At 45.9% G+C, this 71,125-nt stretch overlaps 2 protein-coding genes across 2 annotated transcripts; one reads left to right on the top strand and one right to left on the bottom strand.

Moving 5' to 3' along the window:
- The first annotated feature begins 13,846 nt into the window (after positions 1–13,846).
- KMT5C (lysine methyltransferase 5C) lies at positions 13,847–27,890 on the top strand. The gene is made up of 9 exons (XM_060256138.1): positions 13,847–14,000; positions 20,637–20,783; positions 20,951–21,116; positions 21,716–21,825; positions 22,697–22,860; positions 24,045–24,064; positions 24,692–24,828; positions 24,971–25,155; positions 25,949–27,890. Exons 2-9 carry the CDS (start codon positions 20,674–20,676, stop codon positions 26,761–26,763), a joined length of 1,707 nt encoding a protein of 568 aa, XP_060112121.1. The 5' UTR covers positions 13,847–14,000; positions 20,637–20,673; the 3' UTR covers positions 26,764–27,890.
- Positions 27,891–32,922: 5,032 nt separating this feature from the next.
- Positions 32,923–61,259, bottom strand: LOC132583330 (immunoglobulin superfamily member 1-like). The gene is made up of 8 exons (XM_060254994.1): positions 61,229–61,259; positions 57,859–58,143; positions 51,305–51,601; positions 43,575–43,865; positions 41,604–41,705; positions 41,194–41,231; positions 40,107–40,323; positions 32,923–34,545 (listed from the first exon to the last, which is right to left on the bottom strand). The coding sequence occupies exons 1-7, from the start codon at positions 61,257–61,259 to the stop codon at positions 40,138–40,140; spliced, it is 1,230 nt and encodes a 409-aa protein (XP_060110977.1). The 3' UTR covers positions 32,923–34,545; positions 40,107–40,137.
- Positions 61,260–71,125: the final 9,866 nt, after the last annotated feature.

Below are 71,125 nucleotides of genomic sequence, written 5' to 3'. Positions count from 1 at the left end.
GAGCTATGACTGACCCAAGGCCATTCCAGCAGGTGCAAGTGGAGGAGAGGGGAATCAAACCCAGTTCTTCCAGTTAAGAGTCCACACACTTAACCACTATACCAAACTAGCAAATTTTTGTTTTACTGCGACTTTTTAATTGTAATTTTATTTTTTTAAACCTTCCTTGCCTTTAGGGTTACCCAGAGTGCACATGTACTTAGGACACAGCAATACTGAAGTAGGATGTGCTTACCAGACATTCACTGGGCTCCATGACTTTCTGTGACATTTTGAAAAATCAGTGGACTGTTTTTTGCAGACCCTGAAAGAATTTGTGGCTTTTATAGGCCGATGTGCCATCTGTCAAGGTTTGGTCTAAACATCCATACCTCATTAGGGTTGTTTCATGTTCATGATTAGAATTAGAATTCATGCCCAAATTAGAATTTGCTGAATTTTTTTTGTGTGTGGGGGGCCTCCAACAAATTAAAATGCTGTGTTTAACCTGAGAGTACAGATCTGTAAGACGTTGGGGGGGGGGGGCTGACACTGAGTCGCTTAGAGCTTTTTTTGTTTAAAAATGTGCCAATACTCATATTGTAGCAGTAGAATAATGTATTCTCATGTGCCAATACTCATATTGTAGCAGTAGAATAATGAGGCCCCACACATTGCTTGGTTTAAACAGAGATGTTTTACTTTGATATCAAAATGAACCTTGTCAGCATAAGCTTCAAAACGACAAAGTTAAAATCATCAGCCTTCTGACCATTTTATTCGTCCCCAAAACAAGCAGACTAGCCTACAGTCCTTATCTAATTCAAATGCTCCACCTCCTGCTTTCCCTTCAGTAATTTCTTGTCATTTTCCACTGCTGTGTTCCTTTGCTTGTCAACAAAAAAAGTTCCTTCTCAGCAGGCTCCTGTTATCTTGGATTCACACCCTTAGCATGTCTGGTTTTTAAGTTTATCAGAAGCTCCTCTGAGGGGCCTCTTAACAGTCACTCTAAATGTTGCATCAGACATTCTCTTTTGAAGGCACAAACCCATATTTTCATTTATTATTATTATAGGGGTATTCATTAATTATTTGGGGGTCTCCCCTTCACCCCCCCTTTCAGTCTCTGAAAGTTTATTATTATTATTTTAAAATCTGAAGGAGACTGACCATCATCATCATTGAACAAATCAATTCTGTATGCCCACTCAAGAAAGGCAGCTGGTGACAATTTGATTTTTGACATTCCCAAGAAAGACTGAAATGACATGACAGTGGGTTAATACAATAGTCTATTGACAGAGATGGGGTATAGATGGGTCACAGGAGGAGAGAGACAGTGATGGGATTATCCATTCACACTGGCACATCCCAGTATATTCCATCTACAGAAGGTGTATGTGGGGAAGAAAGTCACTCAGAGGCATGCCTTGGCTATGCAGCCCAGCCTTTCAATGTGGAGTTTTCCTGGTCTCCATCATGGGGGCTTTCTGGGCACACAGACTAGCTTGAGAGGGCCCCCCATGTCTTTTAAGGCTCCTCTCTTTATTTGGCAGCACTCTGGTATCATTTCCTCCTCTTTTGCACTGTCCAGTCCTTGGAGGGGGTGTCTCACATTTCATAGTGCACTGCTGATCAGACTTCAAACAACCAGGGCTGAGACACAGCTGGGACAAAGGGAAAGGGTTTTAGGAATGCCAATTACCAAAATTAGGCTATACATGAGTAAAAATATAAAATAATCCACTCATGGTATATCCATTGAATAATTACATATGTCCAGTCTAAATTTGTGAACATAGATCTTGGAAGGATACCAGAGAACTTATTTTTTTATCAATAAAACATTACTAGTTATGATGCAAGAATACAAGAACTCATCTCAATTCTAAAACACATAAGGGACATTTGCAAATGACATGCTATAAACTGAATCAACTTATGTGCCTTTATGGCAAACACCTTGTTGTAGCCTAGGTGATTAAGATACACACATTCAGACATAAGTGAGAGCATGGCCAGAAACCATATTAACATAAATAAAAGCAGTGCCAGAAATGGGCAGTCCTTACTGGCTCATTATTACAATATAAAAACCATTTCACTGTTCATTCCTTATTCCCCTTCTCCCTTAGTCTAACAAAAGTCTTCTTTCTTGAGTTTATGGAGAATTTGCGTGCTTTATGCATGACAATCTTTTCACAGGGAAATCTGTTTCTGTTGCAGCCAAAAGGAATTCCTTTTCCTGGAAGCACAACTGTAAAGTGGCGATGTAGCTGCTGTCATGATCAGCTTAGGCAACCAGCCTTTTTCCTAGGCAGAGGAATTTCCCTGGAAATAAGTTTTCTCCACAACTCAATTTGGATGGGGTTCTCAGGGGGGGCCTTCCTTCCAACATCAATGAGGCATGACCAAGCAAATTTCAGGACCTCTAGGTAGATATGGAAGAGCCTGGAAAACATACTTGGAGAAACAAACAAATAAAACAGCAATAATAGGTGCTTTTTCCCTTTAAAGCTTTCCTTGGCTGTCCACAAATTGCCATAACTTGATTCCAACCCTGTTGAAATAGGTTTGCATACATTAGTTAATTTACCATACTTGCTTTGGACAGGAGACTTCCTCCTTCTCACATGGTGTTTCAGTTTGACAAGGTCTCTACCTTTCCAATGTTAAAGGACAGATTTCATACAACATACATTATGCAGAACACAAATCCACAATATAAATCCATGCATCACTTCTCATGATTCAGGCTAGTGCATATCCATATAGAAAACAAGCATCTAGTGGCTCATGAGAGGCTTTTTATTTTTGTTGCAACAGATATGAATCTTAAAAAGAAAACATGAAATTGTGCACAAAATTTGGAGCTCCAAAAAGAAATTACCAGAGTTGAAGTTACCCCTGGATTATGAAAAATGGTCACAAAAAGGGAAGAAAAACTTCAAAAACAAACAAAACAAAACAAAACTGAGGCCTCAATAGAACAATGCCAGCTTTTATCATACATGTATGTGAGGGATCAGACCCAAAAATGATTAGAGAACTGGATTAAAAAATTTAAACCATTGGACCTCAGTGGGGTGTTCAAGTCCCACTGAACCCCTTCTTCCTCCATGTCAGCTCATCCAAAATTTGTTCTGTGGGTCTCACGTAGGTGTGAGAGTGGGTTTCATCAAACTTCAACAACAAAAATCCTAAAAGCAAATAATAGTTAAACAATTCTTAGCAGACATACCAATAATTCTTAAAATTACTATATAATAATGTGCATGCACTAAACTTGAATTGCAGATCCCGGTTTTCTTCATATATATATATAACAAAACAATCCTGGAAGGCAAATTCTGGTTAATACACCTTGACAAAGAAGGCTGAAATAACAGAGAGGCAGAAACTTAAAACAAACAAGTGGAAATGTGTTATCCAGTAGCAAGCCTGGACTGAAACACAAAATCAAACAGAATTGGAGCCCTACCATGGTAAGAACATGAAACATAGAATTTTCTTGAACATAAGAGGGACAGTGATGCATGGATCTTGAGGGACAGTGGCTCAATGGTAGAGTATCTGCTTGGGAAGCAGAAGGTCCCAGGTTCAATCCCCGGCATCTCCAAAAAAAGGGTCCAGGCAAATAGGTGTGAAAAACCTCAGCTTGAGACCCTGGAGAGCCGCTGCCAGTCTGAGAAGACAATACTGACTTTGATGGACCAAGTGTCTGATTCAGTATAAGGCAGCTTCATATGTTCATATAACACTCAGGAAAAGTCATGCTCTAACAAGATACTTATAGATGAAGGCATAAAATATGATGAATAAGCATATGGATGCCTTTTTCCACAAGTAAGAGGTTCACACTATATCTGAATATGAAGATTAATATGCACAGTTCATACATGGATCATAACTATGAATGACATCAAGAGAACAAATGGAGATATGCATTTTGAAGAATGCAGAACATTATTAAAGTCCGGATTTCCAATGAAGACCAAGAGTTTTCAGGAATCCTGCCTACTAAATTACTAAGAAATCTAGAAAGGGTATTTCCATAGGAAATATGACACTAAGGGTGTGGTCACACCTCACATTAAAAGTGTGTGTGTAGCGCTCAAATTTGAACAGCTGAATATTGATTCGATGCAGGGCCATTCAGACGAGCATCCAAGAATGCGACTCATTCTGTTGTTGAGTGTTCAGACATCCAATACTATCACACTCTTTTCTTGGAGCATGTGTGATCAGGTGGTGATTTCTGGGAGGGGGGTGTTCATTGAACATGCGCCCAACTGTTTGGAGGTGGGAAATCAAACGTTACTTCAGAGGGGGGGGGGAGTTTCCAGAAATCCTCCACATTGAAAAAAAGAGACTTTTTCCTGTTCTAAATAGTGGGATAACGTTCCCCCCCCCCCTCTCCGATCCTGTGTTGATTAGAGAAGCAGAAGCGTCACCTCAGATTCCTGGATGATCTGGGAATGAGCATGTCTGCTGGGGCTTTTTTTTAAAAAAAAGGTGAGGCAGTATCGCGTGTGAGCTGTCCAAACAGGAAAAAGCCGATCTTGTGCAGCTTTTTTGAAAAAGGACTGGACTTTATGTGCTGTCAAATTAATGCGCCATAGATGCGTAGCAAGCCGGGATGACACTGCAATACGCTCGATTGCCAGATGTGGATGTCTGAACGAACACATTTAATCCGTCAGCGAGACGGAGCTGTATCGCCACTAATGGTACATCTGGCTGCACCCTAAGAATAACTGGATCTCTGATAACAAAGTATTAATTTCTCAAGACTTAAGAGAGAAGATGCACAATGAGAGGGGAGTTCTACCCAAGAAAAGGTATAACACGTTATAACTTCAAATGAAAAGGTTGGGAAGCAACCCCAAATAAGACAGAAAAACTGCCAGATGCAACACCTGAAGACCACATGCTTCTGGTATGAGATGTACTTAACAAAAAAATCACAAGAGAATAAAATTTCCAAAAGGTTGGATACTGTATTGCTTTAGCAGAATAGATGCTCCATATAAACCCAAGATTACAAATATAAACTTCCAACCCATTGTCCCAGATAAAAAAAAAACTTAACAAGAGATCTGTTAGGTGTACCATTTCCTTAAAACAAAGGAGATCACAAGCTAAATATCTTAAAAATATTCCCCTTAAAATTAAAACTACACAATCTAAGTACAAGGGAAACTAATAAACCATCAAAAATTATTCTCAGACTCAAAAGGGTAAAGCAAAAAGAAAAGAAATGAATTATCAGAGGAATAGCTTCTAATCTAGAAGAACTCTTAGCCTCAAGGCAGTTTACAGGCAGGGTCTTTTCTCTGGCAGAGAAAGATTAGCTGTAAGTAGAACTTTGGGATACCAGCTCCAGGCTGGAGAGTTAAGAACATAAGAACAAAAGAGAAGCCATGGTGGATCAGGCCAACGGCCCATCCAGTCCAACACTCTGTGTCACACAGTGGCCAACAAATTTCTATATACACACACTGTGGCTAATAGCCACTGATAGACCTCTGCTCCATATTTTTATCTAACCCAGTGATGGCTAACCTTTTCAGCTTGGTGTGTCGAAAATCGGAAAAAAGTGTAGTCTTCCTCGGGTCGCGTGTCACTTCACCGTGTCACTTCAAGAAATATCAACAAACGATCCAGTGCGCGGTCTGCAGCCTAGGTCAGACTAGGGTTGCCAAGTCCAATTCAAGAAATATCTGGGGGCTTTGGGGGCGGAGTCAGGAGACTTTGGGGGTGGAGCCAGGAGACATTGGGGTGGAGCCAGGAACAAGGGTGTGACAAGCATAATTGAACTCCAAGGGAGTTCTGGCCATCACATTTAAAGGGACAGCACACCTTTTAAAATGCCTTTCTTCCATAGGAAATAATGAAGGATAGGGGCACCATCTTTTGGGGCTCATAGAATTGGACCCCCTGGTCCAATCGTTTTGAAACTTGGGGGGTATTTTGGGGAGAGGGGGATCCCCTGCCCCCACCTGGGGATTGGTAACCCTGCGGGAAAGGGTGTATCTTTTTTTCTTCCCGCCTTTTCTCCTCCAGCGCTCGCCAAGGGAAGCCAAGGGGGGGAGACCCAATGCTCCCCTCCCCTTGCTCTTTTGCAACCCACACACAGCCCCCATCGCCCACCCCCTTCCTCCTCTTCCAAGCTGAAAAGGGCAACTTGTCCTTTAAATCTGAAACCCCGCCTCCGGCAGGCGGCCATGAGAAAGAGCGAGAGAGCAAAGTGAGAAAGATCATGTTGGTTGCAAAAAAAAAAAAACCCAGGACCGGGTGGAGGAGGGGGGGCAGCCCCACAACAGGCCCAAGAGCAACGCCCCCTTGGGCATTGCACCCCACACACACTGCTGCAATGCCATCTCTGCCTCCCCCCCCCAGCCGCTCCGTGCAAACAAACGGAAAAAAACACGCCTGCCTTGCTCCTGCATTTGCAAAGCCCCGGCATTGCAAAGGCGCGACCCGCCAAGGAGGGCACTTCTTTCCCCCCCTGCCTCTTTTTTTGCAATGCTCTTTTTTTCTTTCTTGCTGTACCCACCTAATTCCTCAGGCCCCAGGGAGGGCGGTAAATGGGGGTTGCAAAGCTCGGCCCTGTTGCGAGGAGGAGGAGGCGCGTTTGGCTGCCTCTGCTTTGGGTGGGGGACGGGTTGCCCCAGGAGGCTGTCTCCTCCCACCCCCAGGTCAAGGCGAGGTGCTGGCAGCGTCGGCCAACCTTCCCTCCCACCCCCAACCTTCCCTCCCACCCCCACCCCCGGCCTGGAGCCGGGGAAAGAGGCGGCGGCCCGCTGCGCTGCTGCCGCCTCTTCTTGCCTTCACCTTAGCAGCTGCTGCTCCTCCGAGATGGGCTCAGCAGCCTCCGAAGGACTCGCGGCTCGCCACGCTCCTTGGTTTCCGGTGTGTCAGCCAAATTGCCTCGCGTGTCACCAGTGACACGCGTGTCATAGATTCGCCATCATGGATCTAACCCCCTCTTGAAGCTGGCTATGCTTGTAGCCGCCACCACCTCCTGTGGCAGTGAATTCCACATGTTAATCACCCCTCGGGTGAAGAAACACCTCCTTTCATCCATTCTAACCCGACTGCTCAGCAATTTCATTGAATGCCCACGAGTTCTTGTATTGTGAGAAAGGGAGAAAAGTACTTCTTTCTCTACCTTCTCCATCTCATGCATAATCTTGTAACCTCTATCATGTCACTCCGCAGTCGACATTTCTCCAAGCTAAAGAGCCTCAAGCGTTTTAACCTTTCTTCACAGGGAAAGTGTTCCAAACCTTTAATCATTCGAGTTGCCCTTTTCTGCATTTTTTCCAATGCTATAATATCCTTAGACCCAAAATCAGGATAATATGAGAATTCAGAAAAATATCTCAGTTGTGCCTTCCCCCCTTTGATACCATGGGGCATATATATAAACACAAGATGGGGAAGGTGATGAGATATATCTGCCTGGTGGGGGTTTAGATTTTACACTTCTTATTTCTACAATTAAGATTAAATTTGGCTATGTACCTTTTCTGGTTATGGATCTGATCTATAAAAAGACAGGTCTCTTTCTGTAATGACACCTGGTTGCTTGTGCCCTCAAGAGGAAAGACCTGAGGTGAAAATTTTCTTTCCTTCTTAATATCTCAGGGCACTGCATTCTAAAAATTATTATTCATTTTACCCTTTTCTGGTTCTGTTGAAGATTTCAGATTGAGAAAAGAGAAGGGGATTAACATTCCTTCCCAATGGGGGAGGACAGGAAGGGAAAAGTCCCCTATGCAAGCACCAGTCGTTTCCGACTCTGGGGTGACATAAGCACCAGTCGTTTCCGACTCTGGGGTGACATTGCTTTCACAACGTTTTCACAGCAGACTTTTTACAGGGTGGTTTGCCATTGCCTTCCCCAGTCATCTACACTTTCCCTCCAGCAAGCTGGGTACTCATTTTACTGACCTTGGAAGGATGGAAGGCTGAGTCACCCTGGAGCCGTCTACCTGAAAACCCTGCTTCCACTGGGGATCGAACTCAGGTCGTGAGCAGAGCTTAGGACTGCAATACTACAGCTCTAACACTCTGTGCCACGGTATTCTTGTGGGGGAAGGGCAGGACTGCAAATTTGCAATCTTTAACTTCCCTAAACCAGGCTCCAATTTGGAGCTGATTTAGGCACTCTCTGTACATACTCAGAGGCCTTTCCTTGAGCCTGAAATTTATAGAACTAAAACAGTAAATATTTAACAAAACTAGTTTAATCTCTCTTTCTCAGAGATATTTGATTCTGGCATTTTAAAGGTGAAAATAAAGGTACAACTCTCTGAATCTCTCTCTCAATCATGACAATAAATTGCATTTATTTAATTTGCATCCTTGCTGCATTTTAAAAGAGCTGAACCTAAGTTCTTTTAGGCTGACTGTAATGCAGTAGCCATGTACCAACTAATTTTAGTACTGAAATAACTGAATAGCCTTAACTGGATATACCAGGAGGGTCTGGGAGGCATGAAAAATAACACAATGAGTACATTTCTTTGCCTAGCCTAACCTATACTAGAGCCTATTTTGCTAAACAGCCTCCTGACATAATTCCATTCGGGGAAACCCTTGGATTCCATCTGGACATTTGAACTCTGTATGCTAATATCTAGCTCTCTGAATTTATACGCAGTTAGCTAATTACATTGAACAACTCACTAAAACCAATGCTTTCATGCCTATTTTGTAAAATAAACTTTCTTTAAGTTTACTTGTGTGGTTAGTTACTTCAGGCCACCACAATCTGAACCAAACTTATCCACTAGCCTTTGGAAGTACCTACTATCAATTTGTGAAAACTGACTTGGGGAACCCCTTGCTGCAGTGGTGTGGCTTAGTTTTCTCTAGAGTTTTCCTAATAGGCAGAGGTAGGCTTCCCAACCCTCCCGCCCTGGCAGGGGACCCCAGGATTTCCACCCTCTTCCCCTGCTCCCCAAAAAAACGGAAGCGGGGGGAGGGGGGAAACGGCACCGGGGAGCATGGCGAGCCGCCCTATCCTGGAGCGGGCGAGGCCACCACGCCGCGCTGCTGCCACCCCCTCCCACCGCAGCTGCTCTTCCGAGATGGGCCCAGGCTGAGCCCATCTTGGAGGAGCAGCCAAGAGCAGCGCAGGCAAAACCAGAGAAGGGGAGGGCGAGGCAGGCCAGGAGCATGGCGAGCTGCGAATCCGGGCCCTTCTAGGACCCGGACTCGCGGCTCGCCACGCCCCCGGCCCGCCTCCACCCCCCCCTCCGCTTCCACCCCAGAGGCGGAGCGGGCGAGGCCGCCGCGCTCCCTGGCACCGTTTCCCCCCTCCCCCTAGCTCCACCCCAGTGTCTCCTGGCTCCACCCCCAAAGTCCCCAGATATTTCTGGGGTTGGACTTGGCAACCATAGGCAGAGGCTTGACTAGGGCCTCTATGCTAAAGCATTTATCCAATCTGGTGGCAACCTACCTTCCTGATGTTTCTGGGGGAAATACCAGACTTTGGACCTGTGTTGGACTATCAGTTGACAAGTCTGCTGACCCACCTTGGCCAGACAGGTGGCAGACTTTGTCACACTAACAGAGATCTGATCTTTTGGGCAAGACCATATTCTCTACAGTTAGTTTTATTTCCTGAATGGGGTTGCCATATCCAGACAGGACAAATTGCTTAAGATCTAAAATAGAAGTCTAAAGAAAGATGAGATCCCAAGGGAACCAGGCTCTGAGCTCTCACTCACACCAAACTTCCATTACCCTGCAGAGAAACTAAGTCTGCAGCTTGGAACTTTGTGCTGTGATTCCAGGACATCTCCAGGCCTTCCCTTGAGAACTGGTCTCATCTAATTTTAATCCAAATCATTGCTCTTCTGTTCTTTATTTTATTAAGGGGAGAGAGGTCTTTGTTACCTTACGAAGCCAGGCCTCTTCATTCTGAAAGACATTCTAATCCAAAAGTTAGATTTTTCTTGAAGGGGAGGTTTAGGGACAAAGGAGCCATGCCTGCCCATGTGGAACTACCATTCTCTAACATTTCCCAGAATTCTGGCTTCTAAGTTCCCCATGGCACCAAACATTTAGACAAGACACTTCTAGGGAAAACAAGAAGACGACGACGACATTGGATTCATATTCCACCCTCCACTCAAGAGTCTCAGAGCGGCTCACAATCTCCTTTATCTCTCTCCCTCATAATAAACACCCTGTGAGGTGGGTGGGGCTGAAAGGTCTCTCCCAGAAGCTGCCCTTTCAAGGACAAGCTCTGGGATAACTTTGACTGACCCATGGCCATTCCAGCAGGTGCAAGTGGCGGAGTGGGGAATCAAACCCAGTTCTCCCGGATAAGAGTCTGTTTCACAGAAGAGTCTCTATCCCTCCTCTCTAGCGTTCCTTTCACAGCAGATGCTAATTAACTGGACAGCCCTGATTGGTTATTGAGCAGCAAGGTAGTGCCCTGGTTGCTGGAAAAGACGGTTTCTTAATGTACTTACTGTAAGAACTTGTAACTGTTATGTATGCTGAGCTTGGTGATATTAGCCTAACCGACTCCATATTGTAACTGCCTACTAATCCCATGTCCTTGTAGTCAGGCCTACTAACCAAATGCTTTGCATTTCAAACAAACTGTAACCACTGAAGGGTGACAGATAGCCTCTGGAAAACATCTGCAGGTGTCCTTTGAAGCTAGCCTGCCAGAGCATCACAGCAGGGCTCCTTCCTCCTCCTTGGAGATAAGGGACCCTGGGAACAGACAACTGTCTCCCAGAGTGTGAGAAATGGTTTTATTGTTTCTGTTACAACTGCATAAAGAATGTATCGATAGCTGAACCCGTTATCAGAGTCAACTTGTGCTTTCCCTGAACACAATTCTCAATAAACAACTTATACTTTTGAAACAAAGTAATGAGTTTCGTTTGAAGTTCTTCAAGTTCTGACACTTACCCTTTTTCCACTTTGGCATGATGCCACACTGTATCAGCTAGACATGAAGAGGTCCTGTATCCTGTCAGATGGGTAAGACGGATGACCAAAGAATGCCATGCGGAGATGCTAGAAGGTAGTAAGGTCTAAACTTCAGATAGGCTTTCAGATAGGCAGGTTTTATGTAGCAATAGTGAGGTTTCTTTGTTTTAAGTTTCTATTCCTGTGATTTGTGCTCTGCAACACTCCTTTAGTTAATAAATTTGATTTATATTTCAAGCCATGTCTGGAATCACGGACTTGAATGTAGGTGCACCCTGGCATGAACTCTGAGAGTGGAAAACTAAAGCCTTTTACTCTCACAGTTATTATTTTTTTAAGGGAGTATGTCCTGCCAGCCTGACTCCTAGAGTGATTGTTTCAGTGCCCACATAAAGAGATTTGGGGCACCTTATCCTTATAGGTCTCCAACCTTATTGTCACTTAGGGATGCTTCCAGAATGTTTATGTAATAGCATAATAGTTTTGATTTTTTTTTTTTTTAGTATTGACCCAAGTGCAACCAGGTGGGTAGATGGGAACTTAGAAACCAACTGGATATCTGCAGGAACAGGGGATATTTTTGTAAAATGCGGCTTTGTCTCCTATCTTTTGTGAATCTGTAGCTTAATTTCAACCTTGGAATTAGCCTATTTGTGTGAATAAGAATTAAGGGTCTGGGTAAAAATACGTAAGAAACTTGGTAAAAAGTAGGCTTGCCAGATCCAGGTTGGGAAACTCCTGGAGATTTGGAGAAGACAAGGACCTCACAGGGTGCCACAGAGTTCACCCTCCAAAGCATACATTTTCTCCAGAGGAACTGATTTGGAGATGAGCTGTAATCCCTGGGGATCCCCAGGTCTCACCTGGAGGCTGGCATCATTGCCAAATCTGAAAATGCAATAAGGTGCTTTGCAATGTGATACAGCGCCCCCTCTCGTTTGTTTTCAGTTATAAAACAAGGAAAAATATAAGGGACCAGTGGAAAGATGTTGCATGGGTTCTGTGCTCATTTGGGGCATTTTATTTAGTTGCAATAAAAATGTGTGCAATGGACCAGTATAGTCATTCATCTAGAGAGTGTATGTACTGAGATCTGCTTCTTTACTCATTTGTTTGAATCTTATTATTTCATCAACGCTCAGCCACAAAATGTGAAATGAGTATAATTAATACTGGACTGCCACTTGGAGAGGGAAGAAGCCAGTAACAGTATCTTAAAAGACAATTATTCTGAGGGGGGGGGGGGGTGGAGGGGTTGTCATAAAACCTTATTTTTGTGGCAGGGCTTTTTTTTTTTAGCAGGAACACAGTTCCTGCTGGCTTGGCATCAGGGGTGTGGCCCAATATGCAAATAAGTTCCTTCTGTGCTTTTCCTACAAAAAAGCTGTATGTAAAACAATTATGACATCCGGGGGTGTAGCCTAATATGCAAATGAGTTCCCGCTGGGCTTTTTCTACCAAAAAGTCATGTGGCATAATGTCCCAAGAGGAAAATTGACCTGAATCCTCTTGACCTGGAGATGATCTGTGTCTCCTAAAGCACTCTAGTCTTCCATTTTAAGCTGCATTTTTGGTTTAGGGGCTTCATAAACTGGAGGGAATGAAGGCTGACAGAATGAGGAGAGGGATCTGTGGTACTTTGGCTAAATTTGGCAAGCGTTTGCAAAATACAAGAAAATGAAATACACCTTGGAGGTGGGGGTACGGGTACTGAACTATGCCTTTCTACGACATCTGTTCTGAATGCTGTGAGTCTTAACTTTCAGTGAAGGACTCTCTATTCCTTCCTATGACATCGATACAGAGACTCTGCCGCATCCACAGACGCCCTTGGATAATGGTAGCTTCCTAATTTGATTTAAGAAACTGCGGCGGTGTCTGGTATAAATTAGGAGCGAGATTTTCAATTCACGACGACAGCGATATGTTGAATGACAGCTATGTTATCCAATTATGTTTGTTTATTGATGGATCTATTAATAAACGATTATCTCAGCGGGCCAATAGAAAGCAGCAAAATTCCGGCGGGAAATTTCAAGCGGCGAGAAGAACCCAGACAAGCACCACGATGAATTTAGCTAAGGCATGAACAAGCGGTACAAAGAAGACCGTGAAAAGTTGATAGACAACTAAAATGGCTAATCAGCAGCCTGCAGAGGAGTGGAAAAAATCGCCAATAAGTACGAGGGATTTGAAAGAGAGCCAATTAAAAACTGGACGAAGGGAGATTGGTGCTGCCAATCACAACTAACTGTCCAATGGGTGGTGGAGGTGTACTTTATGCAGTGATAAGCGTGTCTTTTGGCCAGTGAGCACAAGCAAGTGGGGAGGGGGGCTCAGGGAACACGCGGCAAGAATTACTTGACATTCAACAAAATAGGAGTCAATTGCACCTTTAAGACCAACGTTTCAGAACGTAGTTCTGAATAAAATTACGTTGGTCTTAAAGATGCAATTGACTCCTATTTTGTTCTACTACTTCAGACCAACACGGCTGCCTATTTGGATCTATTGATATTCAACAGTTCAATAGAAGAGGACGATATCTTAATTCCAGTGGACGCAGAACTGGGAGGGCCAGATGTGCACCCAAAAGGGCGCGACGGAAAGAAGGCTGTACGAAATTTGACAGGCACTTAAATCCTGCCAATCGGGTTCATAAAGGTCAGGCCGCGTCCTCATTCGACATTTGAGGGCGGGAACAAATACCAGTTCCATCGAATAGGAGGAGGCTAATCCGCAGCCCACGAGAAGGCTTTGAAGATGATTAACGATCTGTCCAATAATAGAGCGGGACAGAATTTGACCGGCGTCTCCCGATAGCCAATCAATTGTGAGGAGGAGGGGGTACCGCCTCGTTTCAGGGGCACAATGGAGGCACAAGGGGAGGGGAGGCTGGACGGTCTTTGAGCGATAGCCGCGCGGCCCAACGGCGCGTCGAGGAAAGGGAGCCGGGAAGTGACAGGCTTTCAAAGGAGCCAATGGCGCGGGGGGTTGTTGTGAGGCGGGTGTAAACGTTAGCTGAAGAGTAAGAAACGGAGAGCTCGAGGCGGCAGGTGGGTGAAAGAAAGAGAGCGAGGGAAAGCGGTGGGGAGTGGGCGCCTGGGGGAGAAAGTCTGCCGGGGAGAGTCAGTGCGTGGGAAGGGGGAGAGCGGAGCCAGCCGAGACCGGCCATGAAGGGATGCGCGTGGGGGGTCTTCTGAGGTGAGGGGGGAAGGGAGCGCTCCTGAGGGTGGCGAGAACAAAATGGGGAGGGGAGGGGGACTGAGAGCGGGAAAAAGCGTCTCGCTCCAGTCAGCAATCGCCCATTCTCCTCACGCCTCGTCAGTCTCGTCCCAAACAGGCGCTGCTCCCTCAAACGCCGGGCGTCCCTCTCCTCACCCCTTCCCGCCGGCGCGCGTCTTCTGCCGGCTTCATCCCCTGACCCCAGGCACAATGTCGGGGAGGTCCTCTTCCCTTTCTGTCTCGTCCGTTCCTTTCCCCAGCCAGAGGCATTTCTTTCTTTATCTTCTCCCTCCCCTCTCCACGGTTCATCCCAGGCGAGGGACTCTCTAAAGCTTCCACTGGAATATATTAGCTTAAGCCGTTCAAAGTGTCCCTTGGACTTGGCATCTCGGTGTTTGGTTTTTGCAAAACCAGAGTCCATCTTCCTATATCTTTCATCTTTCCCCTCTTTCCATTCCCAGCCCCGCTCATTCTCTCCTTCTGGCTTTCATCCTAAATCTCCCCGTCACTCACACATACACGCATCCTCACGTTCTTCCACTCAAGCACCAAGAAGATAACGGCCCATTTCTTCCCGCCTTGTTTCCTCCCAACTCTCCTCCTTCCCCTGTCAACCAGGAGTCTCCTCTTTTTCTCCTGTCTTCCATTTCTTGCATCCTCACTCATCCGTTCTTTCTGGTATGGGCAGAAAGAGATGTGAAGATGGCCATGCGTGGTCCTCACAGGCCTTCCATTGATGCTTTTTTGTAGGGACAGATTGCTGGATGGTTCTCATCAGGCCTGATTCATTGGCATGCACTTTATAGGCCCTAGGGATCCACTTAGCTTCCTATGTCAATCATTTAATTCCCAGTAAGGGGTATCCTCCAACAGTTTAGGTTTATTATGTGTACAGTACGCAAGTGATACTACTAGAGAATGTTTGCTTCCATTTTAATCCTTTATTAAAGCATAACTATTGTTTTTAACATAGATATTAACATCCATTATATTAACATATTATATTTAATTATATTACTCATTGACAATAGATAATTAAGGGAGAGCAATTAGCATGAGTCCATAAAAATCTTGCTCAAAGAGATCCAGCTCACAAGCAAGGAACTTCTTAGAAGAAGCTCCCAATCAGTTCATCTTCCTATATTTATAGGTTTTTAAAATCATTGTCTAACAGTAGCTAGCTGTCATGTTCAGCAACTGTTCCTGGGCCTTATCTGTGACAAGGTGCTCACCATGTGAGTGGCCCATTCAAGATTAATGTTAGCCTACTTTAATGTTAATGTTGCCCAGGAGCCCCGCGGCGCAGAGTGGTAAGTTGCAGTACTACAGTCCAAGCTCTGTTCACAACCTAAGTTTGATCCTGACAGAAGCTGGGTTCAGGTAGCCGGCTCAAGATTGACTCAGCCTTCCATCCTTCTGAGGTTGGTCAAAAGTGTAGATGACTGGGGAAGGCAATGGCAAACCACCCTGTAAAACATTATGATGAGACGTCACCCCAGAGTCAGAAATGACTGGTGCTTGCACAGAGGACTACCTTTATCTTTTTAAATCAGTTGCCCAGATATGTGTGCTACTGATACCCTAGCTCTGCATGTGAATGGGCCAAATTAAAGTGAGAAGTTAAGGTCTGTTGGAGCATATGTGGAATCCCCCTCCTCCTTGCAGATGACTCTCACCTGCCCTGTGTTATGGCAAGTATTTTGCCTATGGATGCAGTCAAGGCTATTTTGCTCCTGGGTGTCACTCCTGTCAGATTGTGTATGAAAGAGGGAGTAGGGTGGTTGTTATGGGTGGGTCCTGTCAGGTGCTGAAGGCTGCATGAAAGATGAGAGAAAGCAGCAATGACTCCCTTTTATTCAGCTCTTTGTTGTTATTTCCAGAGCATTTAACATGTACAAGGTGTTAATCTGGGTTTTGTTTGTTTTGTAGCTTTATCCTGCTCCTCTTCTCAGGAATATATAGCATTTTACTCTGATAACAACCCTATGTGGGAGGTTAGGTTTTAGAGTTGATAGGCTGGATCCAGAATGCTTTGGGGTTGTTGAAAAAGGAAGAACCATCAAAATGGGCTCTGCTGGGGATCATGGAATCTGTATGGAGAAAAAAAACATGTGAAACACAGGCTGTAAAGTTGACTGGATCTAATCCAACGGCTTGCCTAAAATCACATAATGATCTTTGTAGCACTGTAAGGATTTAAACCTAAGTCTCTACAATCAGACATTACTCTATCCTTCATTTCCTTGAGGACTTCACAGCCACATTCAGGCATCATGATAAATTGATTTGATCAAGCCTCTGTTTGTTGTAAGGTCTGTATGTAAGTGATACAAATGGATTTATTGGTTGGTACCAATTTAGAATTTCAATCTAGGTGTTTGTACCGTTGGTAGTCATACTAGCTTGTTTTATATTTGAATTAGCAAATCAGTTTGTTGAATTGCTCTGTTCTTTATGGCTGCCTGGCTCTCTTTGCTTGGAAAGTTGGCAAAAGATAACCCGGCTTTTGTTACATTTTGTAGACTAATAAACATTTGTACAAGTCATGGTTTACTGTGAAGTCTGAATGCATCCAAAATGTACATTACTTATTTCATAATCAAAATATTTGCTTGTAACTTTCAGGTCAAACATTCTGGTTCTTAGGTATAATAAACCAGTATAAGCACTGAGATCTGCTTCTTTACTCATTTGTTTGACAGCATACTTTGTATCTCATGATTTCATAGATACTCAGCAACAAAATTTGAAATTAGTATAATTAATACAGTACTGTCATTTGGGTGGGGGTGGAGAGGGAAAAAGCCTGTAACAGTATCTTAAAAGATAAATATTCTGATGTGGGGAGGGTTTGTGTGTGTGTGGGGGGGGGGTGTCATAAAGCCTTATTTTTTGTGGCATGATGTCCCAAGAGGAAAGTTGACCTGAAACCTCTTGACCTGGAAATGATCTGTGTCTCGTAAAGCACTCTAGCTTCCATTTCAAGCTGCATTTTTGGCTTAAGGGTGTCATGAGCTGGAGGGAATGGAGGCTGACAGAATGAGGAGAGGAATCTGTGGCACTTTGGCTAAATTTGGCAGGTGTTTGCAAAATACAAGAAAATTAAATGCTACCTGTAGGTGGGGATAAGGGTACTGGAAGGGGTTCACAGTTTTAGATGTCAAGGATTGCCCAAATTTTGGGGACTGATTTGATAATCGAATGTTACGGCAGACTATTGGGACCTAGGGTTGCATCTGAAGTCTGTTTCTGATTAAATTTTTAGAAGTAATTAAACATTTGCTGCTTCCCACAGCCTCTGGTGCAATTTGAAATCAATTTTGCACCTCTCATCATGTAATGCAATTAAGTCTGCAGTATCTCCATCATCAGAAAGGTAAAAACTGCCTGCCTCGTGTGTGAGATGCATAACATCCAGTTAGATAAAGAGTCATGGGGAACTCAAAAGCTCGTGCCTACACTTTTTTTGACATTTTAGTTGGTCTTAACTAAAAGGTTTTTGCCTTACAGTTGTGTTTTAAACTTTTCCCCATTGATGAGCACAATATTTTCTATTATAGGCAGAGTATAAGAATGGCTGTTACTGGGGAGTGGTGACAGCACTAGCACTGCCTTCCAAGTTGGTTCTCTCCAAGGGAAAAACTCTTTATTGTTGGTTTCTGTACTTTGCATGTCTCCAGTTTACACATACAAGGACAGGCTTAGGAGCTATTTGTGAATAACAGCTTGCTGTTTCAAGCACCCTGTTGTTATACTCCCAATTAGATCTGATAGCAGGGAGAACTCCAGCTTGCTGCTTTCGATAGGCAGAATCCTTTTCAAGTAGATGTTGGCAACCAGCAGCTTTTTATTGTAGTCGGTTTGGGGGGCAGGGGTGTGAAGGGAAAAAATCCTGCTTTCCTCCTTGTGAGTGATGATGACCAGAAACAATGCACTTTGAGGAAATCTACTTGTGATGAAGCATTCTAGTCTTCCATTTCAAGCTGTGAGCATGTTTTTTCTCTTGCAGTGTCTGTCTAGACATTGCAAGGAAATTAGGCTCCCTGAAATGCGGCACTCGCTTTCCAGAAACAAAATCCAACAGTGGAGACCTAATCAGCAATAGTACTTGGAATATGGTCTGGTTCTTAGGATGCATTGATTCCTAAAAAGTTAGTGTGGGGGATAAAATTTTGAATTGCATCTAGTGAAAGGACCAGAGAATCCCAGTTTCTCCCCTTGAAGTCTGACTAAGGTTTGCTCAGCATCCGCTTGCCTGAGAATTGTTCCTTCAAAATCAAAGACTCATATCACAGAGTAGAGCAATGAGGTGATTATAGTCTGTTCTAAAAGTAGGTCACTGCTGTAGTCTGGAGCAATAAGGAAGGGGGCAATGGACAAAATAATCTCAGGGCTCTCTCTGGGCTGTGTCTGGAAGGTACTCAGGTACAATTAGGGGGCAAGATGGTGAATAAGAGTTCACACAAAAGCTTTCTACATAAGCATTTTTGTGTTGAGAGGCACAAATGTCTGTTTTCATGGCTGGAAAAATCCAAAATGCCTGCATACCTAGTGACTTGGTATGGGACCTGGGGATTTCAGCAGCTAGTTTTGTGCATCATAGGCACCTGAAGCACTAAAGCTAGTGCCAAAGAATTAGCAATTCCCCCCCCCCCATCTATGTATTGCTAGAGTCTGCTTTGAGGATCAAGTAGCAAAAATTGGTGATGTTGTTTGTTTGTGACAGTACCTACAAGAACAGTACCTACAAGAGAATGCCTAAAGGTTACAATTGTATACATAGTAACTTGACAGGTGGTTTTTAAAGGTAAGAATGTTGGCTGGAAATGGGAAGTGTGTATGAATCAGAAAAATGCAGTGACTTTGAGCAACAAAATGAGAGAGAGCTGGGAGTGATGTATTCTAAGTGGATGAGAGGAAGTAATTGAGGGTATTATATTTCTAGATAAATAGCTATTGATATATTGTAGAGAGATTAGGATAAAAGGCAAGTTGTTTTTGGTCTTTTTAGATAAGTCTAGGATATGTAGGTTTTATAAAGTAAGCTAGATGTAAAAATATATTATTGGTAGGACTGGAGAAGGTTAGATTTATTGTGTATTTTTAATGCTGTGTTTCTTGAAATAAAGTTGATTTTTGGGGGCGGGGAGGTATTTTGTATATTTGTGTGTATGTGCACCTGGAAGTCATGTTGACCTCTGGTGACTGACCCCCACTGGGGTCTGGAGGATATTCAGAGAGGTGGCTGAACAGAGCCTGCCCCTGTCCTCTTGACTGGGTATTTCAAGAAAGTCTCCCATCCAGGACCGTAGCCAGGATTTCATGTTTGGTGGGGCACACAGCAGGATTTGTTGGTTGGGGGGGCCAGGGGGCCACCCAGTTTGGTGGCCCTGGGCTCTTAGCACTGTAAGCTGCCTTGAGTTCCACAAGCTAACCCCCTTCGCCTAGACAATCACAGCCGTTCTGCTCCCCCCCCCCACCCCTTTCTTTGTGCCCCTCTCTCAGAGAGACAGAGATCTCTTGACTCTTCCTCACCCCCACTTTGCTCTACACACTGTTTTAGGGAGGAGGAGAGAAAAAAGCAAAAAGACCAGCAGCAATGATACTGCTTGTTCAGAGTGATGGTGAGCAAAGGGGACAGATTTGGGTCCCTCCAATGGAGGGGCCATACAGTTGGAAGGGGTGGGGGTTGAATGGATGGGCCTAGTCCCTCCCAGGCCCCTCTGTAGCTATGGGCCTGTTTCCATCTAAGTACTAACCACAGTTGACCCTGTTTAACTTTTGAGATCTGACCAGATCAGGCTTGCCTGGACTATCCAGGTCAGGGGAAATAAAGTTGATTCTTATTAGTTTTACATTATAACTCATGTTCTCAACAGTTTTGTGTCCTTGAGGGTTCTTCTGAAACCTAAGATTAATGGTTTCAGAAGTAATCCTCATACTAGTCATCCCTAGTTACCAAATGGGTACTGAATGTGGGTCCAGTGTGATCCTGGTGGCAGTATAGTTTCTGGGAGCTAAAGGAGGTAGGGAAAACAACTGTCCTCCAAAGAGGAGAGTGTCACAATGGTCCTCTGAAAAATATGTTTATTGACTTGCTTGAAAAATTGGAGAAGGAGGAAGATTGATGGCAAACACAAATAGAATCTACCTGGCTAAGGCAATGATTGTAGATTCTTGTTAGAGGACAATGGGGGTATAAATATTTTAATAAATAAATTTGAATAGTTGGGCTGAAAGCCAAGCATGGGGGGTTAGAACAGGGTAGTATAAATAAATACAAAGGGCAAAGACATCTGATTAAAATGTTCATTTCAGTTTAGAGAAGGTAGTTATGCTTTACAGGAAAATAAAACTCTATGTAGTTGATACACATTCTTTAGCCTGTTTTTTGTTCTCTCTGATTCAAAGGCTCCAGTTTCACTGATATGGGTGGCATAATTGTCTGTCCTGCCTCTCCTCTCCAGACAACAGGGCCAAGTACAGCATGGTTCTGGAAGGAAGATGGGTTCTACTCGAGTGACTGCAAAGGAACTGTGTGAGAATGATGACCTGGCTACTACTCTAGTGCTTGACTCCTACCTCGGATTTAAGACCCATAAGATGAACGTGAGGTGAGGGACAGAGATCCCAAAAGAACATTTTGGCTTGTATTAAATTTGATGGGTAGGGGACTGAAAAGGCCTGGACTACTAGAAAGCAAGGACTGAAAGCAATGAAGAGGGGCTGTGTGTTTTACTCGTTTCATTTATTGAATTTCTCCTCTGTTCCATTCTCACAGTCCACTCCCAGCCATCAGAAGAAAGCACCATTTGCGGGAGGCAGTGGAGGCCTTCCGGAAGCGCAAAGACCTAGAAGTGGCTTACCAAGCTTTGATGCAAGGAGGATGGGCCTGCCAGTACTTTCAGAACCGGAGTCGTCAGCAGGAGGCTGCCTTCAAGACTCATGTACAATTTTTATAGCTTTACTACTTCTGAGGGAAAGGAGGATGGGTGAGGAGAATCTTTAGGAGGTCAGATTCTCTGAATGGGTGCTTTGGGTTGAGAGTAGCTGACTAAGATGTAAAGGTTGGTGTCTTCTAACAGGCTGTAAGCATTTGTCTCTTAAAGGCTGCACTTCTGTGAGAAACTTCCATTGGATATAGCAGGATTTACTTCTGAGTAGATGTACATAGGTTCAGTCTGCATAGTTTCTGCTGCATTAAGGAAATACCCTTTCTCCTTTCTTTATGGGAACCAGTCCTGGATGATGTATCAAGTTTCTTGCTGCTTGGGTAGCTTTAGAAACAGTAGACAGGGACTACGATACATGAATTTTATGGAAGAGGACTGAGCTCTAGAAGGTTTAAAGTGAAACTAAAGAGATACAATGGGCTGGTTTTTTTCTGAGGGAAGCAGGGTTTGTTATACCAGGAGGGCTCTAAAAGGGGCATTATGCTGCCTTATATGTGTGGTAGGCCCGGTGCCAATATAATTGTGTTCATTCTGGGAGGATATTGTGAGAGGATAGACTTAAGGGCTTTGGGTGTTGTTTCTCTCCTCTCTAGATATTTCGCTACCTTCGCATTTTCCTACCTGAGAGTGGTTTTGCTATCAAGCCCTGCAGTCGCTATTCCCTGGAAATAAATGGGGCCCGGGTTGTCTCTACAAAGTCATGGTAGGTTTGTGATGCTGAATAATCCCCACCTGCACCCCCTTCTCTCAGTATAATTCACTTTCTCCTTTATAAACACCCTTAATGCCAGTGATAGTGGCTTGGGAACCACTTGTGGCTCTTCTTAGCACCATTCCCCACTATGGCCCTTCCTCATGTTCCAAGGAACAGTAGCCACCAGATGGATTGGAGGATGGGTCAGTCTTCCTAAGCAGTGGACCTGTTATAGATGGAAGAACCCATCCTTTCCAATACCCTCCCCCTGCCCTTCTTTGTGACCTCTCCAGAGAAGAGTCAAACTACTGCTACACTAACTTCCCAGGAAAAGAGCAAGCTGGCCACAGTGGTGATGGTGGCTTTATTCCTTTCTCCCCAACCAGCTTGATCTCCTCTTGGTGCCTTGGCATTCTCATTCCCTCAATCAGCCTGCTGTGCCTCATGTTGAGGAGAGAGTAGGAAGGCAGAGAGGAAACCCTTCCCTTCACTCCAGATAACAAAAAGGCTGGCTAAGGCTACAACAGCTGTGGGGAGAAATGAGCCTACGTGCACAAAAGTAATTTGGTAATTAGGCTGTAGTTATATATTGAATATAGATATATTGTATACATTATGTGTGTTTGGGGTGGCACACATGGCATACGTGGCTCTTTTGGTTGATTGTAATGGTGGATTTGGCTCCCTGCAAGCCACAGAGAGAGGACCACTGAGACTCTGTACAAGCTCACACAAAAAAACTTTGCCACTTTGGGTCTCTTGTTTAGGGTGGAAGCTGGGATACAATTATTTTATGCTACCTTAATGACATTTTATTGTAGCTTGGAGGGTGGGGGGCTCTGTTGGTCTATGGGATTACTTTTCTTCCTTCCCCCATAAGGAAGAAGAATGACAAGCTGGAACTTTTGGAGGGCTACATTGCAGAACTGACAGAGCCAGACGAGAGCCTTCTGCGGACAGGTGAAAATGACTTCAGCATCATGTATTCCACGCGGAAACAATGTGCCCAGCTCTGGCTGGGACCGGCTGCCTTTATTAATCATGGTATGTGAGGGCTCTCGGTTCAGTCCCTTGTTCCTTACTCCACTGGCTTTCTATTTGTTTTCACACACAAATGCCCATCTTGCCGTTCTGCAAAGACTCTTCACCTTGACCTGCTTTCTATACCAGGGAAGTCTATTTTGAACATGTTTTGCAGATTAGGGTATTTTTAATTTGTATAATAAAGGCCTCTACTATAGAATTATTATATATAGATTAATAAGTGTAGGCTTGTAGAAGGAGCCTCTCACTGCGTTTGAGTCCCTCTTCTGCAGAGCGGTAGCTGCTGGTGGAGGGTCTGGTGATAGTTGAACTGGGCCAGGCTGATGGGAAGGCTCTTGCTCTGTTGCTCTCTCTCTCTCTCCTGTAGAATGACTGGTGGTTGAAGGGAATCCTAGAGGGCAGGCGCTGGCCAACAGGCAGGCTGATGAGAAGGGTCATTTTCACTTTTCCTTCCTATTTGTAATACTCTATATGTAAAATGCTGCACAATTTCCAGATAAAACTTTTGAGGTTTTTGAATGTTTTGGCAAGTACTGGAAAAATATAAGAAGAGAAGTGTGTATTGCTTGTTAAGACAGATGGGCTGTAGGAACAGAGAACACTGAGAGAGTACAATCCTGTTAAATTTAAAAAAAACTGACTCCCATCAAAAAGGTGATGAGAATCAGCTCAACTTTCATGTTATCTTTTACTGACACATTTGTGTGATGATAGTCTCATATGAGAGCTCCCCAAGCCTGTATGGACATACACTGAGAATTGCTGATTTTAGGCTACCTTGATCAGAACTTCAAAAGACAAAGTTGTCATGTGAATACTGTGATGATCACATGCTTGAAATAGCTGTCTGAGTCCAACTGCAGAAAGGAGAGAGAACCTTCAAACTTTTCCTGGAAGCCTCACCCCTGATTAATTGGAAGCCTTGTACAACACTACCTTAAGTTGCCAGGTTTTTGTACACTACCGTAAGATTAGATTATCACAGTGCCCACATTATCCTCTATGCCTAATTTTGCTTAAACAATTACTTAGAGAGCAACAGATGTTCTTTGCTTCAGTCTGTAAGGGAGATGTAAGGAAAAATGAACTAGTGGTCCATTATTTTTATAACTAGTGTCTGTCTCTCTCCACCCCACTCCCTATCTCGTCGTATATGATTTGTCCCTTACAATGGACCCTGTCAGACTGCAGGCCGAATTGTAAGGTAAGTCACTAGTGTCTTTTGGTTGGGGTTGGTGGTACTGTTTATTAAAAGAACCAATGCTCTGCATTTGAAGTAAGCCATGCACACTCGCTCCATAAACTTGGTTCTGACTGTGGCATCCAGCCAAGGTGCAAAATTCAGGGTCTTTTGGTAGAGTCTGGAAAAGTAAAAAGAACTAGAAGAGAAAGCAGTGCCCTAGAAACATTGGGGAGGGGCAGAGAGATTTGTGAATTGTAAAAGCTCCACCTCCTAGTTCCTGGAAACCCAGCCCAGCTCTCTCACCCTACCAGGCACTGACTGCCAGACATTTCTTCTCCATCTTGTAGGCTGGAAACAATTTTATTTGTCAAGACGGGAAAACCAGAAAAATTTAAATAGCCTCTCTTGGCTCCTGTTCTGCTTCTGGGAGAGTTGGACTGGAAGAACTAAGGAGCCAGGAAGCAAATGGTGTTTTGTGGCTTAGAGTAGCAGCAGGCTGTAGCTGAGACTCCTGCAGTCTCTCTGAAAAAGGAAGGAGCAGAGGAGGAGTCTATTTTTATTGGAGGGGGCACCCTGGCCCCCAGCATTCAGGGCTTTCTTTTGTTTCCTACCATTCTCTCCCTTATTACGTTGTTTATCCCATGGTAGTTCGTCCCAATGGATGGGAATATTGCGTGTGTCAAGGTGTTGCGGGACATTGAGCCAGAAGATGAGATCACATGCTTCTATGGCGACGGCTTCTTTGGGGAGAACAATGAGCTGTGTGAGTGCTGCACTTGTGAAAGGTGAGCGCTTTTAGATCTTGGAGTTGGCAGAGGGATGAAGTGGGGAGTAGTTTCTGTCCTGGAATTTCCAGAAGTGAGGTAAGGTTATGTTTCTTTAAAAGGACTGGATTCTTAGGTTCTCCTTTTTTATTGCCTCTTCCAGGAAGGGGGAAGGAGCTTTCCGATTCCTGAATCAGACACCTTCACAATCTACCTCAGTCCATGACAAATATCTCTTGAGAGAGACAGATGGTCGTCTGCAGCGGTGGAAAGGCCAGTTGTGCAAATTGGCCCAGCGCCGTGTGAAAACAGGGCGCAAGACCCGGCACAGGAGGGCACGATCACGGGGTGAGATTTGCAGGGGTGACTTAATGAAACCTGACTTTTGTGGATTGCATTGCTGCATAAGTGTGGTGGGGCTTGGTCACTTGCTCAGAATAGTTTTGTTAATAAAGGAGAGCCTCTTTTTCTGCCTGCCATTGTTTGCCCACATTTTCCCTTCCATTCTACATTCTGCCAGTACAGGGCTTGTTCCATAGCCTGAAAGAGTTTTGTGAAGCTATTTTACCTCTCTCCATCTCTGGCAATGTTCACAGCACTCTCCTTTGAGTTAAGGAGAGCATCTGAAAACAGCTATCCTGGTTACCACCTTTCCTAGGGCTAGGGACAGGCAACCTAGAGAGATCTGTGCTTTTGGAAAGAAACAGTATGGTGCTGCATTTCTTGGAGGTTTTGGAAGGCTTGCATCGCCTTTTAGAGGCTTTGGCAAAGAGTGCTGTGCTGAGAGGACAAACAGGCAGTGCCCACTAGCTTGTATACTAGAATTACCAATCTCTCAGGTGAGGCCTGAGATCTCCCAGAATCACAGCATCTTCAAAATACAGATACTGGTTCCCCAGGAGAATATGGTTGCTTTGGAGGGTGGGCTCTATGGCACTATACCCCACTAAGGTCCTTCCCCTGTCCTCCCATGACTCCACTCTCAAAGCTCCAGAAATTTCCCAAATTGAAGTGTATTGAAGAACAATAGATAGCCATGGAAGTTTTGAATTGTACCTATGATTCAGTTGGATGTAGGTTGGGATTACCAAGTGCATGGGAAGATGATTTCTGGAAAATAACTTCCTTTTTTCCTCTCCAGGTGCCCTACGCAAATTCAAGCTACGCTGGAGCCCCAGAATCCTCAAGCCTCTGTACATCCCATTGCACGATTGCCTGGTTTGTGGGGCACGTAGGTGCAAGATCCGTAAGGAGCTCCTGGTGTATCTGCCTCGTTGTCCTCTTCCCGCATTACCTGCGTTGCGCCCCTGGCATTCTTTGTATAACAATGGAAGCCATTTTGTGGCTCTACAGGACTGTTCTTTCACAGGAATGCACAAGAAGCCTGTAATCTCAGGCTGGGCAGAACGGCGCAGCTTGTTTGTGGATCTTGGGAAGAGAGTGACCATTGACTTGGCAGTGTTTGAGAAAGAAGTAGGGTGTGGGATGGGGAAGGGAGAGCCACATAGCAGCAGGCAGGGATCTGAAGAGCATGGCACAGGGAATGCAGATAAGCATTCTGAGGCTACTGAACCATGTAGTTTAGACTCTGAGGTGCTAGGCTCAAGGGATCAAGGGCCCTTTGGTTCCTTGGTCTCTTCTTCCTCCAGCCAGCTGCTGTACAGAACAAGGAGCATGACCCGGCATCAGGCCCAGGTTTTGCACAAAGTCCCGCTGTCCCCACCAGTAACAGACCCCAAACTTTCCCAGTATGCTCATGTTCATCTTGGAGGCAGGCAGCGCTGGCAGCAGCCCCCTCCTAACAGGATGGATAAGGACCAGGCAGAGGAAGAGCATCCCCCTAAACAAATGCTTTCTTTTCCCCCTTTCATGCCACCTAAGCGGCTACGACTGGTGGTGAGCCACGGCTCCATTGACCTTGAGGTGGCTTCCAGCTCTTGTGAAGAGCTGTCCTGATTGGACTGGTCTCCAGGTAAAGGGCTGCTGAGAAGACACCCTGCTTTTTTCTGAACTTTGGTTGTTGAGAAGTCAGGACAAAAACCACATACCAGAATTGGCCTAAAATTGAACCCCCCCCCCTCCAATAATCTTGTTGCACAGAGTGAGAAGTCATCTCTTCTGTCCGGGTGTGATACAGCCTCATACTCCTTGTGAGTATCTGTGCTAAGAATACCACCTTGTAATCCATCTCTATTTTTCCAATGTAGATTGTTTCAGTTGTTCCCTTCCAGAGAACTCTCTCCATCCCACTCACACTTACCCCCACCCCTCTTTTTAAAAGCACACTACAATCTAGTCACACTACAATCTTATTTCAGAACTCTGAAATGTAAGCCATACGGTCAGCTGCACGGATGCTTGGAACTATCTCTCCTTGCCTTCTTTGCTTAACTGCTTGCTCAGTCCCAGAGTCCTTCCACCATTTCACTCTAGGTGTCCTCATGCTCTGGTCTTTAGTAGTGGACCCCTCAGAGGAATGGACCACATGGTGCTTTGCTGTTAATTGCTCATACAGAGCCTATAAAGATGGTTGAAGTTGGCTTGTGAGTAAGAGAAACCAACATCCAATCAGGGAAGCCTCCTATATAATTGTAAAAGCAAACAAACCAGCAACCACAAGTGCACATTTCCATGCAACCCATTTAGCTTAAAATTGATAGCTGCCATATGATGAACAGACTGATCTATGGAATCCCCCCCTCCTTTGGGTGCCTACAGTTATAAGACATCTGATTTTCTACTTTTAAAACTAGGTTTGTATTGACTGGGTTTGTTGATTTGTCCCCCAGTGGGGCTTTGACACTAGGGTGTACTGGGCTTTTTTACAATTCTGAAGGTTTTCAGGTTTTTTTAATTTGGCGTACAGTTCTCAGTTGAACTTGACAAAATTCTCATGATACTGGTGAGTTAGGTCATTTTATGCAAATATTCTGAATTGCAGACTACCAGTAGCGAATGAGGTATTGTACTGATGATGAGTTCTGACCAAGGACTGCTTGGCTCAGAGCACTGTGAAAAGGTTCTGTCCCTCCATGAGGTGCTGATTTGAGCAAAATAAATAGTTCTTGTGATGGTTGGGTTCCATTCAAAGCCCATTGTTTAAAAAAGAAGAAAATAATCTTCTATATATTTGTCTACTGGTCTAGTCTTGACCATTCTTAGGATTTTCAGCAGGTAGTGCTTCAAGCTTTCTCTTTTGGATCACTGGGCTGTTGAGAAATCTAACCAAGAGTTATCTGGGACTTGGAATTAGCAGCTACTGGATCCGCTAGAGCACTGCAGCAAGCCTTCCCTGTGAATTGTTGCTTTATTGTTCATGCAGAATTTTTGTATTGAACTTTGAAGCATTGAGCTGAGGATGTGCTCTGCCAGGAGTCAAAGGAGGATCTGGTTTCTTCCTTCCCTTCCTCTTCTGTGTGCTGCCTGACACGTTGCATTTCGGAGAGACTGTATAAGAGGCAGGTACCTGCCTATGAATTACACTGGAGTCCATTGTTCCCTGAGATCTATCTTCAAGAACCCGTAGAACTGCTTTGAAGAGTTTTGACTCCAGGGTAGGTATGTTCAGACAACCTGTTTTTCACAGATCTTCGGGCACAAGTGCTGGTTCCTGGGATATTACTTGTTTTTTTTTTTTTTTTAAAAAGCAGTTTTTAGAGGTAGTTTTTGTGACGTGCGAAGGGGAAACGTGCAGCTAGAAGAATTTATTACTGTTAATTCTATCCCAAGAATTAACTTATTTATAATGCAGGGAAAATAGTTCATCTGAAAGCTTTGGAAAAGGCAGGCCTATTTTGCAAACTTCAGAGATCCCACAACCTTTCAGCTATTAATTTTGGCCTTTCATGGGCTCTAATACAGTACGTTTGTTAATGCAGGTAGCTTTAGCTGTGGCAAGCTTTGGAGAATATTCACAGATGCTGGCAATTATACAGATGTTCATGGAGACCTGGAGAAAGTGCACACTCAGCATAAAAAGGGTATTTTGCATCTTGCCAGGTCAATATTTATGCAGCCCAAACTCTGAGACAAAGTTTTAAAACAACCTTTTTGGGCTGCCCATTTGAGTGTGTCTGCTCCTCCCCTTAAACAGATGTTCACAGTTGCTTCTGTTCGTGTGCATTCTCCATCTAGTTCTCTATAACCAGTCTGTATAATATACCACCAGTCACTGTATTATTCACTGAAAAAAGTTGGATCTGTAGCTGAAATTGCACATCTTCTGCTGTTCTCATGTTTGCTGTGTGCTCATGCATTCTTTGTTCTGGTGGTTTTGTTTCTCTTCAGATTCTTTTAATTCAGTACTTGTTTTTCATCACGGACAAATGATCCTAGTTGCTTCTTGCCACTTGTACATCCTCCCTGATTTTGCTGACATGCAGTGCCTCGTGGTGCGGCTGTCTACAGTATAATGCTCATTTCTTGCCAATATCTGGCTCTGCCAGTGCCATCCTCTGCCCACAAATGTGCCCACATTTCCTTGTTTCTATGACACGATGTTTCTCTAGTAGTTTCTGCTTCATCGGAACAAATTGCTGAGTGTCTATAGTGAAGCCATCAAGAACTAGTTCAAGATGTGCACTTTTGCCTGCATTTATTGCTGAGCACAGTACCAGCACCTGTGCCAAAAAAGTGACATTTATCTAACTTGCTTTGGCCCAGATGTGCTAACTGGGCCTAGATCTGTCTTTTCTGCCTACTACTGTGTCAATTTGTGGCTGTCCCATGTTGTTAATTAGTAGTGGACTAGTATGCAACATTTAGGTAGTACTGTTGCATGGGGCTGGGGGGAGGAAGGGAGTGAGGTGGTCATGGGCTTTTTGTTGTGAAATGTTGGGGTGGGGGGTGGATGTTGCCAACTAGGACACTTATGCTCCCTGTTGAAAGCAGGGAGTGGGGCTCAGTTTTCACCTTTCTGTGCCTCTAGTTCCCCATCTTTTCAGATGGGTTTTACATTTTAAGCTACCTCGTTTGGGGTGGGGGGCATCAAAATACCCCTTTAGGCTTTGTTTATAATCTGGTTTTTTTTTCAGTACTGTGTCCATTAGCCACATTCTCCCTCATCCCCATACCCACAGCTTTTACATCTTTAAAAACATGCAAATTCTCATGAGTGGAGGGTTGCTGACCACTAAATTTCAGAGGAGCGGTTAATTTCTGTCCTTGCATGCCGTGTAAGTGATTTTCTTTCCTCAGTCAAAAATTAGCTACAACTCTTATTTAGGCATTGACTCAACGTCCTCCTTTCTGCCTTGTCAAAATCCAGTCTCTGTTCTCATCCCAGACACATCATTATCTGTTGCATTTGTGGATTCTAACCACTATAAGAGGCTCTTCAAGCATGTTCTTGGCCTGGAGCCAGTCTTTCTTCTTTGCACAAAAACAAACCTGCCCTCCTGCTATAACATCCCCATTTCTCCTACTCCAGCGCCACCTGTGTAAATTTTTTTTCCTCAGGAAGGTGTTCAGACACCTTAAACTGTATGGGGTGGGTGGGAAAATGGACTGGACAATGGGCAAGGTCTCTGGATATCTAGGTTCCTCAGGGAGTGGTGGGGTAGAAGGCTTCAGAGCACTGCCTTCTACGCCAGTGTTCAGGATTTCTAACTACACTGTATTGGGTTCATTGCTCACTCCAGCTCAAACCTACTTTTATAATGGTGGTAGTGCAACCCATAATATGCAGGATTTCTGGTGAGGTTGGGGTGGGGTATGTGGCCACTCTTTCTCCTCCCTTCCATAATTTTCCTAATGCTTTATTTAAATATAGGGCTCTTCTAGCACTTGTCTGCTCACCTTACGAAACTTAAAAATTAAACTGGACAAGTCTGGGGTTTTGTGTGTGCGTGTACGTGCTTCCCTCTCCCCTTGCACAAGTGGTGGGGGTGATGCCACAGAGAAAGTGTATATTTGCAGGGCTGTGTGTGTTGTTCAGGATTGTACTCCAGAATAATCCAAACACTGACCCCATATAAATTACAAAACTCCTGTTTTTCATTTGTTTGCCTTTTAAGGAATGTTGTTTCTTTTAATGAAATGGACAGTGAGTTATGTAGAGCACTGAAACTCTTTTGACTGCTAGAAACTGATTAGCTCCTCACCATCCATGTGGGGTTTTGTTTTGGAGATTTAATCTGGTCCATGTACTCTTGAACTCGTTATTTGCAGTCTGAAAGGCTATGGACTTGTGGGATAGGATGATGGAATGCACTCAGCCCTGTGTGTATATCAGTTTGGATTGAGGATCAGGAGGGAACGGGGGAGGCAGGGAGGACTTTTTAATGGTGCTAAACTGGAGAGGGTGGTTGGAAGGGTGCTCTTGACTCCAGAAGTGGGAGTTGGAGGCCTCAGGGTAGATCTTGCCCCCACAATCAGGCAGGTATCCTGTAAGCGGGGGGAGGGTGAAGGCCGAAACAGGTGTTTGCGTTTTTAATGGTGTGTGTTTTAGGGGAACGTAATACTTTTTAAAATACTTGATTGGAATAAAAGTCTTTTAAAGCTATTTTGTCTTGTGGTGCATTGGGGTTGGGTGCAGACTGGGATCTGACTGCACATGTAGCTGAGAATGACGCTTACAGAGCTATTGGATCGCTTTACAAGAAAGGGATGTGCCCGGCTTAAGCTTTCCATTCTCAAAAGTGCATGGAATTACCCCTTTATTTCTAGCCTGTCAGTGCAAGAAGCACATCATCCTATCACACAAAGACAAAAAAGTGTGCGCCCTCCCTCATTCTTTCTCCTCTTGCTTACTTTTTCATGGAGGTCCGGCTTTCTGAACACTCCTCATTTTACTAGCAGCTTGCCTGGAACACTTCTTATTTATGTCACCGTCAGTCATGCCAGCCTCCTGCTCTACAGCTTCATTTAACCCTGAGGAGGGAAGCTCCTGCTACACGTCTGCTATGCATGCCATGGAAGAACTCAATCTGCTTGGCTAGACCAGAGCAAGCTGTTAATTATAGGATGTTTTGGAGGCCATTATTCATTGCCTCACCATAAGCTGGCAGTGACTTGATGGCTCTTATCCTGATGAAGCAAGAGTTACAATCTTTTGTTGGTGAGCTGTAGCAAAACAAGATTGATAATAGACATCACGTTCTGCCTTTCTCCCCAATAAGGACCCAAAGCACTTTAAGTCATTCTCTTGTCCTCCATTTCATCCCCACAATAGTAACCCTGAGAGGTTTGTCTTGATGAGAGGATGTGGCTGGCCCAAAGTCAGCCAGCAACCCTCTGTGATAGACTGGGTATTTGAACCTGGATCTCCATGATCCTAGCCTGAGATTCTCACCATACAGGCTCTGATAGGTCAGAAGAGTTATTAAACAACTTTTATTTTGCTACAGAGGGAATATTTTAAACCCTCCCTATCTGTGCGGCCTGAGTTTGCTGGCTTCTTGTGAATTAACCTTTGCATCCATTGCAAATGCCAGAGGGACATTTGGTGATAAAAGGTGTAGGCACCGAGTCATTACCGACCCATAGGGTGACATCACATCACAACATTTTCATGGTAGACTTTATCGGATGGTTTGCTATTTCTTTCCCCAGTCAGCTACACTTTACCCACAGCAAGCTAGGTATTCATTTTACCAACCTCAGAAGGATGGAAGGCTGAGTCAACCTTGAGCCAGCTTCCTGAGCCCAACTTCTGCCAGGATTGAATTTAGGTCATGAACAGAGCTTGAACTGCACTACTGCAGTTTACTATGTGCCATAGAGCTCTATAATCAGTGCTGTGATTGTCCTATTCCCTTCATTTTTGGCACCATAGGTTTATTTTGAGGCTCCTAACTTTAGTTTTATAGCAGTTTTTATAGATTTTGAGCCACCCTAAAGCTGGAAGAAGTCTGCTTGGTAGATCTAGGATAACCTGAAGCAAGCTAATCCTTATTTTCCCAGTTTCTGCTAATCTAATCCTTAAAAAGTTAGAAATCTTTTTAATACAACTATATTTGTACAAAAGCAGATTTGTTACTGTTCTTAAAGTAAAGCCTAAGGTGATTCTGCTTCAGTGAAAGCCAATTTGTCCAGATAAATTCCATTTCCTCTGAAATGGTGAGCTGCTGGCATAACACTATTGTAAATCAATGCATAAGTAACAAAACAAACAAGTTTTCTTCATTATCAAATTCATTTATTCCCTACCTTTCTCCCCTCTGGTGACCCCAAGTGGCTTTCATCATTCCCCTCTTCTCCATTGTATCCTCACAACAACCCTGTGAGGTAGGTTCAGTTGAGAGCAGTAGGCCCAAGTTTCTATGGCAGAGTGGGTATTCGAACCTGGAGTCTCCCAGATCTTAGTATGACAATACAACACCATGCTGACTTAGAAACGGTCTATTTTGAAAATTGCTTGACCAACTTCTATTAACCACATTTGGGAAGAAAATAATACCACATCAGTAAGCAGAAGGAAAAAAAGGTGGGAGGGGACAAGGTGAAAGGGAGAATAGTTTATTTGACCTTGGACTTTGTCATTTGCAGTCTATAAGGGAGGAGTATCGTATTCAATCTTTTTAAATTCTTCCTCGAAGGCTTTGGGATCTAAAGCCCAATTCCCTTTCAAGCAACTATCAGATAAATTCTTAAAATGTCTTTTTTCCTAGCTCTAATTGAGTGACCTTCAACACAGAAGTTTGTTCTATTAATAAGGGAGTACCTATATTGTAAAGTGTTGAAGGTACTCTTTTGCTTTCTGGCAGGAACTGCAGTCCAGTACTGAAGTATGAAACCTCTCAAGATTACTATATGGGAGATTTTCAGAATGGAGACAAAATGCCAGTTATACTGGCAGCCAAATCTCAGTAACTTAACAGGAACTGATTTCCTGAAGAGTCAGAATCACAGCTGAATTGAAATGAGATGGCTAGATGTGCAAGACAAGGTCATATACTTACCCCAGTCCTTCAACTCACAATAAAGCAGTCTGAATAAAATGGGGGAGAATTTTAATTTTCATTCATTTTTTTAAAGCCTTTGCATATGGAAGATTTAATGCTGTTTGTAAAATATCAGGATCACTTTCAAATGCTCACAGAATCACCACAGCTGAACACAGCACTTCTTCCCCATTCTGGTAACAGAAGCTGCCTCTTATAGCTGTAGCAAGAAGACTGGAGAAGCAGGTAGGCCCAAGTGAAATCTTTCTAGTTGACAAAGATGTTCCTTTACTACCATGGAAGGGAAAACCAGAGGTAGCCTCAAGGTTCTGCTCCAGGGCTAGTTGTGAGGGAGCGCAAACAATGTCATTCAGCAGTGGTGTCAACTGTTCTGAAGGATTTCCTCAGAATGCCATTGCCTTTAGTGGAATAGCGGCAATCAGCCACAGCATGAAAGTACAAAATGAAGGGAGGTGCCAACTTTATGCAGCACTCCAAGTTTACTTATGCAATAACTTTTTTTAATTGAAAATTTTAAACTTATATCCACCAGCAACATAGATCACAAACTAACAAATATTAAACCTATTCTCCAGCCTTTCAGGAAGACACCATGATTAGTTCAATTATAAAGTGAACCAATTAAATAGATGTACATCTAGATTTATTTGCTGCCACCAATAAATAAGAAAAAGTTCCCATGTTTTAAAGAGGCTTTGCTGTCTCCCATCCTTTGATCAGATATTTTAATTATGTAATCTTGAAAGTTTAATTATCAACCACATGCTGCTGATCCAGGTTTTGATAGCTGAAACTTTCTGTGACTTCCAGTTCTTATCAATCAGCGCCTTAGCTGCTATAGAATCAAATTCAAGACCTTATTCAAATGGACTTCTCAACATAGTAAGCAGGTAGTGAACTTCACAATACATTTTTTAGGATTAAAATACCCAAACTGCTTCTGTATGCCCAAAGACTGCTCAGTATTTCAGTGGGATAAAATGGTGCTAATCATGGATTTGGTAGCAGAAATAAACTTTCATTAGAGGTGGGAAGAATCTTCTTCCTCTTTGTTACCAAGCCCAGGATTAGGTTTAAGAACTGGGTCCACTTAGGTTTGCATTGTGCCACTAAGTGAGCAAATGCCATAGTGGGTTGGATTTTTGGGGCTTTGGATTTTCGTAGAGTTTCCACAAGCATCTTGGAGAATAGTGGGAAAATCCTTTCAAAAGTTTCCCACCAGCTCAAGATATGTTCATTTTTAAGGCACTGGGAAAGAGTCCCAGTACCTCATCTATCACATACATTTTAATTCTACTCTTTCTCCAATAGGGTTGCCAGACACCACACGCCCTTCTCCCGGTGGAGGTGGAGATCCCCCACTGCCAGGCCTTGCTTGCCAGCTGCCAATAAGCTGGCTGGTGGAGGCCTTACCTGGAAAAAGAGAAAGACCAGAGTATTGCCTGGATGTTGCAGTATGATGCCAGCAATGAGGCCTGGGCCTTTCTTTTTGCCCAGGTAAGTCCCTCCACATTCCCCCACTGGTTGCCAAGAGGGATCCTGGCAACCCTATCCTCCAAGGAGGATATTAACTGTCTCCTCTATTTACCTGACTGTATGTGTCACCCATGGCATTGTGGGAGTTTGAACTCAGGTCTTTCAGATCCTAATCTGACCTCTAACTAGAGGTTTTCAAGCCTTTCCCCTTGGAAACAGAGAAGGCTGAGCTTGTGAGGTAAAGAGCAGAACATTCCACAGTGACCTACTGAGAAGTTTCCTGCTGCCCTCTTGAAATGAAATCTATTTGCATGCCAGAGGCAGAAGAGCAGATGCTCAGGGAGCTATTTCTCACAAGCCTGAGGAGACAAGAGGCATATAAAGGGACATTTCTATGTGGAAAACAAACAAAAAATTGTCATCCCATTCTCAGAATGTTTTTGAAGAGGCTGTGAAGGAAGATCAATCTGCTCCCAGTCAGATAGGCCTCAGTAACTCCCTGTGAGGGAAAAAACCAAATTATATACCTCAGGAGTTTATGGAGGCAGGGCTTCTAGAGGGCTGCCCTGTATTCACACAGTTTTGGTGTAAACTGTTCATAAAAATGGTATGTCAACCTTAAAAACAATCTGGAGACAAAATTGAACTTTAATATACATCTCACAAGGCCTTGTCCTCAGAGAGGACTGTTTCCAAGGAGAAAGGCTTGAAAACCTCTAGTTAGAGGTCAGTCTCAGCTTCCTGTCTTTCTTGTCAGGGTTTCAGTTCATTGGACCAGAGGAATTTCTTTTTTGACTGAAGGAACATTCAAATCTGAAATCCACCACCAGAGGCCTAAAGTGAAGAAGGCCATGTTGCCACCACTTTGCCATGTGCAAATGACTCAGCTGCCATCTGAAAGATGCAGTTGTGATATGCAAACGTGACACTAACTTGGGATCCTCCATCTTGGGGTGTCCATCTTAGGTCCTAGGGATGCCAGCCTCCAGTTGGGACCTGGGGATCCCCTGGAATTATAGCTCATCTCCAGACTACAGAGATCAGTTCCCCTGGAGAAAATGGATTCCTTGGCATTTTACCCCACTGAGGTCCCTATCTTCCCCAGGTTCCATCCCCATATCCCTACTCCCTCATCCCCCGCTGATGGTCAGGGGGGGAGCTGGCAACCCTACATGAGCTTGTAGGCTGATGGAGCTAACTTCAGGAGCCTCTTACTCCTTAAGATCTGCCTGACTTTCCCTCTGCATCTTCAAGGGGAATATGTGCCTATCCAAAGAGTTGCCACCATGGCCTGCAGGTATTTCAGTGGGTAAGAAGGGACAGATCCATGAAGCCGCTGTACTATCTAAAATGTCCCCTACGTTCTTCCAAGAGTGGTACTGTGCAAGGGTACTTCGAAACACCAAACTGATTCATAAAGGATTTTGAATAAGGATTCTAAACCTTCAGGTACTTTCTGTTTGTTTATTTGAGTTTTTTAGATTAAAACATCATTTGAGTGTTTGGCTCATAGACTTGACCTTCCAATAGTAGGTCTTTACTGTTTGTGCCAAAATGCTTACATTACTTGCAATGTATATATGGAAGAATGTTAACAACAATAATGAACTAGTGGGAGTTATCGATCACCTGGGAAAATGTTGAACGCTAACAATTTATGTGTGGGGGATTTTATGGGGGGGGGGCGGGTGGGTTCCAGCTTCCACTGTGTATACATGTGTGTGGAGAGGGGGTTTGAACATTGCTAGTCTGAAAGTTCTCTTTCTCAACAAGAAAGCTAGTATACATTCAAAAGGCTTTTAAAAACCTAGTCTGGGAAATGAGTGTGTGTTTCAAGTGGGCTTTTTTCTAGCTGGGACTCTGGTAAAACAAATCCTGCAATAGAAGCAACCAAACGTTATTATGTGTGATTTCATGGATATATATTATTTCAGTCCTTTTATCACAAGCAGTGAGCAGTTCTTTTTTGCCTTCAGATGAGAAACAGAAAACATGGTGTGCTGTTATTCATAGTTTATCAAGTTTTTGATGAAGTTTAAACACAAATTAAGCCCTGACCTGGATAACCCAGGCTAGCCCAATCTCATCAGATCTCAGAAGCTAAACATGGTCAGCCCTAACTAGCATTTGGATGGGGGACCCCCAAGGAGTACCAGAGTCATAACGTGGGAGAAAGCAATGGCAAATCACCTCTGAATGTCTCTTGCCTTGAAACTCCTAAGGGCTTACCATAAGTTAGTTATGTCTTGATGGCAAACCACCACCACCACCACCAATTAACTAATGCCCAAACTCCATCTGTACTCAACGGAAAGGGGGGAGGAAGTAACACCAATGAAAAATAAGTCCACTCTTTCAACTAAATTATCAGTAATCAGATCTCATCTCCCCGGTCAGGTCTCTTCATCACACTACCCATAAGGTTGGATCTAGCTAACTATTTCTACTCCCTTGCCGCCCACTTCTCGCTACTGTATGGGCTTTGTAGGAGACATGGCTTTTGTACATGCAGGAGGACCAATGATTCCCTTGCATTGTTCAGTTCAGTTCAGCATAGACTTCTGAGGAGTTCAAAAGGATGATTGTATCTGGCATACATGAAGTTAGGATTGGTACCCTCTGACCACCAGGAAGGGATGGGGGTAGGATGGCTACATCCAAGTTGGGAAGCTTCTGGAAATTTTTAGGATGGAGCCTAGGAAAACAGGGACCTCAATAGGGTCCAACACATAGAGGCCACCCTCCAAAGCATCCTTTTCCCCCAGGGGAACTGATCTCTGTAGTCGGGAGATGAGCTGTAATTCTGAGGGAATCCCATGTCCCACCTGGAGGCTGGCATCCCTATAACATATACCTCAACCTTCTGAATCCTTTCTGTTATACACTTTACAGGATGAAGACTGGGAAGGGAAATCTCATTTTCCTTTCTCTCACCTACTAACACCCTCTCATGGTGGCTTTTGCTTGGGGCTGGACTAACTCTTCCATAGGTGGTGACCCCTCCATGTGGGAGGAGCACAGCAGGGGGCAGTAGCTGTGGTTCTGGGGTCCTATCCTGAACTTTTGACCAAGGGCTTTGATGAGTGGATCCTGCAGTGTACCATACAGTTGAGGAGAATCAAATCCTAGAGAGACATCACACCCCACTTAATTCCCTCCCCATTCACCTTCCCCATATCTCCAAGAGTTTCCCATGCTGAAGTTGGTAACCCTAATTTTATTGTACACTTAAGTTTAATGTTGATTTTTATTGTTTCTGTGTTTTTAATCTTATGCACCACTTCAGGAACTTTTTGGTGAAAGGTAGCACTGTAAGTGCCTGCTGTTAAATAAATAAATACAACAGCATGTTTCACACAAACCTTCCTTAGCTTATCCCACAACAGTCCAGTAAAGTTCAATGGAAGTGTTTTATCTTTAAAAATGCCACTGTTGCTTCCTTGTTGTTTCCGTACCGTCCCTTCCCTTGTTAGGGGAGGGACGGTGGCTCAGTGGTAGAGCATCTGCTTGGGAAGCAGAAGGTCCCAGGTTCAATCCCTGGAATCTCCAAAAAAGGGTCCAGGCAAATAGGTGTGAAAAACCTCAGCTGGAGACCCTGGAGAGCCGCTGCCAGTCTGAGAAGACAATACTGACTTTGATGGACTGAGGGTCTGATTCAGTATAAGGCAGCTTCATATGTTCATATAGGGAGGGACGGTGGCTCAGTGGTAGAGCATCTGCTTGGGAAGCAGAAGGTATCAGGTTCAATCCCTGGCATCTCCAAAAAAGGGTCCAGGCAAAGAGGTGTGAAAAACCTCAGCTTGAGACCCTGGAGAGTCGCTGCCAGTCTGAGTAGACAGTACTGACTTTGATGGACCGAGGGTCTGATTCAGTATAAGGCAGCTTCATATGTTCATATGTACATAGAGATCTCTGCCAAAGAGAAGTATTTAATTTTTGCTTGTGTATTTTCGATGGAGATTGAAATTGTAAACCAACTGGTATATGATTGGAAGATGAGCAACTCTCTACTTTGATGTTTGTTAGAACTGGCAACAAAAAATCAATCGTGAATATGCTCTCTCTGTGGTTTTAATGTCTGTGTGAAAAATAACTCTTAGCTATGGACTGCAATGACTTCTATGTATCTTTTAAGCCCTACATCAATAGCATATATGAATAGGATTTCTGCAGCAACGTACCGTATTTTTCGGACCATAAGATGCACTTTCCCCCCCCAAAAAAGTGGGGGGGAAAGTGTGTGCGTCTTATGGTCCGAAGGTACGTACCTTCCGGGAGGGGGGCGATCCGCTCCCTCCGCCCTCCGATCCCAGCGCTTGCTTTAAACATCAGAGGTGGAGCCAGGCAGACATACAAGGAGGAAGCACGCTGCCCTCTCCACAGCCGGCGCTCGCGAAGCGCTGGGTTTGCGGAGGGGGCGGGTGCTTCCTCCTTGCCTGTGTGCCTGGCTTCAGCTGTGATGCTTAAAGCAAGCGCTGGGATCGGAGGGCAGAAGGAGCGATCCCAGTGCTTGCTTTAAGCATCAGAGGTGGAGCCAGGCAGACAGACAAGGAGGAAGCATGCTGCCCCCTCCGCAGCCGGCGCTTGCGAAGCGCTGGGTTTGCGGTGGGGCCACGTGGAGCGATCCCAGCGCTTGCCTGAAAAAGATGGAGCCAGGCAGGCAGGCGCGGGGGAAGCGCGGATTGGAGGCAGAGGCAGCGGATCGCCCCCCAGGAGGAAGGTGCGTCCTATCGTCCGGAGCGCCTTATGGACCGAAAAATACGGTAACTACCTTAATTTGTCGAGTCACCTGATGCTACAACAGGCTGCTGCCTGCCTTGATATAATCCCTCCCCCCCCCTCCATGATTACATACCCATCTCCATGAGGGTTTGGAGAAAATAAGCAGTCTTACATACATGAGACAGTCTTGCCATGTACCTTGATGGATTGCTGAAGTATGGAAAGCTGCTTAGTGACCCTCCCTGTTTCTGTCATCAGCCACTGATGCATAGACACAAGGCCCAGGGGGACTGTCAGAAACAGTCGTCCACTTGATTTTCAGGGAGTCTTGGTTTAGTACAGCATAGGTGACTCCGTCAAGGTCTCCTCCATAGGAGACTTCATCATAGACTGCTTTAGCATCAGCTCCAATGGGCTACAGAAAGGGAAAATTAAATAAATACAACAGCACATTCCACACAAACCTCCCTTAGCTTATTCCACAACATGGAAGCGTTTTATCTTTAAAAATGCCACTGTTGCTTCCTCCCCCCCACCCACCATACATAGAGATCTCTGCCAAAGAGAAGTATTTAATATTTGCTTATGTCATTCCGATGGAGATTGAAGTTGTAAACCAACTGGTATATGGTTGGAAGATGAGCAGCTTTCTACTTTGATGCTTGTTAGAACTGGCAACAAAGACAGATTTGAGGTGCAAATCTTGCCACATCCTCTAATGCAGTTGGAGAGGAAAACACTTTGAATTGGAGCATCAGAAAATAGGCAAGTAAGATCTGGGGTTGCTAACAGGCCACCTCAAGTACAGCACTCAGCCCTCTATCACTCCCTCATTCCAAGTAACAATTCCTTGATTTCATTTGCTTTTTATGCTGCTTTTAGCGTTTTGTGCATAGAGTTAGGATGTGGTTTTTAAAATAGCTGCATTGGTTAATTTCATGAAGCTCTCTATGGCAAGGTACATTGTGAACAATACAGAGAGTATATTACAAGAAGTAAAAGTGAGTGGTACCTACAATAGTTACTGGAGTGGACTACAATCCTATTCCACCCTGACCTGGATGGCCCTGGCTAGCTTGACTGTCAGATCTCAGAAGCAAAGGACAGTGGACCCTGGTTAGTACTTGAATGGGAAACCACCAGGAAAATCAGGAGTCACATGACAAACTGCCTCTGTTTTGTCGCTTGCCTTCAAAATCTTATGGGGTTGCTGTGTGAGCTGTCACTTGATGGCATTTTTCACTACCAGTGAGAGGATTTGTTACAAGAATGGCCAGTCTCTTACCATGTTTATGACTTGGCCTCTCTTATTGATTTCGGGACCTGTAAATCAAAGAAAAGATTCCATGAAATTCTTCACCCAATCCACTGAAAATTGAGTGAAGGAACTGTATTTACCCAAAGTACCCTCTGACCACTGGATATCCTGCATTGCTCTATTGTGATTTCAGCAGACATTTCCAAATACTTCCAGCCCTATTTCACAACCCTAAGAGCTTTGAACTTCCTCAACCTCCTGACTTTTAAAAAAAGAAGCCTTCTGTCTAAAAGGAGCTGACTTTAATACCAGAGTTATTTTAGACAAACACCTTCTAGTATTAAATTTGGGCTGAGGCTGCTCCCAAGCGAGGACTACTGCCTCCATTGTGCACACTTTAATTCTTATTATGAAACAATATCTGGAGGGCCACTTACCCTTTCTCCTTTTTCTGTATAATATAAAGGCAAGCAACAGCAAAAGAACCACCAGAAGAAGGCCAGCAGCACAGCCTGCCCATATGGTTGTCATGGATCGTTCTGTAAAATCAAGGCAGTCTTAAGTTAGACTGTGCCCAACACTTAGTCACTTACAGATGGTATCCAAAGGCTACCAGAACCGATCCTTCTATCAGTTCATGCATGTGTTTCATTATAACCATCTCAATCATAACTATTTAGAGTACTATTGTATAGTTATGGTCACTTCATCTCAAAAAGAACATCATAGCACTGGAAAAGGTGCATCAGGAACCCAAATGATCCAAGGAGCAAGGGTGTCTTCCTTTATGAGGAAAGAGCAACAAGTTTGGGGCTTTTCAGCTTAGGAAGAAAAAATGACTAAATGGGGGCATGCTGGAATTGATAAAAATAGTGCATGGTGTGGAAAGAGAGAAGTCTTTATTCCAGGACAGAAACTGGCATTTGATGCAGAACTCAACAATGTGATAAGAACATAACAGAAGCCATGTTGGATCAGGCTAATGGCCCATCCAGTCCAACACTCTGTGTCACACAGTGGTCAAAAATTTTTAATATTTTTTATATATATTACATATATATACACACTGTGGCTAATAGCCACTGAAGGACCTCTGCTTCATATTTTTATCTAACCCCCCCCCCTTGAAGCTGACTATGCTTGTGGCCGCCACCCCCTCCTGTGGCAGTGAATTCCACATGTTAATCACGCTTTGAGTGAAGAAGTACCTCCTTTTATCCGTTCTAACCCGACTGCTCAGCAATTTCATTGAATGCCTACGAGTTCTTGTATTGTGAGAAAGGGAGAAAAGTACTTCTTTCTCTGCCGTCTCCATCCCATGCATAATCTTGTAAACCTCTATCATGTCACCCTGCAGTCATGACATAGTAGTTTCAGTTTCCCTATTTAAAAGTAAGTTTCTAGCTATGAATGATGGAAAGAGAAGTTTGAAAGTTTTCAGGCAATTTTTGGTAAAAGCTCACAAACCAAAAGGGTTAAGGAAGATTTTTGGCAGGAGAGAAGGGGAAAGGAGGTTCACTGCCCCATCTAGCTCTTTGTCTCCCAGTGAATGAGTTATGCATAGTGAACAATTACGTTTTTTTCATAATTTACACAGCGATTTAGAATTTTTCTGTTTAGAATACAGGTTATATTCTTGCAGATGCTTATAAAAGCATGCAGGAGTTTATAAAACAAGGGTTACATGATCCATATTTCTTGCCAGGAATATCAAAAGGAAACTTTAAACAAGGGCCACAAGTACAATTAAATGCCTTCCACCATCCTCAGGGATACCTCCGTTTGACCTCAGATCCAACCCTTTACATTTCTGATCATTTCTGATGCTGGTGGAGTCTGAATGCTGAGTGCCTCTAGTCTCTAAAATGTGGCTATAGGCATTGAAGTGGGGTTATTGTAATCAGAGCTCTTTTTGAGAAGGAAAGCACAGGAATGCAGTTCCGGCTGGCTTGGTATCAGGGGGTGTGGCCTAATGTGCAAATGAGTTCCTGGCTGGGCTTTTTCTTAAAAGTTGTGTGAGACAATGGTGATGTCAGGGTGTGTGGCCTAATATGCAAATAAATTCCTGCTGGGCTCTTTCTACAAAAGGCCCTGATTATTATTGTGTGGTAATGTGTGTAGTATAGCCAGGAGATCCTAAGATTGCCTGGCAGCCAGAAATTCTAGCTCTTTTAGCATTATGCACCATTGGGTTGTAAACTAGACTTGTTTTTAGGGCAAAAAATATTTCAGAGGTGGTTTGCCATTGCCTCTCTCTGCGTCACAACCCTGGTATTCCTTGGAGGCTGCCCATCCAAATACTAGCCAGGGCTGACCCTGCTTACATCTCACATTCTGAGATGTGACAAGATCAGGCTAGCCTGGGCACCAATGTGGAGTGTCTGGCCTGGACAGTCTGGTTTGTTTACCTGTCACAATAAGCTCCACAGGGTTGCTCAGCTTTGACCAGACAAAGGGATTTTCTCTGTGGTGATACAGACAGGTGTAATTTCCTGCATCCTCCAGCCTCTTCATAGACAGAGCAAAGTTGGTTACATTTCTGCTGGGCTCTGACAGCTGTGATGCAATCAGGTGGCTGGCTTTGTGCAGGGAGAAGTTCAGACCATTCTCTGGTCCTTCGCACTCAATGATGACATCTGAGCCCAGGACAAGAAGCCCCCTGGGTCTCACACTGATGGAAGGTGTTTTAAGGCTTGGATCTGGGGACAGGAAAAACACAGTGAGCACATAGATTAATACTGCTTGATATTCACCCTAATTATCCAACTGATTCTATCCAGTACAACAGACTCCACACAGATCCATTTCTAGTATAATGCATATCCCAGAATCAGTGTATTGTAGGATAGCACTGTAGGCAGAAATGGGCAAAAAACTGAGAATTTTTAGATGTTTTTTTAAAAACAAATTTTGAGCACTTTAGGCTGCAGTGATAGGCTTGAACATTGGAAATGCCAAGTGGCATTTCAGAATGGGGGTTGCAATGTCTTAACCAGCAGTGCCTCAAATACCTTTCTATCACCATCTACATTGATTCTAGAACTAAAATAAATTATGCACAGTAAATACATTTACCTAAGGTAAAGCAGTCTCTGAGCTGTAGTTTCCTTTGTGCAAGATTAGTACCCTCTTCCCACAATGCATTGTTTATGGGGCGTCTTTGCTGTCTGACTGAATGACTTTTCATATTTTGTAATCTGCCGTGAGTCTCTGCGATAAAATAAATTAATCATAATAAAGTATACTTGAGAGCGCTGTTACACTCTTGTGTATTTCACAGGGGCTGCTAAACTGGTCATTGGTGAATGTTGTGGTCAGCACAGGTTGTCCTTTGCTGATATCCATTCTACCCCTGTACGTGCCCAGTTCTTGACATTTAGCCTGTATCTTGGTAACAGGATGATCTTCTTCGTGGTCTCTGTGCAGTCCCACACATGTGTCTTGCCGCAGGCACGAATCCATACCTCAGAGTCTCCAATAGCTCTCCTAGAGCGCTTTTTTGGCGCACTTTCCACTCGCTCTGGGGAGCAGGCATCGACTGCGCATGCCTGGAGTGAGCGGGAGGCGCCATTCCCACTCAGTTTCTTCCCTTCCGCCGCCTGGACAACTTGGCTCGTTTTTCTCCTCTTGATTCCATGTCTTGGTATCGTATTTTTCTTCCTTTCTCTCTATTTTTTTCACTACTCTTTTTCGTCCCTAAAATTTTTTTTTTAAAAAAAAGACTGGTTTTCTGCGCTTTTCTTTCCCTGTTTCTTTCCCTCCCTCCCCTCCCTTGTTCGGAGCGTATGGAAGGGAAAGTCACTTTTAAAAAGTGTAGGCGCTGTGGAGCGAAAATCCCCACGTCAGACGGCCACAGCTACTGTCTATTCTGCCTCGGGGAAGCCCATCGTGTGGATACTTGCCCACATTGTGCCAATTTCAGCAAGCAGGCCCATAAAAATTGCTCTGCAAGACTTCAGAGTTTCCTCCTCGAACGGTCCCTGCGGGCTATGCCCACCTCTGATCCGCCGCCTCCCTCACAACAAGCGGGAGATTCGGCTTCCTCGACTGCTCTTCAGTTGCAGAAGATGCATAAGTCCGGAAAGAGACCTTCAAAGCACGCCGATACTGGCCATAAGGCTTCGAAAAAATCTCGACATACTGAATTGGCAGATTTGGCGCCGAAAAAATCTCGCGATCCGTCGTATTCGGCCTCGAAAAAATCTCGCAACCCTACAGCGGCTTCAGCCTCGACTTCAATGGATCCCGCTGCATCTCAATCGGCCTCGGCCCAGCTACTGCTTCCACCAGAACTGTCGGCGCCCTCTGATGTTATCACCGAGATGCCTCAACTTGCGCCTCACTCCTCCGCTGCGGTCGAAGTGATCCCGATACAATCTCATTCGCCTTCGGTTCACAGTGTGGTGCCTTCGGACTTCCTTGAACCCAACCCTTCTACTGATCCGAGCCCAATCTATCTTCGGCCGTCCCTCCGACCTGGATCTTTCCGAGACATTGGTGTTTCTCCGCTGTTCAGAGAATCGGCAACGTAGGTCTCCACTCATCGAGGCCGATCCTGTTCACCACGCAGACGCCGCGACTCCGGCTCATCTACTTACTACGAGCATCATGACTATTACGTCAGGGGCCGATATGACTACTCGTCTTTCTCTAGGTCTCCATCCCCTAGAAACCAACCTTACCATCGTTACTCGCGCTCCCCCTTGGACGAGGGGGCCCGCCGCTCCCGATACCGTGAATCTGAAGCTTCCATGGGTCATGATGTCTTAACACCTCGCATCCGACATGGAGATTTGCCCCGGTTCCGTGACTTCTCCCGAACTAGGGATCCAGAGTACTTCTCTTCTCGACACTGAGAATCCTTTCGAACCCATGAGCACCTTCGGTACCGGGAGACAGAGATGCCTCACACTGCCACCGCAATTGTATCCGTTGCTCCACCTACAGTGACTACTCCACCCAGGCCTTCTATCAGCCAACGTGTTAAATCGTCTAAGCCACAAGCGTCCACTTCGGAACCGGCCAGGCCTCCGTCTTCCCCTCCCATGGAGGACTCCCATTCCGACAGGGATACCTCAGCTTCTTCTGACTCCGAAGACCCCCCTGCCTCACCAGCTTCGGACTCCACTCCACAGGTCCGCCTTTCTCCTTCTGATGCTTCAAAGGCTTATCTAAACCTAATTACCACCATGGCTGAAACCTTAAAAATTGCACTCCCCTCAGATTCACCCAAGGTGTCTGACATTGTCCACGATCTAGTCCAAATAGACTTTCCACCGGGTTCCCTTCTTCCTATGCTGCCGGTACACCTGGAGGGGCTACGAGAGGCCTGGGACAAGCCTGCTTTGATTCCACCCACCTCAAAGCGTTTCGACTCCCCTTACAGAGTGCACGCCCCCGACGCCAAGTTTCTAGCCTCTCACCTGGCTCCTAATTCCATCATTGTCCACTCAGCTACCAAGGTTAAGCCTTTCAGACACCCTACCCCTTCGGATTGAGAGGGACGTAAATTAGACACCCTGGCACGGAAAATTTTCAACCTTACTTCTACCAATTCGAAACTGAATAATTATTTGGCCTATTTCGCCGCATACATCTTTAATTTGGCAAACCAATTCACACCTCTCATACCTTCTCTTCCTGAGACTTCCCAAAGGACAGCTTCGAGTCTGGTCTCCAAGCTGTCCAGAGTATCTAAGCAGCAAATCAACTCCATTCGTCATGCTGTCTCCTGCTCCTCTAGGGTATTTGCCTCCTCAGTGGCTTTATGTTGCCACGCCTGGCTGAGATCCACCAATTTACAGCCAGACATCAAACAGAAAATCGAGGACCTACCCTTTGACGGCCTAGGCCTTTTCCACGCTTCCGCAGATGAGGTCCTGACTTTGATAGACGATGGTCGCAAGAGGGCTAAACGCCTGGGAGTTTCCCAATCACCCTCCCAGCAATTTAACCGGCCCAAGCCCTGGAGGTCATCCTTCCAAAGACGTCCGCGTTCGCCCAAGCAAAGTGACTACTGGAAGAGGAAACCCACACCCTTCCAGCAGAGGTCTCGGTCTCAGCAGACCAAGAAGCCTTCCCTTCCTGCCAAGCAGTCCCTTTGACTTCCCTACACAACTAACCCATCAGATGCAGCCTGCCTACCAGACACGTCTTTCCCCCTTCTATCCCACCTGGAACTCAATCACAACTGACTCCTGGGTGCTAACCATAGTCCGCCTAGACTACGCAATTGAGTTCATTTCGCCACCTCACCACCACTACTTCACCATTACCCCTCCCTCTCCACATCTCCAACAGGAGATTCTGGACTTGCTCCAAAAGAATGCCATTGAACCAGTTCCTCCTCAACATCGAGGTACGGGTTTCTATTCGAGATACTTTCTAGTCCCCAAGAGGGATGGGGGCAAGCGACCCATTCTGGATCTCAGGAGGCTAAACAAGCGAATAGCCTACAAAAAATTCAGAATGATCTCCGTTCAATCCATCCTTCCCCTAATCCCGCAGGATTCCTGGATGGCATCCCTGGACCTCCAGGACGCCTATTTCCATGTAACCATCAGACCTCAGCACCGCAAATATCTCCGCTTTGCCATGGGACATCACCAGTTCCAATTTCGGTCTCTCCCATTCGATCTCTCCATGGCACCCAGGGTTTTCACAAAGTGCATGGCGGTGGCTGCTGCTGCCCTATGACTCCGCAACGTCCCGATCTTTCTGTACATAGACGACTGGTTGCTCATCGCCCCTACAGCACATCAGCTGACAAAAAATCTCGAAACAGCTCTCACTCTTCTTGCTTCCCTGGGCCTTTGTGTAAATGTCACCAAATCGCACCTCATTCCAACTCAGGACTTGCGCGTCTTTGCACATTGCCTCATCTTGTCTTCCTCCAAGAGGATCGTGCAATTCCAACTCTTGTCTTCCTCCAAGAGGATCGTGCTCACACCATCATATCATTGGCTCAGTTGATTCGGTTTACTCCAGAGCAACCAGCGATAATTATACAGTGTCTTTTGGGGCTAATGGCTGCAACAACCTCAGTCCTTCAATTTGCGAGACTACGCATGCGACATCTTCAACTTTGGTTTGTTCGTGCTTACCATCCGCACCTACAACCACAAAGCACTGTTCTCACTGTGCCTCAGGATGTTCTACTCTCCTTCGCCTGGTGGACAGTACCGAACAACTTACTTTGCGGGAAACCTTTCGTTCTTCTTCCTTCGTCTACTGTGGTAACCACAGACACCTCCAAGTGGGGATGGGGAGCCCACTTAGGGGACAAGACGGTCAGAAGGCTGTGGACTGCCTCTGAGAGGGCTATGCATATAAACTGCCTAGAACTCATAGCTGTACCCAGGGCTTTTCAGTCGTTCCTCCCATTGATAGTCAATCGACATGTCCAAGTCACAACGGACAATATGGCCACGGTGTTCTATATAAACAAACAGGGCGGCACCAGATCCCTCCGCCTATGCCGTTTAGCCATACTTCTTTGGGAGTGGTGCATCGAGAACAACATCCACTTGACTGCCATTCACCTTCTAGGGACAGCGAATGTCCTAGCCAACTCCCTCAGCAGGATTCGTATAGACGACCACGTATGGTCCCTCAATCCGATCTACATACGCCGCATTTTTGCATGCTTCGGGATTCCCAAGATAGATGTCTTTGCTTCCAAAGTCAACACGAAATGCCCGTTTTTCTACGCAAGAAGAGGCAACGATGCTTTCCTGCACAATTGGAGGGGTCCCCTACATTACTTGTTTCCACCGACCCCCCTGATCACCCGATCATTAACCAAGATTGCTCGGGATGGCACAGACTGCATACTAATAGCACCATGGTGGCCACGGCAACTGTGGTTCACGAACCTTCTTCAGATGTCCCACCATACCTATCGCTGCCTCCCCCTGGCAAGCGACCTCCTCACCCAAGCTCAAGGCCAGGTATGGCACCACAACCCCCAGGTTCTGGCCCTCACAGCTTGGAGAATTCGACCACATCCTTATCATCGGGAGTAGCACAAGTTATTCTCAATGCTAGGAAACCGTCTACCAGGTGCTCTTACCAATGCAAATATAAGCGCTTCTGCTCCTTCGCTGCCTCCCACCATTTCCACCCAGAGACGGTACCCCTGCCTTCGATCCTGGAATACCTGCTATCTTTGCAAGGTTCGGGTCTCAGTTATTCCTCTCTAAAGGTTCACCTTTCAGCCATTTCTGCCTTCCACGAGCTTATTGATGGCCAGACTGTTTTCTCACATAGGCTATCCCAATCTTTCCTAAAAGGCATACTGCATCTTCACCCTCCTGTTAAACCATTTGTTCCAGTTTGGAGTTTGTTGTTAGTGCTTTCTCAACTCATGAAGCCCCCGTTTGAACCCCTGGCCACCGTGGACCTTAATCTTCTCTCTTGGAAAACTGCCTTGCTAGTTGCGCTTACTTCAGGCAAGCGGGCCAGTGACTTGTGTGCTTTTCGCTCTGACCCTCCTTATACTGTATTTCATAGGAGTAAGGTGATCTTAAGACTGGACCCGTCCTTCTTGCCCAAAGTTGTATCACATTTTCACCTTTCAACTTCTACTTCGTTACCTACGTTTTTTCCTGATCCTAAGGACTCTGGGCAAAGAGCCGTTCACGCTCTCGACGTCAGAAGAGCTTTGTCCTTCTACCTCTCTCGTACACGACCATTCCGTAAGGACCCTAACCTGTTTGTAGCCTACGGCAATCCTCAAAGAGGACACAAAATTTCTACCCAGAGACTTTCGAAATGGGTATCCAGTGCTATTCGGTTGTGTTACGAAGTGGCCAAACAACCCTTGCCTGAGGGTCTTAAAGCTCATTCCACCAGAGCTGTCGCCACTTCCTCGGCCTTTCTTGAAGGCGTCTCTTTGGAGGACATCTGTGCTGCTGCATCATGGTCCTCGCTGTCCACGTTAGTCTCTCACTACGCCTTGGACGTTCGTGCTAGACGGGACGCCTCTTTCAGCCAAGCGGTCCTCAGCTCCATCTTCCACTAAATCACCCCAGGTGAGTGCATGCAGTTGTAAGTATGATAATGTTTCTCTTGCCAGCACCCACCTTCCTTGGGCTCTCAGCTTGCTAGTCACCCATTTGTGGGACTGCACAGAGACCACGAAGAAGATAAACAGGTTGCTTACCTGTAACTGATGATCTTCGAGTGGTCCTCTGTGCAGTCACACATGCCCACCCATCCTTCCCCTTTGCTGGCTCTTTCTGGTTTGAATTTACCTCTGTAGACTGTCAGTAGCGGCTGGAAGAAACTGAGTGGGAATGGCGCCTCCCGCTCGCTCCAGGCATGCGCAGTCGATGCCTGCTCCCCAGAGCGAGTGGAAAGCGCGCCAAAAAAGCGCTCTAGGCGAGCTATTGGAGACTCCGAGATATGGATTCATGCCTGCGGCAAGACCCATGTGTGTGACTGCACAGATGACCACTCGAAGATCATCAGTTACAGGTAAGCAACCTGTTTATGTATGCTGATGATATTGTCTTCACAATATGGGACCCTAAGAGCTGAGTGAAGTCTTTAAATAGGTTCATACTTCACTTTGGAGTGAATTTCTGGTTATAAAAGTAATAACACCAAGTCAGTGTTGATAAGACTAGGATTAACAGAAGTGGACAAAAGTATAATAAATGAAGCTATTGAGTCATCATGAAAGGCAGAGAAGGTCAGATATTTAGGCATTTTAATTTCTAGTAATCTGGATTGAATGCTGGGGACAAAACTTTTATTCAGGAAAAAGAAAAACAGGTCAGTGATTCCCAAACTGTAAGTCAGTGATTCTTGACTTAACAGTTTGGGAATCACTGACTTAGAGCACACCATCCTTTTCATTGCTAGATTTGAGGGAGACTGGGATCCAGGGACAGGAAATACATATTGAGGCATCCCTAGGGTCAGTAATTCTGTTTAATTCAGTCACAAAGAACACCTTTTTGTCTGGCATAGTGTAATGATGTAGAAAGGGACACAAAGAGGGAGAGAGGTTCCATTAAGTGTGAATATATATCATTGAGTCCCACCTGCTTTTCCATTTCACATACTGATCTGGAAAATGAAGAAAAAAAAACAAAAACCACTGCAAGGTCAGTTGTGAAAATTGTACACTCACCTGTTATGTTGATGTGTATGCTGTCACTGAACTTTGAGCATTGTTTATCAGAGTTCGAACTGAAGCAATAGGCACACCAGTAGATCCCTCCATCTGATTGTTGAGCACTGGTAATGAGAAATACAGCCTCACTGGATTGGGTGTTCTTAACTTTCTGAAGAAGTGATGTCCCTTGTTTATACAGATAAAAATCTGTATGCAAGTTGTTTTCACTGTTACAGTAGATGTTGGCTTTTCCTCCAATGGTGAGGATTCCACTGAGACCTACCGAGATTGAAGGCTTAGGATAAACTTGAGCTACAATGCAAAAGAGAACAAGAATGATACTTGGAAGCATGAACACATTTTGTGAAGTGGAAGGAGACATTTAAATAGGAGCACTGGTCCCCAGACTTCTTTGGGCCACTCACTGCCCCCTTCATTCCATAAACTTATCCCTGGTGCCCCCTACCTGCCCTACCTTTAAAAAGTATGGGGTGGTTTGCCATTGCCTTCCCCAGTCATCTACACTTTACCCCCAGCAAGCTGGGTACTTATTTTACCGACCTCGGAAGGATGGAAGACTGAGTCAACCCTGAGCCAGCTACCTGAACCCAGCTTCCGCTGGGATCAAACTCAGGTTGTGAGCAAAGTTCGGACTGCAGTACTGCAGCTTTACCACTCTGCACCACGGGGCTACTTTTGCCCTACCTTATCCTATCCTATAAAAAGCACTACTCAGAATAGTGGTTTGCATGATCCAGTAAGAAAGATAGTAATAAAATTCAAAATAGTAACAATTGTATTCAAAACCCAATTAAAACTTTTTAGTTTAATTCCACAAAATTGATGAACTTGATCCAGCGATGCCAGCTTTTAAAAGTCTGACAATCATTTAGCCAGATTCTTAGATCTCACATTTAGTAAAGATCTCACATTTAGTAAAATTCTTAACGCAACGGGTGGGTTTGATGGAGACCATTCTCCCAGAGTCTGGTTTAAAGTCACTTAACAGGAGTCACCACATTTAGTAATCTGGAGTCAATTCCTTTGCTTGGAGAAAAGTTGAATGATCACACTAAAATCCCATTCCACCATATACAATATTAGAAATACTTGGACAGTAGAGCTTGCAAAGCACAAGGTGGCGGCCTGCCTTGGAGCACCGAATCCTGGTGGGTTGCTCCCCAGTTGGCGAGCACATGTGTGGGTGTTTGTGTGCAGCAGGGGAAGCAGAGGAAAAAAGAGACAGGCAGGCAGACAGAGCCCCATCCTGCCATCTCACTGCCCTCTTGCTGGGAACATCCCTGCCAGCAGTCTTGCCAAGGCAAGGTGGATACAAAAGGTTAGGCAACTAGAGGGGGTGGAATCTGGCCAGAATTTTCTCCCAGAGTCCTCTGCTATATCCGTGGCCTCACAGCCAGGAACCTCCAGCAACGATGCTTTAAGGGAAGCTCTCTCTTTATACACCAGGGACCAGGAGGCAGCAATAGCCTTCTTTTTGACAATGTGATGACATCAGGGGTTGTTTTGTAGAAAAACAGGTGGTGGAGCTCATCCAGGGAATGTTATGCAGCTGCAATGCTATTCAATGGACAAGGAGGTGGAACTCTCAGAAGGAGGAGGAGGAACTCTCAGAAAGGTTCAGGAGCTGTGCTCCTGTGAGCTTCCACTGAATCCGAGGCCTGGATGACATTATAACATCATTGCTCATGTGTGTGTGGGGGAGAATTTTAAAGGAAGGCTCTTCAAGGTGCATGATGGGAGGCTGGATGGCCCCCTTCAGTCGCAAATGCAGAACGTATGGGGCAGGCCTGATCCTGAATGGAAAAGGAAAAAAGGAAAGGTCCCCTGTGCAAGCACAAGTCATTTCCAACTCTGGGGTGACATTGCTTTCACAACATTTTCACGGCAAACTTTTTACAGGGTGGTTTGCCATTGTCTTCCTCAGTCTTTTACATTTTTCCCCCAGCAAGCTGGGTACTCGTTTTACTGACCTCGGAAGGATGGAAGGCTGAGTCAACCTGAGCCCTATCACAGAACAAGTGTCACAAAGTTGAAGCATCAGATAGAGATTCAACTTACAGGTAAAAAGAAGTAAGACCACACTGCAGAAATGGTCATTCTCCCACTACACTACTCTGCCCTTCTCCATCCTGGCAGACATGAGAGCAGGACATGCTCCTGCATCTCAATCTACCCTAGCTAGTTAGATTAGGTTAGGAATCTGTCTTCACGCTATCCTATCTAGAAATGAAGTTTCTATTATAAAGGACTCTTGTTAGTTTGAAAAGGTGGTGGTGGGCTCTCCTTTGGGGGGTTTTAAACAGAGGCTAGATGGCCATCTGACAGCAAATGCTGATTCTGTGAAATAAAAAAGGTAAAGGTAGTCCCCTGTGCAAGCACCAGTAATTTCCGACTCTGGGGTGATGTTGCTTTCACAATGTTTTCATGGCAGACTCTTTATGAGGTGGTTTGCCATTAGCTTCTCCAGTCATCTACACTTTCCCCCCAGCAAGCTGAGTACTCATTTTACCGACCTCAGAAGGATGGAAGGCTGAGTCAACATCGAGCTGGCTACCTGAACCCAGATTCACTGGGATCAAACTCAGGTTGTGAGCAGAGCATAAGACTGCAGTACTGCAGCTTTACCACTCTGCACCACGGGGCTCTTCTCTGTGAATTTAGGGGGAGGTATTTGTGAATGTCCTGCATTGTGCAGGGGGTTGGACCACATGACCCTGGAGGTCCCTTCCAACTCTGTAATTCTATGATAAGAGGCTGCCTGTATAATATTGTTTTCTTGCTGATACAGGTACACACACCCAGCCTAGCAAGATGGCTTTGCTGCATTTTTAAACCTTGGCTACCCCACCAAAATTCGCAACTGTTTTCACACAAGAAAATTGTTTGTGGGGGAGGCAGGAGCCCTCCCTCCTTCCCTCTTTGCTGCCATTCTCTGCCTGTTTGGGCCCCCTCTCTTTTTATTAAAGGAGCAGTTAACCACAGCTGCTGCATGACTGCAGGGAACATGGGAAAACAAGTGAAACAATGGAATATGCATCACGTGCCTCAGGGGCTCATTGGTAAGAGGAAGGGAAAGAATTCTGTTGTAAGCTGCTTTGTGTCCACATTAGGGAGAAAAGTGGGATATAAATATCTAAATAAATAATGCTAACTCAGTAATCTAAGCCCTCCTCCCAAAATTACAAAAGATCATACATACATCTGTAAAATGTATATTTCACATGGACGTCTGTCAAATCAGATGTGCTGAGGTGTTTGACTCTACTCGAAATTGGGCACCCATCTCTGTTATTAGCAGATGAAGGAAACATAACAAAATGGCTTTTTAAAGGACCTCCAGGAGTGGAAGATGTAGTGAGGGTCCGTGGGGGGATGCCTTGTCTTTATTTCACTTATAAATGTAGCATTATCTAGTTGCACAGGGCAGTGCCGGATTAAACCCCATGGAGGCCCCCAGGCAGTCAAATCTCAGGGGGCCCCATGCAAATTATCTCTGAGTCAGAGCGCCTGCCCGCAGCCCCCACTGCAACCTGCAGGTGCCTTCTAGGCTTCCCAAATCCCCTGCCTTGCCTGGGGACCCCCGATTTGGAGCCTTCTCCCCCCGCTAGCCAAAAATCTGGAAAGCGGGGGGGGGGGGGAATGGCGGCCCTTTCCACCCAGCCCCGATCGCAGCAGCTTCTCCTTGCCCTGCCCTTCCCACCCAGCCCCGATCTCAGCAGCTTCTCCTTGCCCTGCCCTTCCCACCCAGCCCCGATCGCAGCAGCCTTTCTTCAGTTTCCCCAGGCTGCTTCCCGCCCCAATCAGCTGGCTGGCGGGGGCGGGGGGAGAGGGAGCCCCGCCCGCAAAGGACCACGTGCCTTTGCACCTCCAGAGGCTTGACTTGAAAGGCTTCAATTTAGGATGGTGTGTCTGTGTTTCTGTGAAGAAGCTGGCAGCAAATGGTGAGTAGAGAGGCTGATCCGCTGCTTCAGACTGGCCAGAAAGGGGGGGGGGAGAGGGAAACGTCTTCATTATTCCCTATGTGATCGATTCTCATAGGGTATAATGGGGAATTGTTCTGGAGGTTTCGGGGGCTCTGGGGGAGCTGTTTTTTGAGGTAGAGGCACCAAATTTCAATATAGGATCTAGTGCCTCTCCCCAAAGTACCCCCCAAGTTTCAAAACGATTGGACCAGGGTGTCCAATTCTATGAGCCCCAAAAGAAGGTGCCCCTATCCTTCATTTCCTATGGAAGGAAGACATTTAAAAAGGTGTGCTGTCCCTTTAAATGTGATGGCCAGAACTCTCTTGGAGTTCAATTATGCTTGTCACACCCTTGTTCCTGGCTCCGCCCCCAATGTCTCCTGACTCCACCCCCAATGTCTCCTGGCTCCACCCCCAAAGTCCCCAGATATTTCTTGAATTGGACTTGGCAACCCTAGTGCCTTCTCAAAAGCCCCTTTGACAAAAACTGTGGAGGAGAGGCAAAGAGAGGCAAACGTGGCAGTGACGCCAGCAGCAGCCACGCCAGGCAAGTCGGGCAAAGAGTGGCTCAGTTGCTGGTTGTGCATGCAAGCTGGGAGGGCTGCAAGCAGGGGGGAAGCTGCCCAGGGCCCTTACAGGCATGGGGGCCCATAGGCCAGTGCGTAGTTGGCCTAATTGTTAATTCAGCCCTGACACAGGGCATGGTCAAGACACATGATAGAGCAGCACTGCTGAAGCTAAGCAGATCTGGTTGTTCTTAGATCACCTGGGAGCTCTGCAGATTCTACCTGAAGTTCAGGGATGAATAGGGTGACCAGCTCTGGGTTGGAAAATACCTGGAGATTTTGGGGGTGAAGCATGAGGAGGGCTCCCGCTTGCTTGAATATCATTTTTCTACTCACTCACAAGCTTTCACACCACCAAAGTAACAGCCGGGCTGTCAGCTCTGAGTTCATAGAATCATAGAGTTGGAAGGGACCTCCAGGGTCATGTAGTCCAACCCCCTGCACAATGCAGGGACCTCACAAATATCTCCCCCCCACACACACCCTTCCTGACTTTCTTCTCATGATCTGCCTAATTCACAGAATCGGCATTGCCATCAGATAGCCATCTGCCTCTGTTTAAACACCTCCAAGGAAGGAGAGCCCACCGCCTCCTGAGGAAGCATGTTCCACTGAGGAACCACTCTACGTGTCAGGAAGTTCTTCCTAATGTTTAAAACTCTTTTGTTTTAAGTTCAACCTGTTGGTTCTGGTCCAACCTTCTGGAGCAACAGAAAACAATTCTGCACCATCCTCTATATGACAGCCCTTCAAGTACTTAGAGATGGTGATCATATCACCTCTCGAGTTGGGAAATACTTGGAGATTTTGGAGCTGGACCCTGAGCACAGCAGAATTTGAGGAGGGTATAATGCCATAGCCATAGAGTCCACCTTCCAAACTGGCCGTTTTCTCCAGTGAACTGATCTCAGTCACATGGAAATCAGTAGTAATAATGGGAGATCTCCAGCTGCCACTTGTAGGCTGGCAAACCTAAGGATGGAAAAAAGCAGGATATACAAATTACAGCTGTGGAGAAACGCCATCTTGGTTAATGTTGGTGCTTCATTGGAAGGGAACATTAAACTACTAAAGTAGGCTTTGGCCTAGCCTCCCTCCATCCCCTCCTCCCTTCTGGAGTTAAACCAGCAACTCTAGGGGGAAAGCCTCCTAGAGGGGCAGGAAGTTCTTTTGTTCTTTTTATTTGAGTTAGGCGGGAAAAGGGGAGTTTTTCAGCTGGCGCTGAAGGAGAAAGGTTGGTAGCCTGGGCTCCTGCCTGTGGGGGTGGCCCCAAGGCAGTCATTCACAAGGTAGGGCCAGTTTACACCAGGGATGAGCAGATGAGTTTAAATCCACCTTTATTTGTCCTCTGGTTGCTATTCAGGTGCTGTGCTAAACTTTTACATGTAACTGTTTTTGTTTTTTTTTTATTTTCTTTCTCTTCTTATTAAACATTTTTTTCTGTTTTGAATGCTGGCAGTCAAACTCTGTACCACATAGATCCCGACCGCTTAGACCACGCTGCTTTATGAAGGGGGCCCGGGGGAAGGGGGAAGGCATGCAGTTGGATAAGGTGCCAATCCTCCAGGGGTTCCCCGAAGAAGTGCTGTGGTCTCTGTGAATCCCAAGTACAGGGTGGCAGAGGACCTTGAGGCCTGGACTCATAGCTGGAGAGGGAGGTTGGGAGTCCTGTTCCTCTCAATCTGAACCCCTAGACTGAGCAGGTGGTGGCAGCGAGCCCAAGTGGCCGGAGGAGAAATAGCTCCCTCCAGGAGTTGGCGACTCAACAGGAAGTTGACGGGACCAGGTCTGAAGGCAGAATCGGGTTGGTTCCGTCACAACAGCAGCAAACAACTTTTCTTAGCCTGGAATATGTCACCGGTAAATGTTCCTAGTGACATTCACATGTGACATAAAACGGGAGAGAACCTATTTTAAACCAAATGCATGTTAGAAGCAATGCAGTTTTCTTCATTTGATTTACAGATGGGGAAAAGGTGTGACCCTTTTGTAGCACACAAGGACTGAGCCATGTCCTCACCTGCTAGCTGAATGTTTTTTCTTTCACTGAGGTGTGAGCATCCGTAGTGCAAGAGGCAATATAAACATCCATAGGTTCCCTGATCAGATTGTTTGATGTTGGCAATTGGAAACACAGCCTCATAGTCATAGTTCAATGCCTGGACTAGCAGAAGAACATGTTGCTGCTTGTACAGGTAATATGTTGCACCTAAATAGCGAGATACACAGTGGATTGTGATATTTTCTCCAAGGGTGACTATTGTACTAGGGGTCACTGAGACAGAAGGCTGCTCATATGATTGTCCTGAAATAGAAAGAGAACAAGAATGAACATGGATGCCAGTCTGTCTGCAAAATGGGAGACCTTTGCATGCTCTGAACAGAGTGTGAAAATATCCACAAGTGATTACTCTGTGCCGTTAATCTGTGCCAATAAACAATGGAACACTTATTAACCAATTAATTTCTCATTTCACTTAATCTCTAGTCATCAGCTTTTTAAAATAGGGGGCTGTCATGGAACCACGCCCCCAGACAGCAGCCAAGTCCCATCACTAGCTCACAGGGAGTACCAGTTAAGCCAGGCTCCTGTGCTCCCAGGCCCCTTGCAAGCATAGGAGTCCAGCCTGGGTCAGTAGTTACTGCCACGGCCCCACAGTACCCCTAGACTGGAGATTGGGGAGTCTCCAGCCATTACCGGGAGAATAACAAGGACCATTATTAAGTAGGTAGCCCATAGTCTCAGACACTAGATTTAGGCTTTGAGACTTGATAGCAAAAGTCTCCACACCATTTAACTGATAAGAGATTTTTTTACTGTGTGCAAAAGGAATATAAAAGTTATAGGAAGGAATGAAAATAACAACCCTCAGCTTAACCAGCCTTTTCCTATACAGTTGACATAGTTACCCAAACACAGTCAGCTTCAGTCAGGACAGGACAACAGGTTCTTAAATCAGCCGGGCACAACAAGTTTACACAGAAGATACAGCCGTAGTTCTGAGTAATTCAATCCAACAGCATAACCACACACCGATACGTGCAGGAAGTCTGAGTGGAGTCAGACTCAAAGAACGATTTCAGGTAGCCAATTTTTATGGCCAATTTCCAATTAGCTACTGGGCCCTAGTAGCCAATCCTAGCCAAGAGCACTGAAGTCACTCTCCATTAATTACTAAGCAAGGGGTAATTTAGAATAGTCCTGATTCTCACCCTTCCAGCTGTATGGAATGTTCTTTCTTAATTAGGGAGGCACCTCCTCGCACCAGCGGCCAAGGTCACATACCAATCCTTATCTCTACTTACACAATCACTAAGTCTCCAGGCCAGAGACCTGAGTTACAACTTAGAGTGTTAGGCCTCTTGACCTGAATTGTAGGCACCCAGAGGTCCAAACTTAGGCTAATTATTTTAGGGGGACCAAAATCATTACAGGGGCATCATTTGAACTGAGCAAAAGCTGAATGGCCACATTTCTGCATGAGTTCAGACAAAGGCAAGGGGCTCAAATGTCTTTTTTGCTGCCCCCAATGCAAACAGCAATGTATGAGTTTGTGTGCATGTGTATGCATGTGTTGTCCATTGTGCACTTCCATTCATTTAGCTCAGCCACTCCCACATTTCTCCCACATTCCTTTTGCCCTCCTGAAGAATTAGCTTTTCACAACCAGATGGAAACACAATTAGAGATGAGGTTCTGCACCACATGTAAGAGAGCATTATCTCTCCATTAAAATTCTGCAGTGCTTGTGCCTCTGCAGCAAGATCCCAAGTATGTTTATGCAAAGAGGGGCACCAAATCGTTGCCTCCAAGCAGCCTACAGGATTGCAGTTTGTGCTTCAGCTCATAATTTCCTGACCAATTTAAGACTGCTTGTCTTTGTGATATGATGGCCAGTTTCAAGCAGCTTCATATTTGTTGTTATTATTTTTAAAGTATAGGTGGTATTTCTCCCATCTTTGAGTAATCCAGGAAAAACTTCAGTGATGGAGCTTCTGAGGTGGTAGGCAGGTGGCTTTCCCAGGCATGCCCTGCTGTTGCTTTCCCATACATCTCACTGATCAACGTTTGCACAACTTTCTCCCTCAAGGCTTAAGCTTTGGCACCACAAGTTGCCTCCTTCCCACTCTCAAGTGGCTCATCACTTCATTACCGAGCACATCAAATAGTGCTTTGCAAGCTCACATGAGACAGACAAGCATTGCAATAGCATTAAACATCTGAAGAACTACCACAAACCATGTTTGGAAAAAGATGGTAGGATACCAAGAAAGCATTATAATGCTGATGATTCTGGCTTCTGCATAATAGCGATTATGCAGATGCTGTCAGTTATGGCAGAAAGGGCTAAAGTGGAAGCAAATTATGAGAGGACATAGGAGAGGAGCAAGTGCATGTTGTAATCTTTGCTGGAGACCTTTGTATGTTGGAGTCTTTGCTGGATCCCTTAGCAAGTATCTGAGGGGTATAATACAGCTGTTTACAGTGTGAAGAAATGTGCAAAAGAGCTCTTTCCACTGAAATGTAAAAATGTCAGGACAGGTTGCTATGTTAGGACTAGATGGAAATATCATAGCTTCCAGACTTGAGTACTCAACCTGCCAGTTGCTTACACTGGCAAGCTAGTCTAATGCGCTTTATCAGGGCTTCTAGTGAGTGACAGGAACATTGGACTAATCAGATTCAGCATGCCTGACAGTTTATAAAGGCTTGTACTGATGGACACAAATTCAGGTGACATGCCCTGTGCCTTTTTTTAATAGTTCAATAGTAAAGAATTAGCCAGTTAAATTTCATAGCATAGAACTAATGATTATTTTACAGTAATCACGACAGATTGAGCTGCTGTTAAAGTCATGGTTAGAAAGGGCACTTGAAAAAGTTGGGATCCTATAAGAGCAGCATCTGCATTGGTAAGACCCCAAGCTTGGCACTACCATCTCCCAGTTTGGCAAAACCATCACAAGGAAAAGCCTGGGGAAGATCTAAGGAGGAAGCATTGAGAAATCAGATTTGACCTCCTTGGTTTTTCACTGAGGGAAATTGGAAGCCATATGGGAAGCCTGGAGGCAAAGGAGGACTGGGCTTCTTGAGAAGTTGTATAGAACAGAAAGATGCATGCTTGTCATGCAGGGAAAAGAAAAGCAGATAGGGTTGTGGAAGACCCTGGATTTAGTTCCCTTACCCCACATACCATATCAATATTCTTTTGTGGAGTGACACTCACCACTGGACATCCACCTCTGTTTCACCATCCACCATCCTAGAAAGGAGATGATTCCATTAGTGGCAAGATATCTGGGCAACAGGAACCGACATTTGGCCTCTGATCCTCCCACCTTCCAACTGCATACTCACTGGCCTTACCACTCATCCATTCTATACTAACCGAGAAGGAGGACGCTGAAAGTGAACCTCATATTACCGGTTCCGTAGCCAGCAGTTTCATCTGTCATGTACAAACTCTCTGCCTTCTGGTAGCACAGCTGATAAGGAACAACGCCCTATGCTGCCTAACAAACCACATCCTTTTTTTCAGGCTGGAGCCACTGTTTGCAAATGCCAGAGGAAGTTATGTCCACGTGTGAGAGGCTCTATAGGTTCACCCTACCCCACATCGTAAAGACAGGGAATCCCTCTTACTGACATGGCCAAGGGAATCAGAACAAAAAGGACTGGGACCTCAAGAGCTGTGGAGAGCATAGATCCTACCTCTGGGATGGCTTTCCCTAAGGTGGAGAAGATGGGGGAGGTTACTAGATCTAGACCTGCAAAACACAGGTAAGGGGATCTTACCCTTTCAGTGGCTTCCTAGTCAAGCCCAACATGGCCAGAGGCTGTGAGAGAAAGCAGAATTCAATCTCCTTCTGCATACTAACTGCTAAAGAAAAGACTAGTTGTAAACCTTGGAAAAGTCAAACCATGGGCAGACTGCTAAATCCAGGAGGAGGAGATTTATGCCCTACCCTTCACTCAGAGTCTCAGAGTAGTTTACAATCTCCTTCCCTTCCTCTCCCTACAACAGACACCCTGTGAGGTAGATGGAGCTGAGAGACCTCTGAGAGAACCATTGACTGACCCAAAGTCACCTAGCTGACTGCATGTGGAGGAGGAGGAGGGAATCAAACCTAGTTCTCCAGATTAGAGTCCCCCACTCTTAACCACTACACCACAGTTGGCTCTCTTTCAGTTCAGTTTCTTTAATTCCAGTTTTCTTGTGACTAAAATCCAGCACTGGAATGACCAATTGTTCTCTTCCCTTACTCTCCTCTGGTGACTTATTATACCAGGGGTGGCCAACGGTGTCAAGTCTGCTTTAACTCTGGTCAGGCCTGCCCTCAATCTTTGGTTCAGGAGAGAAGCATCCTGGGTAAAGCCATACTGTATGCCAATGCTGCTAGCTTGAACTCTCCTCACCCCCCTCCTTTCCTTTGTTATGTAGTTGTGCTTTGAAATGGGAATATGTGAAAGAGATTATCAGGCCTTCTCAGGCTGGGCATCGGGGGAGGTTGGAGCCAAAAGACGCTCAAGGCCAAAGCAGGCCTGAGAAAGAAATTGTAACATCAATGTGTGAATGTGCCCTGCATAGTACCCCTCCCTCAAAAATCCCTTTGAAGTATACCTTATATGATTGTATTCTACTGTATGATCTTTAGTCTTTCAATCTCCCTGTAGTCGAGAACCATGATATCAATAAACTAGCTACTTTGTTATCAACAAAGACTCGTTATTGAATCTGCCGACTTGACATTTTGAAAGACTCCCCTTCGAAGCTCATCCTTTCCGGCAACTTTAAAACCTGATGGCCAAAAAGATTCCGGACAACGGAGAGTTTCCCAACGAAGACGAGGAGACCGAGATGCCGTGGCACGTCCTTGACTCCAGGAGAACCGTGGCGTCCCCTCCCCAGTTCCAGTTGGTGATTATACCCTGGCAGTACCAACCGAGGACCTCAACCACTACCATGGACGAGGCACCAATCCGCCGGGAAGCCATCATGACCCGCCACACACGGAGGGTCCGGATGGCCGAGCCAGAGGCCACTGACCCAGGCACCATCAAGCCGGGGGAAGTGGACAGCATCGTCGTCGTCCAAGTGCCAGAGGGCGAGGGTGCTGAGTGCATGGAAGGCGACGGAGGGGAACCGAGACCGAAAGACATGCACGATGAGGACTACCCAATGTTCCATTCGATGGTGCGCCGTGAGGTCAATGGAGCAATGCGGGGCCTGAAGGACGAGATGCAAACCCTAACGGCCCAACTGGGGAGAGCGCTGGGGGTGACCGTGTCCTGGAGACCACCACCGGTCCAACCAACGACTCGAGGCCGCTCGAGCCAACCAGTGCAGGCGGCAGCCCCTGCAAGAGGCGCGGCTCCCACGGTTCCCCCGGCCCCTCGCGATGGAGGAAGGGGGCGAGAGCTGGATGCCACCTTCAACGGGGACCCCGAGGAGGTGAACTACTTTGCCATCCAAGCAAACAGCTACATGTATTACTGGGGGAACTCTTTCCCCGACGAGTTCAGCAGAGTGGACTACCTGGGGTCGAAGCTAAGGGGGGTGGCCAAGAGATGGTACGTGAGCCTGTGTGAGGTGATGAGCCCCGATCTGGACTATGTGCATACTTTCCTGCAGGCCCTGCTGACCCAGTACAAGGACCCCCTTCAGGAGACCCGCGTGCTGGCGGCCCTCCGTGACATGCAGCAGGGGGCCCGATCCATCCGCGAGTACGCAGCCGAGTTCAGAGCGAACGCGGCCAAGGTCCGGGGCTGGAGCGAGTTGATGAAGATTGAGCATTTCACCCAGGGGCTCAACGCCAGTATCCTGGACCGGGCGCTCACTCAAGCCCGGCCGGACACCCTGGTGGGTTGGATCCAGCTGGCGGGGGAGGTAGAGACCAATCTGAAGAGGGTGGCGATGCAGCGCCAACACCAATCGGGCAAGAGCCAGCCTAAAGCCACCCTGGGGAAAGCAGAGAGCCAGAAGTCCAAGAGGCCCGCTGGGGGGGGTGCCGGTGGGGCCCCGCAGGTGTTTCCGGTGCGGAGATCCGGGCCACCTCACCTCCAACTGCCCCCAACCCCCGGTCTCCTGAGCCCCCCAGGCGGGCCTCAAACCCGGCACCCCGGGACCCAAGAAGGCGACCAGCCGCCCTAAGGATGCGGCGAAGAGCAGCGCGGTGGTGGCCAAGGAGCCGCTGGACGAGGAAGTGTTGCTGTCAGTGGAACTAGCCGACCTCGCCTGGGCGGACGAGCCGGCGGGAAACGAGACCGGCCTGCTCTGAACGGTGCCAACCAGCAGGTCGAGCGGGAAGAGGCACCACTGACGGTGAGAGTAACGGGACGTTTATATTTTGTTACAGTGAAATTGCTGAACCCCAAGATGAAAAGGTTCCTGCAAATCTGGGCCCTAGTGGACTCGGGGTGCATCCGAGAACTAATTTCCCGCAAGGTAGTGGAGGCGTTGGGGCTCGAGAGCTCACAGCTACCGCACCCGATGCTGTTTGAGCGGATGGACGGGTCCGTGATGTGCGGGGAACCGTGCACTTTAGCAACTCAGCCCTGCCCCTTGGGGATCGAGGAACATTGGGACCAAGATATCTTTGTTATTGCCCCCTCGTGCTCCTACCCCGTAGTACTGGGTGTGGGCTGGTTGGAAAAGCACGAGCCCAGCATCCAATGGAGGGCCAAAACCATCCAGTTCTTAGACCCCCTGTGCAAAGGCCACCTATGGGACCCAGTGTGGGGGCCATGCGCGCCCGTGGCCAAGGAGAGGGCTTGTGTATCGGTGGAGGAGGCACACCCCGTCCCGAGCGTCTACCGCGACCTGATGGAGGTGTTTAGTGAGCGTGAAGCCAATCAACTACCCCCCCCCCCCATCGGAGCACAGACTGCGCCATAGAACTGATCCCGAGAGAATTTGCCAAAGGCCAAACTATACCAGATGGGGTGGGCAGAGAAAAAGGAGCTGCGCAAATTCTTAGATCAAAATCTGGAGCGGGGGTTCATTAGACCGGCGACGGCCCCCCACGCCGCCCCAGTACTTTTCCGAAAGAAGAAGGACGGCTCACTTAGACTTTGCACGGATTTTCCCGGAATAAACGCGATTTCCATGTCTAACGCCTACCCCATCCCCCTCATCCGGGACCTGCTGAACATGGTTTCGGGGGGAGGGGGATTTTCACTAAGCTGGACTTGAGAGACGCGTACTTCCGAGTGCACATTAAGGAGGGGGATGAGTGGAAAACGGCTTTCAACACCCCCATGGGACAGTTTGAATATTTGGTCATGCCTTTCGGGTTGCAAGGGGCTCCGGGAGTGTTCATGAACTTTATAAATGATGTGCTTAGAAAATTCTTGTACAAGGGGGTGGTGGTATACCTGGATGACATCATTATTTATTCCCAGGATGAGCAATCACATGTGAAGTTGGTGAGAGAGGTGCTCAGCACCCTGCTGGAACACCAACAGAAGTCCTTTGTCTGGGTCGGGGCGCTCGGGAAGGGGAAATACCTCTTCCGGTTTTTGACGGGGCGCCGCTGAAAGCGGCGCACTGGGTTAGGAGTCTGGGAGTTTTACTGGAGCCTTCATTATCAATGGAGGCCCAGATTGCAGCCACTGCCAAGTCAGCCTTTTTCCACCTAAGGCGGGCAAAGCAGTTGGCTCCCTTCCTAGAGCGCCAAGATCTGGCAACGGTACTTCACGCAACGGTCACCTCGAGACTGGATTACTGTAATGCCCTCTAGATGGGGCTGCCTCTGTACCGAACCCGGAAGCTGCAGCTGGTGCAGAATGCAGCGGCTAGACTGCTGTTGGGGCTTCCTAAATGGGAGCACATACAGCCTGGACTGCGCGAGCTGCACTGGCTGCCAGTTATATACCGGGTTCGTTACAAAGTGCTGGTCATTACCTTTAAAGCCCTATATGGTCGAGGACCTGTCTACCTTAGGGACCGTCTCTCCCCATACGAACCCCAGAGAGCACTGAGGTCAGCCGGGAAAAACTTGTTGACTACCCCCGGACCGAGCGAGGTGAAGCTGCAAAGCACCCGTAACCGGGCCTTCTCCTCTGTAGCCCCGAGCCTATGGAACCAACTTCCAGAGGAAATGCGGGCCCTGCAGGATCTTGAACAGTTCCGCAGGCCCTGCAAGACCTTCCTCTTCCGACTGGCTTTCGCTGATGAAGAAAGAAATTGCTAATGATAACCGCCATAAAAAAAAAAACAAATAGCATTAGCACTTTTATCAATTTAACTTAATTAATTTTTAAACTTAACCAGAATTTTTAATGTTCAATGTTTAAATGTAACTTTGTTTTCTTTGCTTTTCCTTGTATAATTGAAATTTGAATTGATGCTGTCAGCCGCCCTGAGCCTGCTCCGGCGGGGAGGGCGGGATACAAATAAAATTTTGTTGTTGTTGTTGTTGTTGATGCCAAGCTGTCTAAATGTGAATTCCACCGAACTGAGCTAGACTATCTGGGGTATCAGGGCAGGGGTTGGCAATGGACCCAGCCAAAGTACAGGCAGTGTTAGACTGGGCCCCCCCGAGGACATGTAGACAGCTCCAATCCTTCCTTGGCTTCGCAAATTTCTACAGGGCCTTCATTGAAGGGTTCGCCCAGATTGCCCTGCCCCTGACCGAGCTCCTTAAGACCAAGGGGAAGGGGCCGAAAGCCAAGCGGCCGGGTGCCAGGCTACACTGGACCCCGAAGTGCCAAGAGGCGTTTGACCACCTAAAACGCTTGTTCATAGCGAACCGGTCTTAAGCCACCCCGACGAGCAGCAGGCCTTCGTGGTGCAATGTGACGCCTCCGACGTGGCCATAGGAGCCATTCTCATGCAGAAGGACAGGGAGGGGAAATTGCGACCCTGTGCCTATATCTCCCGGAAATTTTCACTGTGCCTATATCTCCTGGAAATTTTCTCGGGGGAACAAAGAAACTGGTCAGTGTGGGATAAAGAAGCTTTTGCAGTCATGTTTGCCCTGAAAACTTGGAGGTCTTGGCGTGAGGGGGCTAAGGTGCTGTTCGAAATTTGGACGGACCACAAAAACCTCGAGGCCCTGACGGGAAAGAGGAAATTGAGCAAAAAACAAATTAGGTGGGCGGGCTTCTTTTCTAAATTCGATTTCACCTTGAGGCGCATCCTGGGAACCAGGAATTTTCTGGCCGATGCACTCTCCCGGCTCCCGCAACACGAGAGTGAAGAGGTGGTGGACTCTTTAATTCCGCCCTCCCAAATAGCAGCTATGGTCACCACCCGATCACAGAAGAGGCGGGAGCTGGAAGGGATTAGCCGCGAGCGAATTGCCGTGGAAACGGAGAGGGAGGGAGGAGTCTGGCCAGAGGGAGTGCTGAAAGGGAAAGATGGACTCTGGTACAAGGGGGAAAAGCTCTACATCCCTGAGGGGCTAAGGAGGGAGATCCTGCAGCTCTGCCACTCTTCCAAACTAGCCGGGCACTTCGGTTACGTAAAAACCCTGCACCTAGTCAACTGGCAGTTTTGGTGGCCGTCCCTCAAGAAGGACGTGTCAAAATACGTGGCTAGCTGCCCTGTGTGCATCATGGCCAAGCGGAGGGGGGGGGAGCCGCCAGGGCTCCTGCAACCGCTATAAACGGCCAAACGGCCATGGTCGGTAGTGTCTATGGACTTTATAGTGGAACTACCCCCCTCTCGGGGGAAAACAGTAATACTGGTGGTGGTCGACACGTTCTCAAAGCAAGCCCACTTCATCCCGTGTGCACAACTACCCACGGCCAAGAAATTAGCGGCCCTGTTCTTCGATCATGTGGAAAAACTACACTCGTTCCCCGACAAGGTCATTAGCGACCGCGGGCCGCAGTTCGTTGCCACCTTCTGGCGGAAGTTTTGTAAACTGGTGGGGATGGAGCAAGGCTTGAGCTCAGCCTACCACCCCCAGACAGACGGACAGACGGAGAGGGTGAACGGGGTGCTAGAGCAATACTTAAGGTGCTTCATCAATCAGCGCCAGTTGGACTGGGCTGATCTTCTCCCCTTTGCTGAATATGGCTACAATAGTGTGCATAGCTCCACCAAAGCCTCCCCCTTCTCTACTGTGTTTGGGTACAAGGGGAAGCCCATCCCCTTACTGCCTGGGGGGGGAAAGCCAGGGAACTCCCTCGGCGTTTGAACAATGGTGGCAGGGACTGAGCCGAAGCTGGCCAACCATCCAAGAAAACCTAGAGGCTGCTAAAGAGACTTACAAAAAATACTATGATAAATCCCATGTCCCCGCTTGGGATTTCAAAGTCGGGGATTCTGTATTTCTGTCAACCAAGAACCTACCTCTCTCCCAGCCCTCCAGGAAGCTGGCTTATAAATTCTTGGGGCCCTTCAAGATTAAAAGGGTTATTAATCCAGTGACTGTAGAGTTGGACCTGCCACCTACCCTTGGTAAAATACACCCTGTATTTCATTACAGCCTGCTCCGTCAAGACCCCAGCTCTTCGATTTGGCATCCTCAACCACCAGGATCCCTCCCAACTCTGAGGGAGAAACAGAGCCATTCAATCCACAAAGTCCGGGACTCTAAGACCAGCCAGTCTCTCCCACTGCCTCGGGCTGTGGAGGGGGCTTGGGGGGGGCAGTATGTCAAGTCTGCTTTAACTCTGGTCAGGCCTGCCCTCAATCTTTGGTTCAGGAGAGAAGCATCCTGGGTAAAGCCATACTGTATGCCAATGCTGCTAGCTTGAACTCTCCTCACCCCCCTCTTTTCCTTTATTATGTAGTTGTGCTTTGAAATGGGAATATGTGAAAGAGATTATTGGGCCTTCTCAGGCTGGGCATCGGGGGAGGTTGGAGCCAAAAGACGCTCAAGGCCAAAGCAGGCCTGAGAAAGAAATTGTAACATCAATGTGTGAATGTGTCCTGCATAGTACCCCTCCCTCAAGAATATCTTTGAAGTATATCTTATATGATTGCTTTCTACTGTATGATCTTTAGTCTTTCAATCTCCCTGTAGTCGAGAACCATGATATCAATAAACTAGCTACTTTGTTATCAACAAAGACTCGTTATTGAATCTGCCGACTTGACAAACGGTAGCTCTCCAGATGTTTTTTGCCTACAACCAGCACGGCCCATGGCTTCTGATGGGGCCCACTGCTACTTACTCCCTACTCACACATCTCCTCAGATGCCTGCACACCCTTCCATTGCCTGCTTGTGAGTGCTTTGTTATCTCTGCTCCCAGCTGTATAGGCTGCCTAGTGCTGCTAGAGAAGGGCATGTGAGTGGTGCACAAAGCATCCGCGTTCCCATTGGCCCTGGCAGTGGCATTTCTAGCTGCACCCAATTGTATCCTGGGATTACAATTGATCTCCAGGTGGCAGAGATCAATTCACCTGGAGAAAATGGTCACTTTGAAAATGGATTCTATGGCATTGAACACCACTGAAGTCTCTGTCCTCCCCAAACTCTACCCTGCTCAAGCTCCAGACCCCAAATCTCCAGGCATTTCTCAACTCAGAGCTGGCAACCTATTTTACTGCTGGTGGTGTGAGTAGAAGAATGATATTCAAGCAAGTGGGAGCATGTGGGTGAATAAGGAAGAAGTACTTGGTAGTGAGCATAGGGGGCCCCTGGGTACTGTCTGCCCAAATTCTCCCAAAACCTGGAACTGGCCTGCCTGCTGGTGGGGACAGAAATCTCAATTGTTTCCAGTGGCTGCTCAAGGACCACATGCACTTCTGACTGGTGACTGTTTCCTGTACAGTTTGGTATTCCAGCTTGGTGTTGGGGAATTGCACCAATAGACCTTTCTGGCCCAGTGTAATGAACATGATTTCTTATAGTGGATGCACTTTAGACTACTGTTGTTGAGGTGAGGCATCTTTCTGTTCCTGTTCATGTGTTCTATTGTCCACTGTAGATGACATAGCTTGGTGTTTTGTAACCTTTACAAGAAGAGGAACCCTTTCTGAGATTCATTTCTTTTAAAGGAAATTGAGTTTAAAGAGGCAGAACCCATCCCTGCCATGACATAGTACTTTGGTTGTGACTTGGATTAACAGATAGGACAATTAGAACTGTGTCACTCTAAACAGAGCGCTATCTTTCTAAGCCCAGTGGGTTTAGAAGAGGACTTAAAAGGGAGTGTATTTCTGCTTAGCGTACATACTGTACCATAAATTTCTCTTCTCCTGCATTATTCCCCTGCCCTATCTTATCCAGCCATCGTCCCTCTCATTTGCAAGGCTGAACATTATACCTAAAATGGTTTTGCAAGGAAGATTTTTAAATAGGCCCTACACTGATAGAATTTACCCATGTGGCCTTAACAGGATCGATACGTCCTTTCACGCTCTGCTGGAATGCAGATTTTTCGAGATTATGGATTGCTATATTAAGCCATTATTCTACCGATTGTGCCCCCATGCTCTGGAAACTCTGGTTCTTTTGTTCAGTGATAAGGATCCTAAGAACATTGTAGCAATTGTCAAATTTGTCTCAGTCCTTCTACCCCCTGCATCAAGAAAGAAAGAAAGAAAGAAAGAAAGAAAGAAAGAAAGAAAGAAAGAAAGAAAGAAAGAAAGAAAGAAAGAAAGAAAGAAAGAAAGAAAGAAAGAAAGAAAGAAAGACTTCTGTTGCTCAAGATTCACAAATCAAAGAGCTTCTAAGGGTACAAAAGGAAAGGAATTTGTTCATTCTAAGCCCAGTGGGTTTAGGACTTTAAAAGAGTATACTTCTGTTTAGCCTTAGAAGAATACAGTACGTACATCGCATCATCAAACAGAAATAAAAAAGTGACAGCTGCCCCTCCCCCACAATTTCCTCATTAAAAAAGAAATCAAAAAGGGGACAAACTGCCCCAGACCACACTTTCCTCATTAAACAGAATATATATACATACATTTATACATCCACAGTAAAAAGTATATTTTAGAATCCTTGTACAATCAATGCAAAAAGCATTTTTTCCTGTTCTTATGGTCTGTGATTTAAAATAGCTTTTCCACCAAATTTACGTATGGGCTAATTGTGAGAGAAAAGTATTTGACCTGCAAGGTCAATGCTCTAGGTCAAGGGTTTTATGGCTGTGAAATGTATATCTCGCAGACGTGGGAGGATATTCACCCTGTGAGAGAGAGCATGAATCTTAGCAAATTATTTAATGCTGACACAGTTTAGACCTGGACAAAATAAACAGATGAAATTAGGTTCTCACGCAATAAATTTCCAGAGCTTACAGAATGCTTCTTCATATAGGAGACATTATTCTTCCAAACAACATAGTTTAAAAGAAAAAAAACACTTTAAATTGCTTCCAGA

The sequence above is a fragment of the Heteronotia binoei genome, chromosome 15 (assembly GCF_032191835.1).
Source record: "Heteronotia binoei isolate CCM8104 ecotype False Entrance Well chromosome 15, APGP_CSIRO_Hbin_v1, whole genome shotgun sequence".
Lineage (NCBI taxonomy): Eukaryota > Metazoa > Chordata > Lepidosauria > Squamata > Gekkonidae > Heteronotia > Heteronotia binoei.
Note: the sequence above shows the minus strand (reverse complement) of the source record. Positions and strands in the feature narration are given on the sequence as shown.

Excerpts from the sequence above, each read along its gene's own strand:
- KMT5C (XM_060256138.1), top strand. The coding sequence starts at position 20,674 with ATGGGTTCTACTCGAGTGACTGCAAAGGAACTGTGTGAGAATGATGAC. Across the intron at positions 20,784-20,950 it reads ACCCATAAGATGAACGTGAG|TCCACTCCCAGCCATCAGAA; the intron begins GTGAGGGACAGA and ends CCATTCTCACAG. Across the intron at positions 21,826-22,696 it reads GTTGTCTCTACAAAGTCATG|GAAGAAGAATGACAAGCTGG; the intron begins GTAGGTTTGTGA and ends TTCCCCCATAAG.
- LOC132583330 (XM_060254994.1), bottom strand. The coding sequence starts at position 61,259 with ATGAGGTTCACTTTCAGCGTCCTCCTTCTCG. Across the intron at positions 58,144-61,228 it reads TTTCAGCGTCCTCCTTCTCG|GACAATCATATGAGCAGCCT; the intron begins GTTAGTATAGAA and ends TTTCTATTTCAG. Across the intron at positions 41,706-43,574 it reads TGTGGAGCTTATTGTGACAG|AACGATCCATGACAACCATA; the intron begins GTAAACAAACCA and ends TTGATTTTACAG.